Genomic DNA, 56,042 nt, shown 5'->3' on the forward strand with positions numbered 1-56,042 from the left:
AAAGTTGGTCTCAAGAAAGCTCGTAAAGCTCCTCAATATTCTAAACGTTGAGGGTGGAGTTTTACATGTATCGTCTGTCCTCATTATTCTTCCTTGTATCTCTGTAGTTGGTTACTTTCAGTTTCAGAACCATTGATTGTAGGTTTCACTGAGGCCTTTGTATTCGGAATCCTGCCCTTTGTTTCCTTATTCTTTTGATAGTATGGAATTGGGAAATGCAGGTAACTAGCCAACCCAAATACACCTTTTTACTATGCTGAAGGTTTCTCTGGAGACCTGAAATATATGTTATTTCCTCTTTTAATTGATTATGTGTATTGTTTGTTCCTTGTTCAAGTGTATCTCAATATCTCAACTATCTGTAAAATTTCTGGAGATTGTATCTGTATTATTTGTAAAGATTAAACCATCATTAAAACACCAATCAGTAATTTCTGAGTCTTGTAAAAAAAGAGCAATTTCTGAGTCTAAGTAGTGAATTGCTTTCAAACAGAACTCAGTAATGACTTTGTTCAGCTGCTGCTCATAAACCATTGGAGAGACCTCTCCTTTCTTATGAGAAAGAAACAAAACGTCAAAAGAAAATTGTGAATGACATACTAAGCTCGCGAATGAGCAATGCCTAATCAAAACATGACTCAATTGTTAGTGACGAGTGTGCTAAATATTGAGGGATCATCGGAGGGAGTTAGCGAGCCAATTTGCACACTCATTGTTGGTACCACTTTGATATGGTCACGCTTGTTAGCAACAAAATTAACACCTAACTACGGCTCTCTTCTATCTCAAATTGTGTATACATAAAATCTCGAATGATAAACTAAAAATACTCATATTTGCATTTGGTGATCTCAAAGATCTTTTTTTGACAGTTGAAATTAATTTTTTATATTTTTTTTAATAAGTATGAAATTTTAATTTTTGTTTATGAACAAGATTGGAGTGAGTAATAGCTCAAGACAATCCATAATATATGCAAGGTCCGAGGTTCGAACCCTGACCACAAAAAAAAACACTCATAAAACTAAAAATATTTTGAATAAAATAAAGTTAAATTATCTTTTTTTCTTTTAGTTAAATTATCTTTTAATGTGAAAAATCTTAATATAAAAATCTTAATTTCACTAATCATAATTAGAAATTTAGAACCTAGTTTAGATTGTGCAGGTCGCACAAGTAAATCAATCAATCAATCATCCAGTTCCAGAGGCAGTGTTTATAACAAAAAAAATCACACAGTGGCGGCAGACAGTTATAAGGTTCGTTATCATTCCGATTTGGTATATCAATCTTCCTCAATGTTCCACAGCAACACTCTACCGATCTCAATCTCCGACGACGAAACCGATGAACTAGGTCGAATGCGCGTTCGTGCTCGCCGTAAACGAAAGAAACTCGGTAACAAACGTTTCTTCAAGAAGCTTCTTGTTAAATACTGGATGCTACTCATCATTATTCCAGCTGCGTTTTTACTCTTTTACGAGATTACACGAATTGGTTTAAGACCAGGTAGTTCTTCTTCCAACATTGCTTCAACAACGACAAATCAAGATAATCATGATCATCGATCTAAAGAGACCATTGTTAAAACTAACTTGAATCGTCTTGATCCTACTACTCATGTTGTTGCTGGTGTTAGAGAACGTAAGTCCCCCAATCCAAAACCCTTTTTCTTGATTTTTTTTATTTAATTGATTTTGTTGCATTGTTGCTTGATTGAAAGTTAGTTGATTTGCTTGCGGATTTATGTTTGAGAGTGTGTGTGTGTGTGTGTGTGTGTTTGGTTCTGCCGCGTCAAGAATCAATTCTAGTCGAGAGCAACCAATAGTGCAATCAAACATATAGTGAGTGATGCTGATTAGAATTTATTAGAACTTGAAGTTAGGATTTGTAGTTTTCGATTTCGACTCAAAACATGTTTTTTACACTCAAATTTGCCTTTCAACTCACTTTTATGGAGATGCGTGTATGTTTGGATTGGCCATGGATCACCCATTGTCACTTCTCAATGCATGTGGGCTATGCTTTTGTTAAAGTTTTCGTAGTGTAGCTTTTGCACTACCGTGATTCAATGCTCTGTTTGTTTCTGCGGTGCACCAAGCACAGACGCACATTCTGCCTAAAACCACTATTTTGAGCTTCTTAGAAATCAGTCAAATCACGGTAATTGAGCATTGGGACACGATGTTTGTGCTCCCACCACCAAACCAAACAGCCACTTCGGGATGCAATTCTGTCAAATTCATTGTTAACCCATACACTTGGTTAATTTGCTTGCGGGTTTATGTTTGAATTTACAAAAAATAAGTTCATTTTTTGATGTAAGTAAAAATAAACGTCCGGAGTCTAAAGCTCCAATTTTCAGCTTGAATTAGAATCAATTCTAGATGCAAAAACAATTATCCACGAAAGCATTCAAACATGTCAAAATCAATTGTGTTTTTAGAAAGGCTTTTGTCGGTATGTAGAGAGAAGACCTGTATGTTTTGTGGTAAGGAGAGTAGACATGTAGATTTTGTAGTAAGGAGAGTAAATCAGATGGAGGGTAGTTAAATCACTAGAGGCAGAGGAAGTCCTACAAAAACTAAATGGAAAACTATTATGAAAACTCGATTAATGAGTTTGGTTAAGATATGTGAGAGAACATTATGCCTTGATTGTTGTTGTTTGTAGAAATACTTTTGTTGGACTATCATAAAGTGAATTCAAATAGGCACTTATTTTTACTGTCCTTAGTTCTTTCATTTCACTTCTAGGAATGAGTGAGGTTGTGTATTTTATTTTGATAAAACTTAAGGAGGCGGTGTTGTGTATGACATGTGAGTTAATTCTATCAGGTTGCTTGAAGCTTCTACCACCTGAAAAACTTGAGCAACTAGAGATTCCCGTGGAAGAAGAATCTAGTTTACCTATTGGTAAAGTCTTGTATATGTCAGCGACTGATGCGTCTTTAATAGGAGGGAATGCTACATTGTCTCAATTGCGTGCAGAGGATACAAGTTTTAATTTATTTACTGGAAACCAAACATTTGAGGAAAGAGATAGAAGTTTTGAGGTGATTGGTGCTGCTTATATTATTTTCGCCCAGATTAATTTTAATTCACATTTTTTGCTACTTGTTTTGCCCTACTGGATACGCTTGGTTGTAGTTATATATTATTATAAGTAATATAGTTTGGTTTCTTTCTTCATTGTATAGGTGAAAGAAACTACGACGGCACATTGTGGGTTCTACAGTGCGAATGGTGGGTTTAGGATATCAGATGAAAATAAAAGTTTCATGCAAGGTTGCAAAGTGGTTGTATCTACTTGTGCATTTGGTGGCGGAGATGATCTCTATCAACCGATTGGAATGTCAGAGGCTTCACTTAAGAAGGTTATTTAAGTAGTATAAGACTTTATTCTTGACATATCTTAGAAGTCAATAATCTTATTTGCCAAATCTATTTAGTGGTATGCAGGTTTGCTATGTAGCATTCTGGGATGAAATCACACTAAAAGCGCAGGAATTAGTGGGTCGCAGAGTTGGGGATAATGGATTTGTTGGAAAGTGGCGTGTTATTGTCGTTCAGGATCTTCCTTTTTCTGATCAAAGGTTGAATGGTAAAATTCCCAAGGTATTACATCTTTGATGCCCGCTTCTCTTTCTATACTTCATTTGCTATATTTTGATTATGTTTCATATGCATAGTTTTTGTTTTGCTGCACTTTCACATGCCCTACCAAAATGTTCTCACAAGATTCCTAATTTTTCCATTTGCTGATATTTGAATCATGTATAAAATATTTGTTGTCTTCATTAACCCCATGGGGGTACTTTCCTCTTAGAAAGCTTTTTTTGTTATTTGTTTCCTTTTTCAACCACGTGTGGGCTTGGATATCTTTCAGATGTTAAGCCATCGCCTTTTCCCTCAAGCAAAATACTCTATTTGGGTAGACTCCAAGTCCCAATTTAGGAGGGACCCACTAGGTGTGTTGGAAGCGCTCCTTTGGCGCACAAGTTCTGTACTTGCCATATCAGAACATGGAGCTCGTAGTAGTGTCTATGATGAGGCTAAGGCCGTTGTCAGGAAAAACAAAGCGAAGCCAGAGGAAGTTGAAGTGCAACTGAATCAATACAGAAAAGATGGCATGCCTGTAGACAAGAGATTTAATGGAAAGAAAGGTATAAACTGATTATATTTTCATTAGCTAACAGTAATTTTAACATTTTATCTTCTTTTCTTCATACAGAAAAATTTCTGTTCTGTTTTATCCAAGATTTTGCTGTCATATTTTCAATTGATATTGTTGATAGGCTATAGTTGTATCAATGTATGTTGATAGATGCCAATCTTCTCATCTAGTCTGTTGACAAACTTTGAGTTCCACTGATTCAACTTTTTATCAATCATTGCATCGCACCAATATTTTATAATGTTGAATCAAACTTGTTTTTGCAGCTCTATGTGAAGCCTCTGTTATCGTCAGGAAGCATACGCCACTAACTAATCTATTGATGTGCGTCTGGTTTAATGAGGTGGTTCGCTTCACGTCTAGGGATCAGCTCAGCTTCCCATATGTTCTGTGGCGGTTGAAAGCATTCAAAAACATTAACATGTTCCCTGTCTGCACTCGCAAGGATCTGGTCAATAGCATGGGACACATCCGCAAAGCAAAACCATTGCAAAGCTGATTTAGTTAAATTGGTTGAAGCAAAGCCTAGCTGTAGTTTTCTAACTTATTCCTTATTTCATTTGTTCATTAGCCAATTCAAATCAGGTATATGTGTTATTTTTCTAGTGCCTCTCTCTTCCTCTCCTCTCATAATCGGTATAGGTTATAGTTTGTATTGATTGTTTACTATGAGCTGTTTGAGTAGGTGCTATTCCAGAAAGAGATTTTGCTTTGGATTTGTTTTCCGACACAGATTTCTACGATAACACCGATATTTTTTAAATCAAAATAAATAAATCAGCAATATGTAGTTGTTAGAATAAACTTCCCTACCAGACATAGGCAGTTGCTCCATTACCATTTTTGAAGTGTGATTTGATGGCAAGGATAATGATCAAAGTTAAAACGCACAATGAAGCAGTTGTCCCCGGCAAATATACAGATGCAGTAAATGCCTTGTCACCGTGAAAAGATTGGTTAAGAGCTTGGAGGGGAGGGAAGGGAAAGGGAGACCTTGGAAGTGGGAAATATAAGGGAGAATAGAGAAATCTTTCACATTTTTTTAAAGAATATTTAATGTTATAATTAATATTTTTTAATTTTAAAGGGGTTTTGTATTGTGAAGAAAAATGAACCTCCAAAGTCCTCCCATCTCAAACTCAATTGTTTCTTTCACTCGCTCCTGTTTTTTTCTTTTTCAAAGTATCGCATCCCCTCGCCTTCAAACTGCAAACAAAGTCTTATATTCATAAGTTGGTAAAGTTGCTTAATGAAGGATGAGGAAATGACTTGGGATGATTTTTCTTCATCCTTAGCCATTCAGAAAAATCTAAACTTAGATTAAGTTGTGACTGAATATTTATTTTAGCGGTCATTTGGTTTTTGTTTTCAATTATTAATTTAAAAAAAAAAAAAAAAGAGTTTCCAAGTTTTTATAGACCGTACAAGGAATAAGCTTTGTCTGGTCCTGAAAAAGAATATATAAACAATGAAAGGGGTATTTGGGACAACGTCGTCGTCTTGGCCCTGTTTCCGGTGAGAATGTCTTGGCCCTACCGTGGGAGACCCCCACCCTCTTTTTTTTTTTTTTTTTTGTTCCAAACCAATTAGAAACCATTTGATATAGATGAAAGATATTGGCGGTGATAAAATATGTGAACACCGCCAAGCTTCTATGTGTAGCTTGTGTCTTTTTTTCACGTGAACAAGTCTTTTAACTTACGGTGGTGCCGACTCAAATGCTAAAACAAACACATATTTAATAGGGTTGAAATCCTCTCTGTTTAATAGACACTTTCATTTAAAAAGAGATGGACACATAAAATAAAATAATAATGAAAATGTTCATTAAATGGAGAGGATCTTGACCCCCTTAATAGGTTGGGTTAATGATCCAACTAAAGGTGGATTTTGAGGGCTGCATTTCGGATGCTTTACAACATATTAGTGAATGTGTTTTTAGTTTCTTTTCAAGAATGTCTCTTTAGTTGTCAAATAGACCATTTTGCGCATTGGCATAAGAAGGGAATCAGGAACAACCTTCTTTGTAAGGTTTACTTTCTATCTATTTCTTGTATGGTTTACTTTCTATCTATTTCCAAATGAGTTCTCATCACTCAACACTATCAACCATACTTCAAACAAAGAACTAAACACTATTTTTTTTAAACAAAAAAGTAAACAATGTTAACTTCAGGAATTTCAGCAGGATTGGACGAACAAAGGTGAAAGTCATTGTGATTCACTTGTTCGCCAGTTAGGGGAGAGCTAGATGCAGCTTATGTTTGGTTCTGAAGTGAGAAAGGTCGATTTTGAATAAATTAATTTTGTAAATTGGTTTTAAAAGTTACTTGAACGTTAAGTGTTTTATGTTTGAATGCATTCACTTAAAAATGAGTTTAACAATAAATTTAAGTGTAAAAATAATGTTTGAAGACAAAAGCTACAAACATTTACTTCAAGTTTAATTCAATTTTATAAGGAAAATTATTTCAACATAAAAATATCTAAATATGTCAAAATCAATTATACACTTCTATAACTAATTTTGTTCCGCTAAATTAAAATCAAACATACACATAGTGAAAGAGAGTTGGGGATCTTTGGTGAAAAATATGCTTGCAGAGTAAGACATAATCTCATGTTTGTGTTTTATTCATTGATTGATGAAAAAAAAAAATAGGCTTTGAAGGTTGTTAATTTTAGGGTTAATAGACTTTTACCCCCTGTAATATAGGTCACTTTTAGTTATCCACCCTGTAAAAAAAATTTGTAAGATTCCGTCCTTGTAAAAATTTTTTGTTTTGGAATACCCCCTAGGTCAGCTGACTGTGCATTTTTGCTGATGTGGCACGCTGAGTCATCGTTTTCTGATGACGTGGGCGCTGACTGTATAATTTTTATTTTTTTATTGTGTACATGCGGCATTTATGATTTTTTTAAACTAATTAAAAAATATAAAAAAACGAAAAAAATCTAAAAAAAATTAAACAAATTCTAGAAAAATTATTAAAAATGAAAAATAATGAAAACAAATACTGGAAAAATTAAAAAAATCAGGTAAAATGAAAAATAATGAAAAAAATTCTAGAAAAATTAATAAAAAAAACTGTAAAAATTTTAAAAAAATCTGGAAAAGATTAATATATATCGAAATTGTCGAAAAAATTATTTAAAAAAATCTGAATTAAGTTCCTGAAATATTTTAAATTCCTGAATTTTTCCTTTTTTTATAAAAATTCTAATAAAAAATAACACTTCTTATAAAAATTTCAGGAACTTAAACTATTTCGAAATTTTTTAAAATAATAAGAAAATATACTTCGAAATTTTTTAAAAAAATTCAAATTTTTTTCAGGAACTTGATCTTTTTAGAATTTATCAGAACCTTAATTAAGATTTTTTTTTATAATTTTTTCGAAAATTTCGTTACATATTAATTTTTCCAGTTTTTTTTCATTATTTTTCATTTTACGAGATTTTTTTTATTTTTTATTTTTTCAGATTTTTTTTCATTTTTATAAATTTTTCTAGAATTTTTTATTTTTTAAGATTTTTTTCGTTTTTTAATTTTTTTATAAAAAAATCACAATTGCCACGTGTGCACAATAAAAAAATAATGGGTAAAATATGCTTTTCGTCCCTGTAATTATAGGCCGTTTGAATTTTCGTCCCTGAGCTTACTAATCCTCCCATTTTGTCCCTGTAAATATTAATCATTTGAAATTTCATCTTAATTACAAAAATTTGCTGAGGTGGAGGGTAATTAGTGACGTGGCATTTGTTTAATGGTTTTTTGTCAGGACATGTCATCAGAGGGCCGGGGAAATGACATTTTTTCCCTTAATCCTGGGCTCGTGCGAAAAGACCTTTTTGCCCCTGTCTTCTTCTTTTCTTCTTTCCCTCCCTCTCCTCTTCTTACCCGTTCTTCTTTCCTCTTTTTCATTCTCTTCCACCACCACCAACTCTGGATCTCTTCCATCTCCACCACCATCTTTTCTTCTTGTTTGCCCCTGCCTGAAAACAATGAACTAGCTCATTCACATTCAATTTTCAGACCCAGGACCAAATGTTGGACATGTTGTTGGAACAAAATCCACACATATCCATTCCATAATCTTCACACGGTGTAGGAATTGATGATTATTTCACTAGGCAGCCTTTACAGCAAGTCATTTATGCACCCAATTTCCATTCTCATTCACAACTTCATGAATACTTTAACCACCACCACCATCACCAACAACACCATAGTTGTTCGTGAATCAAGAACTGGAATCGAAATGAATCAATAAAACATTTCTGAAATCAAATCCCAACTATTCCAAATCCAATTCGAACACAAAATTGAAGCTTTGATAGATTGTAAATTTAAAGAACACGGAACAATTCGATTTCGAACAATAAATCGAAGCTTTTGATTTCAGTAAGGAGTGACTACATGATTGTGAGAATCAACAGTGCTGTTAGCCTCCAATCGTTTTGCAATGACAGGAAACCTCAAACCCAGTTCCACAGTGTATGGTCGAGTTTCAAGTGAGAAAGAAGAAAAAGAATGAAGCAGGGAGATTGATGATTTCTCAGAGAAGAAAAAAATGAATCATGTTTGAAAGATCATATTGACTTGAAACCCGGCACCCGTCTCACATACCTCAACCCGCCGTCGTCAAATCCGAAGCCGCCGTTCTGCTCATCGCCGTCGCAGCCTCTCGCCGCAGTTCAAACACCAAAGTCCAATTAATACACACCACATCCGAATCAAAACCGTTATACAGTGAAAGCTTCGATGGAGAAGATGAAGGAAAGAAGAAAAGATGGAGGCAGGGGCAAACAAGAAGAAAAGATGGTGGTGGAGATGGAAGAGATCCGGAGTTTGTGGTGGTGGAAGAGAATGAAAAAGAGGAAAGAAGAACGGGTAAGAAGAAGAGAGGGAAGAAAGAAGAAAAGAAGAAGAGAGGGGCAAAACGGTCATTGCGCGCGAGCCCAGGTTCATTAAGGGCAAAAATGTCATTTCCCCGGCCCTCTGATGACGTGTCCTGACAAAAAAACCATTAAACAGATGCCACGTCACTAATTACCCTCCACCTCAGCAAATTTTTGTAATTAGGATGAAATCTCAAATGATTAATATTTACAGGGACAAAATGGGAGGATTATTAAGCTCAGGGACGAAAATTCAAACGACCTATAATTACAGGGACGAAAAGCATATTTTACCCAAAAATAATTATACAGTCAGCGCGCCACGTCATCAGAAAAAGGTGACTCATCATGCCACATCAGTGAAAATACATAGTCAGCTGGCCTAGGGGGGTATTCTAAAACAAAATTTTTTTACAAGGACGAAATCTGACAAAAATATTTTACAGGGGGAAAACCAAAAGTGACCTATATTGCAGGGGGGTAAAGGTCTATTAACCCTTAATTTTATCTTGTTCTTAAACTTTAAAAACATTATATTGAGTTGAAGGAATGATAGTAGATAAAAGGCCAAATATCTCATCCGACCTTTCAAGTTAGATGTTTGTATTGAGTTAGTCCTTTAAGGTTCTTTTTTTTTCAACAAATAGGTACTTTAAGTCATAAAATATTTTCACCAATACTCTATTTTCATCAAACTCAGTTAAAAATTGTTTATGTAGATGTTTAATGCTAAGTTGGTGGATCCAAATTCATTGTTTGCAAAACTAGGGTTCATATATGTATTATTCGGTCATGGATCAAAACAAAATTGTTTGATTACTTGATTTGTAATGTTGTTAATTAAACATTTATGTGTAAAATTATATTTGAATTCGGAAACAAAAATAAGAAAATGTGTCTAAGTAATTGTTTTTTGTGTCATAAATACTTTTTGGACATGCCACGTCAATGTTAAATGGTAGCGTATGCATTTTTATAACAAAGTTGGATTAAAAAAATGACAACATTGTAAATATTTTATGACTTAAAGGACCAGTTTGTTATGAGCAAAAAAATGACTAATTTGTTGCAAAATAAAATTAAAATAACTAATTTGTTACAAATAGCTAGCTTAAAGAACCGCATGAGATATATCGTCTAGATAAAATAAATATATTTGAACCTTTTTTAGGATCCTCCTGCTTTTATGAGAAGCGGGTCCTATAAACCAATAATTGTCAACTAAAAATTGGAATCTGGATTCTAATGAATAATTTGTTTTTTTTTTTTTGACAGAATGAATAATTTGTTAGTAATTATACTTTGTTAACTACTTGAGTTTAATTACTTAATCGATAAATGTACTAAAAAAAATTATTTGATGTTTGATTTAAGTTTTGTTCCTTAATTTTTATTTTGGGCACAAAGTTCATTAATTTAGGCTTGATGTATCTCATCTCAAGATTACTACGAGAAAGATTTAATCTAAACTCAATAAGTTATTTTAACAATGACAAAATATGTTTGACCTAAATATATATCACTTTACAATATCAAATCATCATTAATGTTTCGTTTCTTAATATGCACTCTATTGTTTATTACTTTATCATTTTCTATTTTATTTATTTATGTTTTCCATACCATTAATGGAGAATATCTTTGTAAAATAGTAACTCTTAACTTCTCATTTTTATAGAATATTGATTGCATTTTTTTAATGGGATAAATAATTTGGGATATTTATGTTTTAAATGCTGAAAACATAAAAAAAATCGTATTTAATTCATGTCTTATTAAAAAAATCTATTTTTTTTTTAGAGATTCTAATAATATTCTAAACATTTCTGAAAATTTTCATTATAAAATATGAAGGCTGCATGTGAGTCGATTTAAGATATTCTAAACATTCCTTATAATATTATAGTTATCGTCTGTAATTTCTTAACGCGTTAAGAAATTACAGACGATAAATTGAATTAAAACAAAAACAAAAATGCATATTTTCAAAATTGAATTCTCATTAACCTACTACCTGTTATCCTTTTTAACTGTTCCTGTGCCTATTGCCTTAGGAAGCTGTTGATTTCCTTTTGGTGGAGGATGAACTCCCCCAAATTTCTCCAGTTATCTGCCTTACGTGAGTAAGCCGCTCTCTTGGATACCTGAAGACGAGTGCAGGCTTTGAACGAGTGACTGGCCATGGCGAAAGAGTGTGTTTGAAAGAAAGCTGTAATTTTCTCGCGTTCGAATCGGTTAAAAACACTAGAGAGAAAATTGTTTTTTTTTCCTTTTTCTTTAATTCCCTAAGATAGTTGACATGAGCCTGAATTATATTTATCTTTAGGTTTAGTACAAATTCAAGAAAAGTGCTCTTTAGGCACTTATGTTTTGCTCTTAGATATCCTCATCTGACAAAAATATCTTTAATAGCAATTAACTACCGTTCGTCTGTGAACAATAGTTAACTGTTATTCACTCACCAACAACGATAATTAACTATCATTCCACGCTGGTCATATACTACAAAAGAAACAACAACTCCCACATATTAAAAAACAAAAACCATAATCACTCCAAATTCCAAGAAATTAACCTCCATCAAATTTCTTCACATACAAGCAAGCATTATGTAAGTGATTATGTAAGAGTTTGCAAGTATTAATGAAGCAATAATTAAACGTAATTTTATAAAAAAGAGTTTAAACAATATAAGGAGATTCAAAGTTAGTTACTACATTTGCAAATAAAAAATAAAATTTAATAGATCAATTTGCAATTAGACAAGAGTACAAGGAGTAATTAGATAAATCATGTGATGAAGTGTATGAATATGAGGAAATGAGATAAATAAATCAATAGGGTGAGAGCCAAAAGAATATTTATATCATATTTTAAGACATTAAAAGTAAAACTAAAAGAAAATTATTAACATACAAAAAGTTATAACTTTTCAAATATTATTTATCGTGTTTTCCATCTCTTGTGCCTTCCCTATTTTGCAATAACAACAACAACAACAATTTCAAACATTCAATTAAACAAGAGAGCAACATGAAGTCAAATTAAAGTGCATATCTATAACTAAATTAGAGCAACGTAAAATTTAAAGTGATTGTTAAATTTAATTTAGTTGCACACGTAATTAAAAACTATTACACTTAATTTGAACAATTCTTAAACCATATTAAAGATTATATTGATATAGTGGTGGTTAAACATTGTTTGAGATATTTATTTTTTGGTATTTTTATTATTAAACCACTATAATCATTTGTAAGATAGTGTTTAAAAACATCTGAATAATATAAATAACATAAAAAAAATTAGGGTTTAATATGTTTTTTAAGTTAATAGAAAACATATCTATAAAAAAATATTAGGTAAATATATGGTCACCTACACATGATCAACAACTTTTACATTTTAAACACACTCACATAATTGTACTAAAAAACTCATCCACGATTATGATCAACTTATACTGCAAGACGAATAATGTAATAACATTAAAATTATGATCATGTAGTGTAATAGTCAAATTTAGTTATTAAACTAAATTTATTTATCTTTTTTAATGTTACATCGTTAAATTTCTTTTGATTTGTACAAAAAGGTATTGGACGACAAAAACAATTCTTCCATGTATAATTTAGAAAATGACAACAAGACATGATGAAAAAAAGATTAAAAGACTTGTCAAAAACCTAAAATCTTTCACCTTTCCAAACTATAATACAAAAAGTCGTCTATGTGTAAAAATTATGAAATATTAACATGTGACTGATCTGAGTGGCAAGAGTCACTTTAACAAGCGATCAATCCATCAATCTTTGATTCTTAAGGGACCAAACGTATGTGTTCGATAGATTTGATATTCAATACTTACAACAAGATTATAAAAAAAAAAAAAGCAAAATATCATACATGCTTATTATCTCTCCCTCTCTCTCTGTAACGCCCTCTTTAATTATTTAATTATTTTTGATGAGTTTTAGAATATAATTACATATTTATGTGATTTATATGAGAGTTATATGATTTATAGAGATTTTATGTGATGTGTGGTGAAGAGTTGTGACTTATTTTATTATTTAATAAAATAAGATTTGAAAATTAAATAAATATTAAGTTGTGGGGCTGTTTTATAAATTTAGAAAGTTTAGTGGTTTAAAAGGAAATAGAAAAGAATAGAAGAGGTATTATAAATAGAGAAGTTAGGTTTAGAGAAAGACATAACGTACGATCAGTTTTTGTGGAGAAAAGGGAAGAAGGAGCCGTCATGAATCATATGCTTCGTGAGGAGAAATGAATTGAACGAGGGAGAAAGAGGTACTACCCAACTTATATATAATAGTATTCAGTTATTTAATCGCGATAAGCTATTAGGTGAATTGAATTAGCATGGTCTAAAACCTACCATAGGATTTTACCATGGCACGTTGACTTCTTGATTTCTTTAGCATAATTCTATAGTTGTAGGCATGATGAAGTTAATTACATACAAATGGTAGGTAGCCTAAGAATTTGCAATCGATGATATTTGAGTAACATTAGACACCTACAATTTTGTTCAGAAAGAGAAGTCTATGTATAAGAATAGACTACTAGGTCTAGGCTGTAATGTATAATTTTGTTAACAGTTCAAGATAATAGTTATATTCACAATATGGTATGTTATAGATTCTTTTGAACAAGAGGTATGTTATAGTTTTGATTAGATTATTGGCTTATAGTTACCAAGAGAAATTTTCAAGAGAGCTGCGTTCATAAATATATTATATTCGGGAATGAGAAATATGTTTACACAAATGTAGATTATTTCTTTAGGTTATTAGTTTATTACTTTTATTCTTGTTGCATATTTTATTTGGATCTTATATGCTTTTTTAGTTACCATGCTGGTGAAAGAAGATGCAAAGCTATGAAACTGTTTTGGAATTGTTGATGTCGTTGAGTCATTTATATTGTGTGAAAGCCTCAATTCAGGTAAGGGTGAGACTAATTTTCAATATTATTAAGAGTATGATTCTATAGGATGAAGTTAGCATGATTAGATTAAATTTTGGTGAGAATTGGGAATTAGGTTTAAGACCGAATTTGATGATTGAATCAGGAAAAGATGTTAGGTTGATGCTAAATTAGTGTACAGAACTTAGATATACCATAAGATGATAATTAGATGTTGAATTGAGGTTAGAATTAGGAGATTAAGTGAAAAGTTGGAATTTTTAGGTTTCTGGCCGTACTGACATTCATCGCTCGCACCTGCGAGCAAGAACACTCGCAACTGCGAGCTACCCCAAGACACTCGCAACTGCGAGTAACATCGCTCGCAACTGCGAGCCAGACCTTTGAGCTTGCCACTGCGAGTAGAATCACTCGCCACTGCGAGTTAGGCTGTCAGTTGCCCAAAATTGTCCCGATGCGATCCTTTCGCACGTATAGTCTTGAGCTGACCTTAGAAGTAAGAATGAGGGAGGTTTAGGATACTTTCAGAAGTTCCAGAAGTCTGTTTAAGTGACTGAGATTAGTAGTGATGATGTATAAGAATTATTTATGATGCCTTCTGATGATAAGTTGTTATGATTCATTTCCTTTAATGTTGATATGTTATTTTAAACACTGCTATATGTTGTAATTGTTGTTGGTTGCTGCTGTTGATTGTTAAAGTCTTGAAGTTGCATGAGTCGGTCTAAGTTGCAAGAATTTAATTGTGCTCATTAAAGTTGGGGGCTTTAGGCCCGGCAGCCTTTGTGCTCATTAAAGTTGGGGGCTTTAGGCCCGGCAGCCTTTGTGCTCACACGTTGAGGAGCCTATTATGCTCATTTTGTTGTTGATTGGTACCACATGCATTTGCATATCAAGAAGTTTCATGATGTTTAAGTTGTCAAGTTGTTGTTGAGTTGATAGAGTTGCATGGTCTAAGATGAGTTGTGTTGTCAAGTTGTTGTTGAGTTGATAGAGTTGCATGGTCAAAGATGAGTTGTGTCGTCAAGTTGAGTGTTAAGTTGATTATGATTTGTGATGAAAATTAGTAATGATATTCGATGATTGTATTTGTTATGAAATGAAAAATATGCTAATTGTTAATTGTTGATATGTTATTAATGTTTAAGTTGTTAAATGCATTTTATTGGATTATATGCTTAATGTATTGATTATGAAATCTCACCCCTTCTGCGTATATGTTGCCTCGACCGTGGGTAATGTGCAGGTAATAAAGATTAGAGGCGTTCATGAGTGGACTCTCAGTTGGTGTCTAGGTGCTCTGATACGTAACGGGATGGGGGCTTGCTTTTACTTCTGTTCCTTACGTGTCTCTTTTATGAACTAATTTATGGGATTTTTCAATAAGGCCTGCGTGCCAAGACTTTTAAATGTTGAACTATTTTCCGCTGCAACAGTTTAAGATTTTTCATGATGTTGAATTTGAAGGATAATTATTACTATCTGTTTTGAGATGTTAAAGTAGTGTGTGGCATTCCGTTATGAATTAAATACTCTGATTTTAAATGAAATTTTTATGTTGGGAAAACGGGGTGTTACAATTGGTATCAGAGCAGGTCGGTCCATCCGGCCAAATAGATGAGTCGAGTAGTGTCGTTGACGGTTGAGATATCGTCATTGAGTTGTCCTGTTTGTTGTTTGTTGTTTAACCCTTAGTATGAACTGGTTGGAGTACAACCATGTTCACATTAATTGTTTTAGTAAGTCGATGTATTTTTTTTCTGCCGAAGAAGAAAGTGGAGCAGAGTTTTTGTCTACTAAGCAGCTGAAGCAGTTAGAACGCGATGGAATCTTGATGTTTTCGTTGATGGCGTCTTGTCCATTGAGAATCAAGTAGTGATTGATAGGTTGCAAGTGGTATGCGATTTTCCTGAAGTTTTTCCTGATGAAATTCCTGATGTACCTCCAGAGAGAGAAGTTGAATTTTCAATTGATCTTATTCCGGGAACAAAGCCTGTGTCTATGACACCTTACCGTATGTCGGCGTCTGAATTGGCTGAGTTGAAGAAACAATTAGAGGATTGTCTTGCAAGTGCTGAAAGAGAAGAAGTTATATGTTAAGTTATCTAAGTGTGAATTCTAGTTTAAAGAAGTATGTTTTCTTGACCATGTTATTTCTGGCAATGGTATTGCACTAGATCCGTCTAAAGTTGAAGCGGTATCGCAATGGGAGACTCCTAAGTCAGTTACAGAGATTAGAAGCTTTTCGGGATTAGCAGGTTATTACCACAGATTTATAGAAGGATTTCCTAAGTTGGCACTTCCGTTAACGCAGTTGACTTGTAAAGGAAAAGCTTTTGTGAGGGATGTTCATTGTGAGAACAGTTTTAATGAACTGAAGAAGCGTTTGACGACGACCCAGTTTTGATTTTGCCGAAACCTGATGAACCTTTTGAGGTGTATTGTGATGCGTCCAAGTTGGGCTTAGGCGGTGTGCTTATGCAAGATGGTAAAGTGGTTGCTTACGCATCAAGACAGCTGAGAATTCATGAACGAAACTATCCTACTCATGATCTTGAATTTGCTGCAGTAGTATTTGTGCTTAAGATTTGGAGACATTACTTGTATGGTTCGAGATTTGAGGTGTTTAGTGATCACAAGAGCTTGAAATATTTGTTTGATCAGAAGGAATTGAATATGTGACAGCGAATGTGGCTCGAATTGTTGAAAGATTATGACTTTGGGTTGAATTACCATTCGGGTAAAGCTAATGTTGTGCAGATGCTTTAAGTAGGAAGACTTTGCATATATCTATTATGATGGTTAATGAGTTCGAATTATTGGAACAGTTTAGAGATTTGAGCTTAGTCTGTGAATTGTCACCTCAGAGTGTGAAGCTGGGAATGTTGAAGATTGATAGTGATTTCCTAAAAAGTATTAAAGAGGCTCAGAAAGTTGATGTTAAGTTTGTAGACTTGCTGGTTGCTGATAATCAGACTGAGGATAGTGACTTTAAAGTCGATGATCAAGGTGTGATGAGATTTCGAGGTAGGATTTGTATTCCAGACAATGAAGAGATGAAGAGGACGATTCTTGAAAAGAGTCATAGAAGTAGCTTGAGTATTCATCCGGGAGCTACGAAGATGTATCATGACTTGAAGAAGTTGTTTTGGTGGTCTGGATTGAAACGTGATGTGGCACAGTTTGTGTATTCTTGTTTAGTTTGTCAGAAGTCGAAAGTTAAGCATCAGAAACCTGCAGGATTGATGACACCTTTAGATGTACCAGAATGGAAATGGGATAGTATATCCATGGATTTTGTGATGAGTTTGCCGAATACTCCTAAAGGGAATGACGCTATTTGGGTGATTGTTGATAGATTGACGAAGTCGGCTCATTTCATTCCGATTAATATTAGTTTTCCTGTGTCTCAGTTGGCGGAGACTTATATTCGAGATATAGTGAAGCTGCATGGTGTTCCTTCGAGCATTGTATCAGATAGAGATCCAAGGTCTACTTCTAGATTTTGGAAGAGTTGCAAGAGGCTTTAGGCTCTAAGTTGAGGTTGAGTTCGGCGTATCATCCGCAGACAGATGGTCATTCGGAAAGAACGATTCAGTCGTTGGAAGACTTGTTGAGAGTTTGCGTACTTGAGCAAGGTGGAACTTGGAATAGTCATCTTCCGTTGATAGAATTCACGTACAATAACAGTTACCATTCTAGTATTGGAATGGCACCTTTTGAAGCTTTGTATGGTAGGGGGTGCAAAACTCCGTTGTGTTGGTTTGAGACAGGTGAGAATGTGGTTTTAGGACCATAAATTGTTCAGCAGACTACTGAGAAGGTAAAGATGATTCGAGAAAAGATGAAAATGTCGTAGAGTCGACAAAAAGAGTTATCATGATAAGCGTAGGAAAGACGCTGAGTTTCAAGAGGGAGATCATGTATTTCTAAGAGTTACTCCCATGACCAGTGTTGGTCGTGCATTGAAGTCAAAGAAGTTGACTCCGAGGTTTATTGGTTCATATCAGATATCAGAAAGAGTTGGAACGGTGGCTTACCGGGTGGGTTTACCACCGCATCTTTCGAATTTGCATGATGTGTTTCATGTGTCGCACCTACGGAAGTATGTTCCGGATTCATCTCATGTGATCCAAGGAGATGATGTGCAAGTTAGAGATAACCTTACGGTTGAGACCTTACCAGTGAGAATCGAAGGTCGTGAAGTAAAGAAGTTGAGAGGCATAGAGATACCTCTTGTGAAGGTTGTTTGGGATAGAGCGACTGGTGAAAGAATGATGTGGGAGCTTGAGAGTAAGATGCTGGAGTCTTATCCAGAGTTGTTTGCTTGAGGTATATTTTCGAGGACGAAAATTCCTTAAGTGGGGGAGAGTTGTAACGCCCTCTTTAATTATTTAATTATTTTTGATGAGTTTTAGAATATAATTACATATTTATGTGATTTATATGAGAGTTATATGATTTATAGAGATTTTATGTGATGTGTGGTGAAGAGTTGTGACTTATTTTATTATTTAATAAAATAAGATTTGAAAATTAAATAAATATTAAGTTGTGGGGCTGTTTTATAAATTTAGAAAGTTTAGTGGTTTAAAAGGAAATAGAAAAGAATAGAAGAGGTATTATAAATAGAGAAGTTAGGTTTAGAGAAAGACATAACGTACGATCAGTTTTTGTGGAGAAAAGGGAAGAAGGAGCCGTCATGAATCATATGCTTCGTGAGGAGAAATGAATTGAACGAGGGAGAAAGAGGTACTACCCAACTTATATATAATAGTATTCAGTTATTTAATCGCGATAAGCTATTAGGTGAATTGAATTAGCATGGTCTAAAACCTACCATAGGATTTTACCATGGCACGTTGACTTCTTGATTTCTTTAGCATAATTCTATAGTTGTAGGCATGATGAAGTTAATTACATACAAATGGTAGGTAGCCTAAGAATTTGCAATCGATGATATTTGAGTAACATTAGACACCTACAATTTTGTTCAGAAAGAGAAGTCTATGTATAAGAATAGACTACTAGGTCTAGGCTGTAATGTATAATTTTGTTAACAGTTCAAGATAATAGTTATATTCACAATATGGTATGTTATAGATTCTTTTGAACAAGAGGTATGTTATAGTTTTGATTAGATTATTGGCTTATAGTTACCAAGAGAAATTTTCAAGAGAGCTGCGTTCATAAATATATTATATTCGGGAATGAGAAATATGTTTACACAAATGTAGATTATTTCTTTAGGTTATTAGTTTATTACTTTTATTCTTGTTGCATATTTTATTTGGATCTTATATGCGTTTTTAGTTACCATGCTGGTGAAAGAAGATGCAAAGCTATGAAACTGTTTTGGAATTGTTGATGTCGTTGAGTCATTTATATTGTGTGAAAGCCTCAATTCAGGTAAGGGTGAGACTAATTTTCAATATTATTAAGAGTATGATTCTATAGGATGAAGTTAGCATGATTAGATTAAATTTTGGTGAGAATTGGGAATTAGGTTTAAGACCGAATTTGATGATTGAATCAGGAAAAGATGTTAGGTTGATGCTAAATTAGTGTACAGAACTTAGATATACCATAAGATGATAATTAGATGTTGAATTGAGGTTAGAATTAGGAGATTAAGTGAAAAGTTGGAATTTTTAGGTTTCTGGCCGTACTGACATTCATCGCTCGCACCTGCGAGCAAGAACACTCGCAACTGCGAGCTACCCCAAGACACTCGCAACTGCGAGTAACATCGCTCGCAACTGCGAGCCAGACCTTTGAGCTTGCCACTGCGAGTAGAATCACTCGCCACTGCGAGTTAGGCTGTCAGTTGCCCAAAATTGTCCCGATGCGATCCTTTCGCACGTATAGTCTTGAGCTGACCTTAGAAGTAAGAATGAGGGAGGTTTAGGATACTTTCAGAAGTTCCAGAAGTCTGTTTAAGTGACTGAGATTAGTAGTGATGATGTATAAGAATTATTTATGATGCCTTCTGATGATAAGTTGTTATGATTCATTTCCTTTAATGTTGATATGTTATTTTAAACACTGCTATATGTTGTAATTGTTGTTGGTTGCTGCTGTTGATTGTTAAAGTCTTGAAGTTGCATGAGTCGGTCTAAGTTGCAAGAATTTAATTGTGCTCATTAAAGTTGGGGGCTTTAGGCCCGGCAGCCTTTGTGCTCATTAAAGTTGGGGGCTTTAGGCCCGGCAGCCTTTGTGCTCACACGTTGAGGAGCCTATTATGCTCATTTTGTTGTTGATTGGTACCACATGCATTTGCATATCAAGAAGTTTCATGATGTTTAAGTTGTCAAGTTGTTGTTGAGTTGATAGAGTTGCATGGTCTAAGATGAGTTGTGTTGTCAAGTTGTTGTTGAGTTGATAGAGTTGCATGGTCAAAGATGAGTTGTGTCGTCAAGTTGAGTGTTAAGTTGATTATGATTTGTGATGAAAATTAGTAATGATATTCGATGATTGTATTTGTTATGAAATGAAAAATATGCTAATTGTTAATTGTTGATATGTTATTAATGTTTAAGTTGTTAAATGCATTTTATTGGATTATATGCTTAATGTATTGATTATGAAATCTCACCCCTTCTGCGTATATGTTGCCTCGACCGTGGGTAATGTGCAGGTAATAAAGATTAGAGGCGTTCATGAGTGGACTCTCAGTTGGTGTCTAGGTGCTCTGATACGTAACGGGATGGGGGCTTGCTTTTACTTCTGTTCCTTACGTGTCTCTTTTATGAACTAATTTATGGGATTTTTCAATAAGGCCTGCGTGCCAAGACTTTTAAATGTTGAACTATTTTCCGCTGCAACAGTTTAAGATTTTTCATGATGTTGAATTTGAAGGATAATTATTACTATCTGTTTTGAGATGTTAAAGTAGTGTGTGGCATTCCGTTATGAATTAAATACTCTGATTTTAAATGAAATTTTTATGTTGGGAAAACGGGGTGTTACACTCTCTCCCTCACACACACACACACACACACCTTTTCGATTTCTTCTCCGTTTCTCTCCCCTCTTTATCTCCTATGCTAAACAAAAAAAAGTTTTGCATTCATAATGTTAGCGATAATGTTAGCAAATGTCATTAGGACATTGTTAAAATATTTGGTTTTTAAGGTGATGACTTGATTAAGTCCCTCATCCGTAAAACACCAAATAAATATTGTTAGGTTTCTTTCATGTTTCAAATTTATTATAGATAAAAATGAGAATATTGATGCATTTCGACACGAATTTTGTCCAATCTCTCTCTTAGAGATAATGGTAGAAACAATTTTTCTCTAAAACATTAACATCGAGTCGCCAAACTATACAATAAATCAAAGACAGATCTCATGTGATTGATAAAAATCATGCCAAATCTTTGACAAATTACATCCTCAAAATCGTTTCTCCAAACCTCCAATATAAAAACTTTAGGGTTAATAGGTCTTTACCCCCCTGTAATATAGGTCATTTCTGTTTTTTTCCCTGTAATTTTTTTTGATTCACCCCCTGTAATTTTTTTTATTTACCCCCCTAATAGGCTAATCAAAAACCAATTTTATTTTTTTTTTTAAGAAATTTTCGTTTTTGTTTAGCCTATTAGGGGGTAAATCAAAACAAATTTTTTGTATAATTTTTTTTTACAAGGTGTAAAACCGGAAATAATCTATATTATAGGGGGGTGGGGTAAAGACCTATTAACCCAAAACTTTATGATGGTCACCACACAACAACTTCATGAAACTTTCAAAAACACCGTTTTTTGTTTTGTTTTAAAGCTTAATTTAGTATGACAATAAAACATTAATGATGACAATAACTTGGGAAGGAAAAGTAAACATCAAATTTTAGGTGAGTAATCATTATTAAAATGTAGTAGCAATGAATAGACAAGAGCTTCATGCGATGAAGATGATTCCATGAACAAGTTGCAGACAACGTAATGGAGAGGGATGTGTTTTTGGAATTCATGTTTTGGTTTGTGGAGTATTTTTGTGTCTTTGAGAAACTGTCAGACACCAGAGGAGGAGAAGTGAGGTTGTGTGTGAAAATGTGTATATGTTCCCACTTTTATCTCTAATAAATCAAGACAATCAATTAAATCTAACAATTCTAATTTTGGTTCCACCGATGATGGACTTAATTAAGTCATCACCCTAAAAATCACTGTTTAAATAATTAGAGGTAAGTCTTACATTAGATCTTATATTATTTTATTTGTGTTGTGATTGTTTGTCAAACATTACACAAGATAAAATTTATTCAATAACTTAAAATTTGGTTGTTTACTAATTCTCTTGTAGTTATTATTTTCTGAATTAAATAGATCTTAATGCATTAATATCAAATATGTTTTAACACTGTTTATGATGTATATTTTTTTTTGACTAACCCAGAGAGAAAATCTAAGAGTGCGAATGATAATGTCAGGAACACCAAATGAGTAGTAACCAAGAATTTTAGGGTTTAAACTCTTGAAATTAACACGACTCACACTCACTAACGTTTGCTTAGGGAGAGAAAGATAGTTAGAGAGATAATATAGGAAATTATGACACACTCTCTACAACCTTGAGGGTTGGTATGGTTTGGTCGAGGGGGAGAGGCGGGGAGGTAATGAGAGATAATATTATACATTTTTTTAAGCCAAAGAGAAAATATAATAAATAAAAACAAACAGGTACAGAGACTGGGGGGCATTGGACCGAACCCAGGGAAACCCAAATGGGAATACATCGTGAAAAACTGTCCAAGTGGTACAACTCTAATCTATCCTAACAAAAATACACTAATCACTGGCGCAACCCAGCGAACCCGCGTACGAGCGCGAAACCAGGTTACAAAAATCTGTGAAAAGTGGACATCCGCATAGAACAGTTAGAGTTTAAACTAGGCGAATAGATTGGCCGTCAACACGGAAACCCATCCAAGTGCCAACAACCCCCTGAATCAACAACATGCATAAAATGCTCTTTCGAGCAAACAACACGTAAAAACTCAGATCGAGGGATGAGTTCAATACGTCAGAAACCAGACCCTTTCGGGTTTTATGAACCTCAACCACTGCAAAAAAAAAAAAGGTCCAGATCCGCAACCATCCCCATCTGTACAAGTACTAAGAAAACACAAACCAAACACACAATGCTACACGGCCATCGGCGCCCACCACAACCACCTGCATGAACACCCACAACCACCACGATCCAAACGACGACGAACGATCCGGGAGCACGACGAGGGAGGATTAATAGTGGAGGAAAGTCGCCACACCTGCAGCCGTCGGAATCAGAACAACCAGGACCGAGCACCACAACAAACGAACCCTAGCACAACACCTAAAACAAACAAAACACGAACAAACAGAAAAAACAGCAGCAGAACAAAACAGAAAACACAGTTCCAACAACAGGCTACGTCGCAACCTCCTCTGACTTCTCTACCAGAACCAAATCGAACCCACCACGGTCAACAACAACAAGAGCAGAGCCAACCACCACTAGATCCGCAGCTGGCGACGGTGGATCCAAGGGTCGGCGCTGGACAGAAACAAGCCAAAGGCGGCGAAAGCGACGAACCCAAGCTGGAACGCAGATGGTGATGCCGCCGTGAAGGCCGGACACACCATCGATTGTGTGGATCTACATCGTAGAAGCAAGGATTTAGATTGGCAAGGGAGAAAGCAAGTCGGTTGAAGGGGAAAGTTTGAAAAGTTAGAGAGAGTTAGGAGCGTTAGGTTAGAGAGAGAGAGAGAGTTGGACAAAAAAAAACCAATTCAAAATTTATGTTACTAACGTTTTTTTTTCAATAATGTGAGAGAGAGTTTTGCCATTCATTGTAATCCTGCCCGACTTTATGAATTAATCTCTGCAGCTGCACGCATATGATACTCACGTCAAACAAAAAAATAAATTTGGGAGTAATGTTTGAACCCATGTAATGATCAATGAGATTTTAATGAATATTAGATAAAACTAATTTAATAGATACTTTCAAGTTTCAAAGCATGCTCGTTTTTATTGCTTAAAATTCACATGTTTTTTTAGGGAAAATTCACATAGGTTGTAATCAAATTTATTTTGGACTCACATGCTTTAGAGCCCTTTTGTTATAACTTTTTTTTTTATTTTTTTTATTAATTTTGTATTTCATCTTTTTGTTATAATTTTTTTAACAAAGAATATTTAAAGAAAACTTCAAAGGAGAAATTGTTGTAAACAAATATCATAAAAAGTCATTTTAAGTATTTCACTCTTTTGCTAGGACTTTTTTTAATGATAAAATTTCAAAAAATAAACTCAAAATGGTAAGTTATCTTGAATAGCCTCCCATAAAAATAATTTTTGAGATGTACTTTTGAACGATATATGTGATTTTTATTAAGGGTGTGTTTGGATTGAGGATTTAGGAGGGGAAGGAAGGAGAGAGTTTACTTTTCATTTTTAAATCAAGGACACTATGAAATATTTTTTTTTTTGAAGGAACTATGAAATATTTTTTAAGAAGTTAATATATTAACATGATAAAGATCATATAATAATTCAATCACACATAATTTATAAAGATCATATAATAATTCAATCACACATAATTTATTTTAGAAAAACATGTTATATAGTCGTTATTTAAAAAATAAAAATAAACTCTCTCCTCCTTTCTTCTCATAAACCCTCAATCCAACACACACCCTAAGTAAAATATCTAATATTAAATATATAAATTACTGAATGTCAAAATTAGTCATTTAATTCATAACAAATAAGTTCAAAATGATTTATCCCATTTCTAATAAGTTTTCGTAGAAATCAATTTAAAAAATACAAAATAAAATATTTTTTAATCCATAACAAACAAATTTTTAATGAAATCCTTGTAAGTTTTTTTTTTTTGGTGTTAGAAAGTCCTTTTTAACATTATTTATTGCGGGTTCCTTAAAAAAAAAAAACATTAATTTTTTTTTTAAGGAAAAAACATTATTTATTGCTGGTAAATATTGTCAAGGTGAACAATTGTCACCATTGGTAAAAAGCAGTAAAAAAAAGTAAACCGAAGTCTTACACAGTAAAAAAAAAAAAAAAAGTACACGCACTCAACGCAAAAGAATCTAAAAAAAATCCAACACCAACCTACAAAACCGTTGTTTTTTCTTAACTTTTCTCTTTCTTTCTTTCTTTTTCTCTCTTCTGTGTTCTCAAAGTTTCTTTCAGATCGGAGAAACAACAAACTCCGGCGAAATGGCGAAATCTACCGGCGACGATGTTGAACTCCGGCGAGCTTGTGAATCAGCAATTGAAGATCCTAAGCAGAAGATCATCTTATCAATCCGTGTTTCCAAAAGTCACGGCATCTTAGGAAAATCTTCCAAGCTTTCTAGTCGTCATATGGCTAAACCTAGGGTTCTTGCTCTCTCTAGTATGCTCCTAATTTCACTTTTGCTTATGCTTCTTGTTAATTGTTCTGATTTTGCTTCTGCTAGATTTCTTCACTGTTTTAGCTTTAAGATATTAACTACTTGATGTGAATATGTATGAAGCACAGACACTGATACGTCGACACCGGTGGTTATTTGAGAAAATGATATAATTGACTGTTATTACATGTGTCGGACACCGGATATGCTTTTGATCAGAAGTGTCGTTGCTGCACATTTTATTTTATTTTTATTTGACGATGAAATGTAGAAGGTAGCTTCAATTTCCTATGCTGATTCACCTAAGAAATAATAACTGTTTAGGTTTTATAATGCATAAGCTATGGCTTATTTGAACTTATCTGCTAACATCAGTTTTGTGAGACTGTTTGAGAGAACTTATGAAAACAGCTTATGACAGTTTTCAAAAGCTTTTTTCAGCTTATTGTCATAAGTTTTTTAATATAACTTATAAAAACAACCTGTAACATATAACAAAAACAATTTAACTTGCGCTTATCATGATAAGCACATGTGCTATAAACTACAAAGAAGCTGTTTATCCAAACAAACCCTAAATGTATGTTTGGTTCCACGTTTGGAGAAACCATATTTGATTCTAGAGATGTAAAATTAACTTTGATATGTTTGGTTGCTTGTGTAGAATTGATTTTAGAGTAAACTACCAAATTCATCCCTGACTTTGTCGGGTGCTCTCAAATACGTCATTGACATTATAAATATTTTTAAAAGGTCACTAACTCTATAAAATTTTACTCATATTAGTCATTCCGAGAGTATGCTAGAGACTAAATTGATTGTTAGTGGTTAAATATAAAAACCAAATTGATAGTAAGTTGTTAAAATACAGGGATCTGATTGACACAGTAAGTGGTTAAGTATAGGGACCAACTTGACATTTTATTAGAGTCAGTGATCTTTTTGAAATAGTCATAATCTCAGGGGTCTATTTGAGAGTGTCCTGCAAAGTTAAAGACTAATTTGGCGGTTTATTTATTTTTATTGTTCTTATTGCATTCTTATGATGATTTTTGTGAGATAGCTAGTTGGATCTTGAACTGATTTTGGTTGAATTCTTGTGATGATTTTTAGTGATGTTATTGCATTCTCTTGCTGTTACGAATTATAAAAAAATTGATTTTAAGACTTGATAATTTAGAGATTTTTATAAAGAGAACGTTTTGCGTTTGTTTATAAGAATGAAAATCACTATTTTTTTTTTTAAAGAAAAACTAGTTATAAAAATGATTTTTGATTCTCATTTTTTCGAAAATCTTTAACAACGGATAAAACTTTCAAAAAGGGATTATTTTGTTAAAAAAAAAAGATTTTTCCACGAAAAAAGCTGTAAGACGCTCTCTAGAAAACTTCTGAAAGTGATTATTTTGTTTTATAAGGGATGGTTTAGTGATTGTGACTTGTGATTGATTTCATTTGACGTTATTCCTGTGATCATTTGTTAAATTTCACATTTGTGTTATTGTTGGTGACAACTTGATATTTCATACAGCATTAACAAAGGGACAAACGACTACTGCTTTTCTTCGAGTTTTGAAGTATTCTACGGGAGGAGTTCTTGAAGTAATTTTCCACCCCTTTATTCTCTTTTATTTGGGACATGCTTGATTTTGTAGTTTCCGTGGGTTTCATCTTATGATCTCCTACCACGCTCTTAAGATCCAATGCTTAGAGTAGCTAGTGATACCTCTTTGACTGTTGTTTTTCATTCCGTGTTTATTTTTTGTTTTTGTTTGGTTCAGCACTCCTTCTATTAACTAGTTTCTTGTACTTGCAGCCTGCAAAACTATACAAGCTAAGGCATCTTTCAAAAGTAGAAGTTTTAACAAACGATCCTAGTGGGTGTACATTTACACTGGTAATGTTCCATAAATGAAAGATCTTATGCTCTGATTCTACGCAATGTTCTCAGTTTCTGGCACAAAAGCTGTATGAGAAGCAACCATTCCCTACTTTGATGGTCGTTTCTTAATGCCTTCCTAATCATTTGCTTCTTGAATTGATGAATGCATATGTCTTGTAGGGATTTGATAACCTTAGAAGCCAAAGTGTGGCTCCTCCGCAATGGACGATGCGAAATATTGATGACAGGTATTGTTGAGAGGAGTGTTAATCTAAGAGTGTATAATTTAGTGGTTGAGTTGTACGTGAGGGGAGGAAAGTTTGCTAATCATGTTTTGTATTTTTTTTATTTTGTAGGAATCGTCTCCTTCTTTGCATCTTGACCATCTCTAAAGATGTTTTGGGTCGCCTTCCTAAGGTCGTTGGTATAGATGTTGTGGAGTTGGCTCTTTGGGCTAAGGTGCATGGTCTTCTATAATCCAGTCTTATAAGTGCTTCTTTACAATCAAATAGCCATGGTTCTGTTCTAATGAATACTTTCTGACTTTACTGCTTAATAATAATAACTTACTATGCGTGGAACCTTTGGAGTGTCACAGTCTTATTTATTATCAAGTCCACGACTTCAAGCTGAGGATCTTAAACTCTAAATCTGTTCGGAAATTTTGAGTAGAGGGAAGAGAGATAACAGGATGGAAGGGGGAGTTTAAGCTTCCTTGTTTTGATGTTTTTAAGTGAGGAAAGAAGGATAATTCTCTTTCCCTTACTTGAGAGTTAGAAGTTATACAAATTACTTTCCCTGATTTAATTTGAGTAAATCCTTGCCTTCCCCCTTCTTATCTCCCATTCAAACATATTAATATTATAGATTATAGATGTCTTAATTGGAACCGTCTCTCTCATTTTGAACTTCACATCAGTGGTTAAATGCCATTGGATACTCCCTCCATTCCACAAAAATTGTCAAAGTATGTCATTTCACACAAATTAAGGCGAAGTTATAGTAAATGAATGAAAGAGAACAACAATTTTACCAAATTAACCTCATTAACTTTTAATTGATTTTCGATATCATAAATGCTCAGTGGAAAATAATACCTTCGGAGTGATACACACAATATGACTTAGAAGGTATTATTGGAAAAAGTAATTAATGTTACATTGAAAACAAAAAATGACAATTGTTTTAGGACAATTTTTTGTTGCAATTTTGACAATTAATATGAGACAAAGGGAGTAATTGTTTCTACAATAATGTGAAATAGGAAAATAGAGCCCCTGTTTCAACTCAGAGTAATGTGAAAGATGGTGGTCCTGTTGCTTCCGCTATGACTGAGAGAGAGTTGAAAGTCAATGTTGAAAAAGACCTTGTCTCCCAGGCAGAGGAAGAGGACATGGAGGCTCTTTTGGGAACGTAAGTGATAATCTTCTTTGACTCAAATGCTATTAAGGTTAAATATTTACGATTAGTAAGAATATGCTGGAAGTAGTGTCTATTTATTTATTTATTCAATTGCTGGATTAAGTCCTTTAAATTCTAGGGACACAGGTCATCTCTGTATTCCTTTATACAATTTCTAGCCAAATTTTATTTATAATATAGGTACATGGACAAGGAAGTACAAACACTCCAAAATTGTAGTTATACCCTTATTGGGCACATATTCATGTAGGACACTTACAGGGGCGGATGATAATTATGACAGGGGGAGCCTTTGGCATTAGATAAATGTTTTACTGTTTCTGTCGACTAATATAATTATCAGAAAATATTTTTACTTTTAATTGTGTTTTTAACCCTTGTAAAATATACATATATTTTTATTTTAATCCCTATAAATTTTTTTATCAACTTTTAGTCCCTACCTTCTATAAAAATGGGTGGTCAAAATTTTAATAAAGGACTAGACTTGAAAGATCCGTGTAATGTTTTATGGACTAAAAAATATTTAACCATATTTTTAATTATAAGGACATAATTGATTTGTACAATTTTTATTCCTTTTAATTACCTTAATTAGGTGATAGCATGTCTATATATTTGTGGTGTAACCACTCTTTTTTAATTAATCTGATTAAGAGAGTTTTGTCAGATCAGTTTCTTTTCAATAGTGGCTACAATCACTCATGCTAACTTTTGAAACAAGTCTGAGATGTAGTTATAGTTTTTTATTTTTAATTTTTTTTTTCACAAGACTAATGGGAAACACTACAAACTTTAGATAAATGTTTTACTGTTTCTACAATCATTTTTTCCCTTCTGATTTAAGTTTTTTTTTTAATGTAAAATCTTAAATTTGAATTGGATTTGTTTGTTGTATGATATCCATGCTATGTCCTATAATTTTAAATTTTTTTATGTATCCCTTTGTGTCGTGCTCATATCTAAAGATGGATCTATGTACCAGGCAGTAGGGACAATTGCCCCCACAAGAAAACTTTACGGCACCATATTTAATAAAATTTTATTTTGCTTTCAGAAATTTCAAATGTCTGCTTAAATTTATTTTATAGTGATATTTTAGTATCTATCAAGGAATAACTTCTATGACATTTGAAATTTTTGAGCAAATTGGCATTTTCAATTCTTAGGGAACAAGTATGTGTTTGTAATTTTTTTCAAGGGTATCTTTGGGCCTTCACTCTTGAGAAAATATTATAAACTATTTTTTACCCCTATCATCAAAATTTTCTGGATTCATCCCTGGCCGTATCCATACTTCCTAGTTTAGAGAATTCATATGTTAACAGAAAATGCTGAACGTAATGGCTTTAAGTTGTAACATATTTGTCAAAGTTTAAATAAAAAAATTGTCAGTTGGACATGCATAAGTTTTGTGCTAAATTACATTTTTCACAATGTCAAATGATTAAGATTTTCTAATGTGCAGGTATGTCATGGGTGTTGGTGAAGCAGAAGAATTTTCTGAAAGACTGAAGAGAGAGCTCCAGGCTCTGGAAGCAGCAAATGTGCATGCCATTTTAGAAAGCGAGCCTTTAATAAATGAGGTATTACTGTTGTCAGAATTGACCACTTTTTAATTAAAAAAAAGAAAGAAGAGTTGACCACTTTTGTTTGATTGTTATTAACTTCTTTGATATGATCCAACTTGGAGATCATTAAAAATGAGGATCTATCCGTACAACTTGTACCCAAATTTGCAACAAGAATTGAAAATTAAGAAGTACAAAACTGGAAGCACTCTTTATGCAACCAAAATATGATCATTCAAGATGAAAAGAATCCGTGGATCAAACTAAAGCTAGATTGATTAGGATGAAACTAAGAACTGTAAAAGATAGAGGGTGTATAATAGGGTGAACAAACAGGGCAAACATTTGAGTCACATCTTTGACCTTTATATTGTTAGATGGATGATGGAAAACACGAGAAAAGTAATGAGTCATTTACCTAAATACACTATGCAATATATTGTAAAATACAATATTTTATATATATTTTTATTTGGTTTATTGGACGAAATGTTGGATGGTAAAGAGATAACAAGAAACTATCAAAGATACTTTCTTGTAATATCTTAAATCTTACACCCTCTGTCCCATGATAATTGTCGCATTTGCAACAAAAAAAGTTGTCCCAAAAAGAGTGTCATTTTCAATGTTCAATGTAGTTTTAATTGATTTTTTTTTTCCCCTCAATTGTATTGTCTAATTAATACTATGTAAATTCTCCGAAATCATTATTTTCCACTTCACATTTATGATAATAAAAAATACACCAAAGATTAATAAGGATAATATAGTACAATCACCATTCTCTTTCTTCCATTTGTCATCTTTTCTTAATCTGTGTGAAATGGTCAAATGTGACAGTTATTGAGGGACAAAGGGAGTATAATATAAGATAATTTTCCAAATAAAAAATTTGTAACAAGCTTAAAGCTTAATATGCTTTGGCTTGAGGAGGGTTAGAATATATGAAAATATATATGATTTTTAAGACGAATTAATGCTTTGTTTTATGTAATAACATCTAGCATAATATCATTCACATCAATATTAATGTTAGTAATATTTTGAAATTTTTTGCAAAATTTATACTTTAAAAGGCAAATACTATAACTTCGAAAGATTCATACTAAGTTGTGTGTCGCAGGTGTTGTATGGGCTTGAAGCAGCAACAAATGTTGTAGACGATATGGATGAATGGTTAGGCACATTCAATGTTAAACTCCGGCACATGAGAGAGGATATAGCATCGGTAAGGGCTTGTACCCTTCAATCAAGGCTGTATTTTTTCCTTGGTACAACTTTGTGTTTGTAATGGTAGTGTTTTCTGGAATAGCTACACATTTGTTTGGTTTCTTTGTTCCTTTGTTCAGGCAAGGAAAAGGAAATTTATGCATTAGTTTAGTGCGTTGTGTTCAATTTTTATGGTCCAACCTCATTTCTATTGATGCTACCCTTTTGTTTTCTCTGTTATACTTTCAACTCATTTATTTGTATCTTGAACTTTACTTCCCAAAGTCCTTAAGAACAGAAATGGAAATAAGAGATTAATCTCTCCTGATATTTCTGTTTGCTTGGAAACAGCTACTCATTGCACTGTTCAATTTCCAGTTTAAAACTGAAAGAAAGAATCTCTAGTGGATCTTGGGTACACTGCTTAATTTGGAGCAGTTTTTATTTGTATGAGGGGTTAGCGGAAAAGTATTCAGCTGGAATAATAAGGAAAAACTTCATGTCACGTGCATTTATGTTGTTACTTATTAGTCGTGTTTAGTAAGAGTAAAATTCTCGTATCAAGGGACATTATGTTGCCTCTTGTTTTGAAGATAGAAGTGTACAAACATCATCTCTTATCCTCTTTGGAGTTTGTCTTGTGGCCTCATCAGGGCATTTTGGTATAGAGAGGGATTGTGGGTTCTCTCTCACTCTCTCTTACTCTGCCAACACCTCTCTCTCTGGTGTGTGAATTAGTCTTGGGGATATTTTAATTTTTATCCACCTTCCATTATGCTGTTTTATCTTTCCAAAGTTCTCTTCTTTTCTCTAAAATAAGCAAATAAAAAAGGTTTATTATTCCCTTTTTAATATCTTCCTTTTGAGTTTAAAATAATATTACTTAGATTTGGATGATATCTTTGAAAATAATTTATGGTTTAGAAGCAACCATTTTTTGGTGCTGGGAGTGGGAAGTTGCTTTCTACTTTGATTTTTTTTTTTCCTAGCTTTGTTTGCTTCTGTAAGTTGTCTAGTTGATATGATTTCAGATTAGAAATTTTAAAATCGGGGATCTCTTACTTTTTTGTTTGTTTTGATGGTGTTTGTGTCCAGATAGAAACCCGTAATAACAGCTTGCAAATGCAATCGGTAAATAACAAATCTCTCATCGAGGAGCTTGATAAGCTTCTTGAGCGGTTGCGTGTACCTTCTGAGGTATGCCCTTATCGGTAAATTGTATCTAATTTTAGCTGGATGAACTTACCTGGCTTATTTATTTTAATGATGCCTTTGTGGGTGTAGTTTGCAACGTGTTTGACAGGAGGTTCATTTGATGAAGATCGGATGCTTCAAAATGTAGAAGCATGTGAATGGTTGACTAGTGCCTTGCGCGGTCTTGAAGTGCCCAATATTGACCCCACTTATGCAAGCATGAGAGCTGTATGTTCTCTGTTTTACTTTTCTCTTTGTTAAATCATCTGGCTAAGGAAGTTGATTGTGATTTTTATTCATTAATTTCTACAATTTTAATTGGTTGGAGAGAATTGAGAGTACTATGAATTTGGGATCACAAAGCAAAGAGAGAGGTACTCTGGAAAATTTGTATGGGACCTTAAAGTCATCTATTTTGATTGCTCGTTGTGCTCTACAGGTTAAAGAGAAGCGTGCAGAACTTGAAAAATTAAAATCTACTTTTGTCAGGAGAGCTTCTGAATTCTTGAGAAATTACTTTGCTAGTTTGGTGGACTTCATGATAAGTGATAAAAGTTACTTTTCTCAGGTATTTTCTCTAAATTCGTTTCAGAATCGTTACTTTTGAATTCTTGGATTGAATTTATTGGTTTCACATTGTCTGCTTACTCTAAACAGCGGGGACAGTTGAAGAGGCCTGATCATGCTGACCTGCGGTACAAGTGCAGGACATATGCACGTCTTCTTCAGCATTTGAAGGTTAAATACAGAGAACCTATTCTTCCTGCATGCGTATGTTTTTGGAGTGATATTCTTTGTTATCTATCTAAATTATCTTCCTACACACTTGCAGAGCCTTGACAAGAATTGCTTGGGTCCACTGAGAAAAGCTTATTGCAGTTCTCTAAACTTGCTTCTTCGCCGGGAGGTCAGTTACATTATATTGCTTTTATTTGTTACTTGATCATAAGATGTCAAAGTTTGTTCCACAACTTGCTTATTTATCTTTTATTAACTGAGAAGTAACCTTATTACATGTGAGTTCTGGGTCATATGCTTTGCTTTTTATGTTTTGGTATGCATATTAACGCAGTTGAAATTTCAAACATTTATTTACAGGCCCGTGAGTTTGCCAACGAACTCCGTGCTAGTACAAAAGCATCTAGAAATCCAACTGTTTGGCTTGAAGGCTCAACTAGTGGTCAGAATGTAAATGCTACCGATACTTCTACAGTATCTGATGCTTATGCAAAGATGCTCACAATTTTTATCCCACTTCTGGTGGATGAGGTAAAAGTTTAATATTTCTTTATTTCAACATAATTTTTTTTGATAATAAAATGTATAATTCTTCATGGTTTACATTGCAGAGTTCGTTTTTTGCACACTTCATGTGCTTTGAAGTTCCTACACTTGTTCCTCCAGGAGGTGTTGTTAACGGCAACAAAGCTGGTTACGATGATGATGATGATTTGGGAATTATGGACATCGATGAGAATGACAGTAAATCTGGTATATATGCCCGACTTTTTTCAAATAGCGGCTTTGTACTTTTGAAGTTGAGAAGTGCTAGCAACGCTCTCTTTTCAACATTCACTCAAACACTTCCTCTTTAATTGGGTGAAACATATGCGTGTCCCACCACTTTATTTGGATCTCATTTCCAATGTGTGGGATCCACATTGATTTCACTCAATAAAAGAGAGAGTGTTTGAGTGAGTGTTGCTAGCACTCCTCTTTGAAGTTATATCTAATGTATTGTAGCTTAGATTTTTACTTGATCATCAATGCCATAAACAGTCAACAAGGCTTTAGTTTGGCTTTTAACTGCGCAACACAATCCTCCAATCTGTTCTATGTAATGATCATAGGCATTCTTTAGGTGGTTTGCACATGTGTAGAGAACACCTATAGAAGCACTGTTAAGGAGGATAATCCAATAGATGATAGTCCAATAGTTAGAGGTAGAAGAAGACAACTATAACCTAAACCATTACAGGAGATTAAACAGTGGTTTATTGTATGGCATTGACACCATTTGATCCAATACGTACAGTTGACTCCACCTAAAAGGTTTTAGTTGTTGCATAATGTAGGTTTTCTATAATTTTTTTTTTTTTGTTGGTAATTTGACCATTTCTTCCATTTTGTAGGAAAAAATTCTGCTGAGCTTGCAGCTTTAAATGAATCACTTCAGGATTTACTGGACGGAATTCAAGTATGCATACAACATGCTCTACTTTTGAATCTACTTTTATTCTTTTGATATTTTTAAAAGATGAGAGGGTTTGGATTTTGGATCTTCTCAAAGTTACATGATAAGCATGCTAACTAGAGTGCATATTTTTGACTTGTGATAGTGTGTGTGTGTGTGTGTGTGTGTGTGTGTGTGTAATTTCTTTTTCTTGTGGGGGGTTTGGAAGAAGTTACTTCATTAAGGAAGAAAAGACACACATACGGAAGTAGAAGAAAAACATCACTCACACGAAAATTTCTAAAGAAAATATTTAGAAGCCAAGTGGGAAGCCATTGAAGGGGTTGACATCCAGCCAAAGTAGTGAAAGCAGAGTAAATCTCTGATTGTTGGATTTACCCCTGCTCTACCACTTTTAGCCTTGTCAGTCTTAATCCCAAAAATGAACTCAAACAATCTTGAGATATACAAAATATGGACAGAGGGTACCTTTGGTTCCAAGAAGTCATTCACATCAACCTCTAATCGAACCCCCTTAACCAGTTCATTATGAGCAGCTACTGACACCGGGCGACTAAGAACATAAACTACCATGGTAAAGAGGGTCGAAGTTTGCTGTTCTGTGTTTTTATTTCTCTAAACACACCTGTAATGATACCCAAGTGTACCCAAATCCAGGATAAATTAGTGAATGGATATAGCTTAATTCTCTATCCTTCCCCTTAGTGATGGTATCAATTTCATGTATTTGCACACTTCTGGTTATGTCGCAACTTTGTAGAGGGTAACAGGTTTTCTACATGTGTATTCTATATACAAAAAGACATAGGATAGCAAGGTTAAGTATAAAATTGAGACTCTAAGTCTCTAATAGAAACTAGATGCTAGGATGCACTAATTTTGATATACAATGCAATATTTATAACTAAGCCCAGGCCTTTCAAAGGCCAACATTATTGGACTTTTGTATTGTCAGACTGAACAACATATTGTTCCTTATAAAATGATATCTTCATAAACTGCAGGTAATTTAGTATATTTAAAAACCAGATTTTACAGCTAAAAGATGCTTTATATGATTTCAGGAAGACTTTTATGCTGTCGTGGATTGGGCATACAAGATTGATCCTTTACGCTGCATATCAATGCATGGAATAACAGAACGATATCTTTCTGGTCAGAAAGCTGATGCAGCAGGATTTGTACGTCTTTTGCTTGGCGACCTAGAGTCTCGGATATCTATGCAGTTCAGCCGTGTAGGTGACCGGTATATTGAAGAAGACTATTTTTTCCAAATACATTTAGAAGATTGAGACACTAACCCAATTCATTTAATTGGAAAACTTTTGGCAGTTTGTTGATGAAGCTTGCCATCAAATTGAAAGAAATGAACGGAATGTTCGCCAAATGGGTGTTCTATCCTACATTCCCAGGTAAAATGGATCCATATTTTCTACTTTTCCTCTTCGCCAAACTCCAAAGAATTAGGATGTTCTTTTTGAGCATGATAGAACAGTTGTATGCTGCCTTCACAGCTAATTATATAAAGTTTGGAACATGGAAGACCTAGAAAAATATCTCTTATTATTGCAGTGAAAGGCCCCAACTCCATCTTGTATTCATTAAAGATATTGTTACACTACTTTTTTGTTCTAGTACTCGGCTTTTGCAAATTGCACTGAGTTGGAGTTTGTTTGTTTTTGCGTTCCTGAAGTATACGTGATTTTTGTTAATCATTCATTGAATTTACCTTTTGAGTGAAGTTTATTTATTTAATTTTGGTATAACTTTTATTTTTTATTTTTTTTATATTGATTTTAGATGAAATTATTGACATAGTTGCTGATGTTGTGGAGATACACAGCCATAACAACATGAAATGGATTAATCAGCTTACTTCCTTGCATGCAGTCATGTGTTAAATTTATAATTTTTCCATCTATTTTGGAGCCATTTTAAATTAACAATTCTGAGGACCTACTTTAAAAAGTCAATATTTCAAATTTGTGTTCCTCTGCTTTGGAAATGGTTTCTCCTGATTTTTGGATTCAATGTTCAGGATCACATTTCATACCATACATCTTAATTGCATTGAGACACTTAATATTTGTAAGGTGTTTTCCTTGATATCCATTTGATTTGATTGTAGACTGCATGCTCTTATATTTCAATTGGCAAGTAAAATTTGACATGCATAGTATATGTAAAATGTACTATATAAAGTTTAAGGTAGTCAAAGATTGTTTTCTACTCCATCAACTTTAGCAAAAATGCATGTCTGTTTTCAGGCAAATAAAAATATCTATCTCTTGATCACATGCTTGTAGTTGTTTAAATATATGATGAAAGTTGGGGTATAATATCAACATATAATTAGGCGTAGTTCATGATCGTACATTCGTATGTGTTAGATATGTGAAATATGGTTCTTGTTTAGCGAACAATTACAACTGCTAATGTTTGCTTGTTTCTAGTTTGTATTTTTTTTCAACTTTCAGTCTTTCTTCACGTCTGATATTGATTTGCACAGATTTGCGATCCTTGCAACTCGTATGGAGCAGTACATTCAGGGACAGTCTAGGGATTTGGTTGACCAAGCATATACAAAATTTGTAAGTTATTCTTTTAAAACACTGTCCTGTTTTTACTATGTCTACTGTCTTGGTATTTTTCTGGGAAATCAAGCACTTGCTTCCCAAAACGGAGAGGATAAAAATCATTGATCTCTCTTCCAAGGGTTTCCTGTTTACTCTATTACTAAATGCTTACAATATTCAATCAATTCCCTCGATTCTCTCAATTCTTGTATCTTTCTATTTATACAAATATTTCTCTAACTAACCAACTACTATAATTTTCTCGATTCTACATCCTAACAGTTACTGTGGGCACTCTCAGTTATTTATTGTATATAAATTTTTTATCTGCATTCCAAACAGGTGGAAATAAATACATAATATTTTTTTTCAATCTACTGATTAACTATTGGCATAATGTTTGGCTCGACAGGTTAGCGTAATGTTTGCAACCTTGGAAAAAATATCACAAACAGATCCAAAGTATGCAGATATTTTTCTTTTTGAGAACTATGCTGCCTTTCAGAATAGGCAAGTGTTTCTCTAGCCCTTCTTCCAAGAGGCTGTTTCAGTTATTGTTTTCTAAGTTGATTTTGCATAGAAGACAACTGTCATTTTTAACTTGTTTTTTTTTTTTTTTTTTTTTGTGTTTTACTTAGTTTGTATGACCTTGCCAACATTGTGCCCACTTTGGCCAAGTTTTATCATCAGGCCAGTGAAGCCTATGAACAAGCTTGCACGCGCCATATTAGCATGATCATATACTTTGTGAGTAATTTTTTCCCCCTATTTTTCATCTTTTTCTCAACCACACTGGAATTCATATCCCTTGGGACCCAACTCATTATCACTTTTTTTTTTCTTCCCTTGGAAAGCAATTTGAACGTCTTTTCCAGTTTGCTCGAAGGATTGAGGATTTGATGTTCACCGTTGCACCTGAAGAGGTTAGTTTGTATTATGTTTTCCTTTTAATCTTTCATAGCCTCTGGCTACACAGTATCTCACCATATCTAGAATTCTTGTATAACAAACTGGCTACAGTTAAGCATAGACAAGAAAGTGTTTTTCGAATTGCCTAAAGTAAAAATTCCTTATAGGATGTATGTTTTTTATGCACTAAACAAGAATTACAATCATAAATACATTGAAACAAATCCAGAATGAAAAGAAATGGAAAAACAAGGAAACATATCAATACTGATCATGTCTAAATTGAAATTGAAATTGAAAGTCTGATCATTTGACTTTCATCATCCTGAAAATCCTAAAATATTCTATATCAATTTCAGATACCTTTCCAGCTTGGGCTGTCAAAAATGGATCTTCGAAAAATGTTAAAAACCAGCTTATCTGGGGTAAGCCGACTCTTTTCTTCTTTAAATAGCCTTTGTATTGTTGCATGCTTATCGTGTAAATTATTTTTTTTGCTCTTCCACATAGGTTGACAAGTCCATTAATGCGATGTATAAGAAACTACAGAAGAATTTGACTTCAGAAGAACTGTTACCTTCCTTATGGGACAAATGCAAGGTAAGTTGTACTTATTCCTTATTGGCCAACTAAGATTCCTTATTTACAGTAATTCAGTTAATAAGGTCAAATCTGAAGTGTCTTCCAAGAGTTGCCTTTGCACTAAGATAAATATGCAATTTTGGATACACATGTAAAAGGCAATTAAATTGGATTTAATTTCGATATCTCGATATAGAACATTTTTTTTCACTATCATATCATGCTATTATCATAACACGAATAGTTTGACTACCTAATAATGTGGTGAAACTATTTTAGTAAGTTGTCAACACAATATACAATAGAGTAAAGATTTACACTACTGTATTTCAAAAATAAAATCTTTGAAGTTCGAAGAGAAACATGAATCCATTTGAATGATATCTCACATTTTGTATAGTGAGGCTCCAATATTGAAGGCCTTTCCAATGTGAAAATGGATTTCTAATATGCTGTATTTTGTTGGGAAAGAAAGGAGGCAGCCTAAATTTCAATACCTGAGTAATCTTGATTGAAAGATGAAATGAAGGGAATTTTTTTTTTCCCCAAAATAAATTGCTGATGCTTGTACAATATTTCTTTTACAAGTTGCTCAGGTGGTGTGCACTTAAATTTACATGATGTCTACTGTGTAGATTTGTAAAAGGAAAGATTGTAAATTAAAACATGTTGGGAAACAATTATAGGAAAATGACGATTTTTTTGTAAATACTTATAGGAAGTAAAAAAAAAAAAGTTTAACTTTTAATATGATAGAAAATGCATTGAAGTGAACAATTTCTTAAACTTTTTTGCAGAAAGAGTTTCTTGACAAGTACGAAAGTTTTGCTCAACTTGTGGCTAAGATTTACCCTAATGAGACATTCACATCTGTTGCAGAGATGAAAGGCATTTTAGCTAATATGTAAATGATGTATGTGTTTGTATATATTATTCTTTTTTCCATCTTCTAATCTTTTTTTGTTTCCATTGTTGTATGTAATTTTATTTATTCAATAAAGTGCATCTTTTTGTAGCTTTAATTTTGAAACAGATTTTAGCACATCTTCGAACAAATGTGATGAAATGAAATGTGCACATTTGTTCTAACTTACATTATTATTATTATTATTTGGAAAAGCAACAACTCTATTCAAAAATCTTTTTTTTGAGGGGAGCTCTTTTCAAAAGTTATTTTAATAAGTTGTGAAGGAAGTGATAAAGGGAAAATGAGAGGATAGAAAATGGATAGTAAGAAGTTGAGAGGAGAGAAAGTTGATAATTTATGTATTGTTTGGAAAAAGAATGAAACAGTGAATATATTTCCTTCTTTTTTGGTTGAATAGAAATATTATTTAGTTCTCAAAAACAAAAAAAGAAATATTATTTAGTTATTTTGGTCATTCAAATATTATGTAGTTGAGTAGATTGTTATGTTGGAGAGGATCCAAACCCATAACATTACTCATTAACGTTGGGTATATTAATCAACAAACTGAATGGTTGTAATTGATTAATGTTACCTGGTAATAATGGTTTGGACTGGAATTGGTTATCAGTCCTTTTCATCAAAACTGAAAATAGTACAAATTGAATATAAGAATGCAACGGTTTCTATCTAATAGGAAAGAAATTCAATGGCGTTGGTTTGAGGTTTATGGGCACTAAGCTCATTGATTACTCTTTTGGAGCAAAAGTCAGCTCTAGTAGGCAAGAAGCGAAGAACAAAGGGAATATGAAATCCTCTGGTGTAATGCCTCTCATCCTTTCCTTTAATCATTGATATATTGGCAATTTTGTTCCTATAGATTTGGATCTAGTACGAAGTGTGTATAATGACAACTTGCTCATTTATTTTATCTACTAATAGAAAAGAAATTCTAGATAGAATAGGCTAGAAAGTGTGATTAACACGAGTCTTTTTCCTACCGAAACTTCATTGCCTTTATTTTCACAGCTTTCTGTCCGAGCTATGTGGGGTGGGTCATTTTCCTAACTCCGGGATGTTCAAAATGACTTGATTTCAAGGTCAATATTGAGGCAAGACTTAGCAAATTCCACGTTGCATTTTCTTTTTTTTCTTTTTTTTTTTTGGTACAAAAGAGGGCCTAAGGCCCAAAAGAAAGAGGAAAAAAAACTAAATTAACGCAGATTTCTAGGCATGCAAGCCCCAGAAATATCATCATAAATGAGTCTTTGAAGTCCATTAGGTGGAGACTCCAAAACAACCAAATTCCAAGAATCCAAGGATAGGCTAAAATTTGCCAGCCAGTCAGCACATCTGTTGCCTTCCCGCCAAGTGTGAATAACCTGAGTATGCCAATCTAGCTGAAGGATCTCCTGAATACGTCGAACCAGAGAAGGGATGGTTCCATTGAACTTACAGTTGTTAGTAACCATATCAATAAGCACTTTTGAATCACTCTCAATAATCACGTTGCATTTTCTATACCGTATCAATGCAGAAGGTTTTTGTCATTCTCTAATGGATTATAGTCTTAATTTGGCTATCTAACAAACTATCTTAATTTTTACCAATTAATTGGTTTATATCAATCCAACAGCACTCAATTGATCCACCTTTTTCTTCTCTTTCTTCTCTTCTTGTATGTACCAAACGTGAGACTTCCAAGTCCAACAGCTGCTACATGCATGTTTGAATTCACCTTCGTTAAATATAAAATTGATTTTGGAAGCATAAAATTGTTGTTGATAATTACTTTGACATGTTTAAATTGTAATATCCTTAAGAGTAAGTAAAAGGGGCAAAAGAGTCTTTTCCTAGTTCAACCCATATAATTGGTCAATACCAATTTTTTCTACAATCTTCCACACACTTCCCTCACAAAAACTTAAATATTTCTTCCCTAATATAATCAACATAAAGTAATACCTGCAACAACTTCTTTCCCAATTAAAGCTTCTGCCAAAACCTTGCTCCTATTAACCCATACTTGTGTGTACCAAAACAGAATTATTATTTCATTTTGTACTAAACCACTTGAATATCATTCTTCATGCACCCTAAGGTTCCATTATTTCCGATTGCATGGTATAATTGATGAAGAACTGAAATGAATAAGGGTGGAGGGAAGAGAAGCACGACATAGAAGATAGAGGGAAAAGAGAGACTAAAGCTTGTTTTATCATCTATTTGCTATGGAATCTAAAGTTAACAGCCTGCATGTGGCTTAGAAGGAAGAAATTAAAGGATTAGTGTGGTTAAGAGTGGAGAGGGATAGAGGGTCGGTTGGGGTTTGAGAGAAGGGGGAAGATATTTTTAAGTTTTTGTGAGGGAAGTGTGTGGAAGATTGTAGAAAAAATTGGTATTGACCAATTATATGGGTTGAACTAGGAAAAGACTCTTTTGCCCCTTTTACAATATCCTTAAGAGTAAGTAAAAGGGGCAAAAGAGTCTTTTCCTAGTTCAACCCATATAATTGGTCAATACCAATTTTTTCTACAATCTTCCACACACTTCCCTCACAAAAACTTAAAAATATCTTCCCCCTTCTCTCAAACCCCAACCGACCCTCTATCCCTCTCCACTCTTAACCACACTAATCCTTTAATTTCTTCCTTCTAAGCCACATGCAGGCTGTTAACTTTAGATTCCATAGCAAATAGATGATAAAACAAGCTTTAGTCTCTCTTTTCCCTCTATCTTCTATGTCGTGCTTCTCTTCCCTCCACCCTTATTCATTTCAGTTCTTCATCAATTATACCATGCAATCGGAAATAATGGAACCTTAGGGTGCATGAAGAATGATATTCAAGTGGTTTAGTACAAAATGAAATAATAATTCTGTTTTGGTACACACAAGTATGGGTTAATAGGAGCAAGGTTTTGGCAGAAGCTTTAATTGGGAAAGAAGTTGTTGCAGGTATTACTTTATGTTGATTATATTAGGGAAGAAATATTTAAGTTGCTACGTGAGTAAACTATGAAAGGTAAGCTGTTTTGAAAAGACCAAAAGTGCTTATGTTGTATTTAAGCTAATTTAGTGGCTGCAAGGGATGAGCTTAAGTTGTAGCTTTTGAGTTGGAATGATTATGTATTTTGGGCTGTTAGGACCACCAGAAATTTGTTGTGGCGCTGTTTGGAATAAAAATCAAGAAGCCAAAAAGCCATAAGCTGTTTTCGGGTAAGATTAGAAGCTGTTGCAATTGCTGTTTGGACAGCTTCTGTTTTCGAGTCATATCTTTTACTGTGTAAATCATAATGAAGTGATTATTGGATATTTAGATTGTACGCTTAATTCCCTTCAATTTGGATATAAGATTCGTATGATTCGGAATAGAAATGAATTCAGAAAACACATTAGAAGTTGGACTTAAGTGCTGAAAATCTGCAGAAAAAGCTATACGGGTTTTGGCATGGAAAGTGCAAAATAAGTGATTTTGAAGTTTAAGTTGCTGAATAAATGATCTAAAAGTTGTTCATAAGTGTTTGGTTGTGTGGATTGAAGTTTGTAATGAATTCGGAACACGCAAAAGCCATAAATTACAGTTAAGCTGTTTTGGAGAAAAGTATGAGCTTAATTGGGACTCGAGCAGCATGGAGAACTCGGAAAAATGCCAAGATACGATGTCGGACGCTTCACATGCTTCTTCCGGGGTGATTGGAGAGCACACTTAGTCCATTCGTCATAACTGTGAGTTGATAACGATCATTATCATATATTTTCATGATTAATATTATTGATATTTGATAAATTTTCTATGTTAAAAGTGTTTTATAAAATGGGGAACACACCCTTCGAATATTTTTCTCGTCTTGATACATATTTAAAGTCGATGATATTATTGTGGTCTCTATTTAGATTTTATCTATGATTTATAAGCAAAAGATTTCAAATTGGGATTTGATTGTGTTCTTGGACAAATTTGATATTTTAAGAATCATGGTTTTTAAAGCTATATGTTTTGAGAAAAATGATTATCATTGCGACGACCTAGGTGCACCTAGTATGTGAATTCAATTAGGTAAAATTACCCCATTAGATGGAGCCGCCCCTATGGAATGGCCACCATTAGGAGGAGAGGGCTATCAATGAGAGGTAAACTACCTAATTGAAGATGTTTTACACTTTGTTTTGAGTCGAGAGAAAAGAGCTATCCGTTAGATGGAGCCGCCCCTATGGAAAGGCCACCATTAGGAGGAGAGGGCTATCAACGAGATGGAGCTAGTTCTCGATTCACCCATTTTGATTATTTTTACTAAACGGAATTTTCTATATTTTTTTTTAAAAGACTTTTATCAAGATTTTCGACAATATATTTTTAAAGGCTTTTGTTATGATTTTTGGCGATATATTTTCTAAAGGTTTGTAATCTTATTTTCACCCCTTTACGACATTGGACTCAGAAATATTCTTATTTGATTTTGGATTAATAGAATTTTATACGGTTACTAGTTTGTAAATGAACATTAGATTTTGAGAAACTTAATTACTCGTGCCCATGTGTTTCCCTTCCAGTTGGTGATGATTGTTGTCTCCTCACTAAGTCTTTATGACTTACCCCTTTTTCTTATATTTTTACAGATTCAAAGTCAATTGCGTAGAAAGCTTCTAGCAGGGTTAAAGATCTATCAGTGTCACGTTTGGTAGGCCCTCTTGGTTGGTTTCTCTTTCTATATTTATATTTCAGTGTCCATTGATGTATCTGCAGCTATTTGGAAGTCTAGGATGTGTTATTCTGAGTTGTACAAGTATGAGAAAAATGTTAATTGAGATACTGGATGATAGAATAGGTTTTTAAAACAGGATTCATATCTTGGAAATGTTGAATTTACAGGGGAAACTATGTCAAAATTTCAGTAAATATTTTTATTGAAGTGAAAACCGAATTGGAATTGTTTTTATTTTATAGTTTGTCAAGATGAATCAATAGGCTTGCCGGGCTAGAATGTTCTAGTTCGTGCGCCGGTCACGATTAGTGTTTGGGTCGTGACAAAGTTGGTATCAGAGCTCCGGTTGTAGGTCTTAATAGCTGCAGACATAGAGTAGTAATAGATTTTTGCTAATGAATTGTGAACCGCGGCACAATTTATTTGCAAAAAGCTATTAGCACTCTATGGTAGTGTCACTTGTTGTCCAATCTTATGATTTCTTTTGAGTCTTTGAATTGTCTCGCTTTGTTTGTCGCCTAGTCCTATTTTTGATAAATTTTCTTTCATTTGGTGAGGGTGCCACCCATTAACAAGATCTCCACTAGAAGGGAAATTGGTTCCTTGCGAATTTAAAGCCGAACCGTAAAACCTTAGTCAAATAGGTCGTCATTCAGGCTGTTCTCATGGTTGACTTAAAGAAAATGATAAAGGACGTAGCATTTATGTTGACAAACGTGACTGAGTTGTAGTAGTAATTAATGTCGAGGTTCCTAGAGAAATACGAAGAAATCCAATGATGATAGAGATTATTGTTGGCTTACAAGGAGTACAATGGCTTGTGTAACAAATTGTTGGACAATAACAACATGGTAATCAAGCGCAGAGAAATGTTTTTGACCCACAAGAAAAGTTCATCTAGAGAGATCAATGTGGATATAGAAAAGTTCATGAAACTTAAACCTTTACCTTTTATATGTCTACTATGTGTGTGGATATAATGACTTATTGACGGTCAAGATAGGTTATGAATGAAATTATGATGCTCTCATTTAAAGGTGGATATAAGGATGTGGGAGTTGACATAATATAAGTTGGAAGGTATGGTATATGACTAGTTTGACATATTTACACGTGGAAAACAAGTAGGATAACCTTTGTTGGGATGAAGTGAGACATCTCAAGTGTTTATGACTCGTTTTCTTTTAGAAAGTGTTGGAGATGAATTTCCTCAAGAGTGTGAAAGATCGGACCAAACTGAGTTCATGCCAGTTTTAGAGTACAAAACCCGTCTTATTGAGCTTTCAATGAACGCTCCCCACCCTATCATAGTAGAGATGAGTGTCAAGTGGTTCATTATAAAATTAAGGGAATGCTTAATTGGATTCGTGGTTAGATCTAATTGTGCTACTTTGCGGAGGTTTTAAAGCTTAACACTTCAGATTAGGCAACAAAAGCTTAGGGGATGTAGTAGACAAATATTTGCAAGAAATGAGTTGAATGATTATACATAGATTTTTCTTAGCATGATGGTGAATTTATATTTGGTTATTAGGAACAATAAATATAAATAACATAAATAGATAGTTTTAGTTGACAAACTTTTGCGCACAACGCAAAGTGTTGAGTAGATCATGGGGCATGTAGGTAATTTACTTTTCCTTATAGTACTTTTGATTCTACAATGGTTGATTCGACTCTGGAAATATTTTGTTTCAAGGATGAAAAGGTATGATTTCAATGTGGTTAATGTGGTTAAGTATGCTATATTAGGAGTGTTCATCATGGGTAGCTACGACACAACTATTATTTAGTCATGCATTAACATAGTCGTGTTAATACAAATTTATAGAATTTTGAGTATGAATTGGTTGTCTTTCTAGTAAGCCACCTTACCCTATTATAACTAAGTAGTGAAAGTTGAGATATCGGGTAATCACTTTTATCCTTTTGAGGAAAAATTTGGTTAGGTACCATATTATTTAACCTCAAGTTTAGGTTCTAACAAGTTATTGAAGGGAGGTTGTCAAGGATAATTGGTTTTGATTAGGGATATACAAGTGAGTGAAGAATTATAAAAAGTTCTAAAAACATTTGGGTTTCCTGATGTTGTCCTGAAGAACTTTTTGGATTGTCACTTGATAATGAGATTAGATTCTCTATAGACTTGGTTCCTACAAATCAACCCACATCCATACCTCTTTATCGAATGACATAGAATTACTTACATTGTTTAGGGACTAACCACAAGACCTTTTCAATAAGGGATTTATTGACCTAAGTTCGTTTCCTTGAGGATAAATGAAATTTATTATAAGTAAGGAAGATAGATATGTGTGACTGTGTGTAGTTATAGCCAAGGGAATAAGGTGATAGTTAGGAATAAATATTATTTACCATGCATTTATTTGTTCGACCAACCTCAAGAAGCTTAGTGTTATCCAAGATTTATTGAAATAGGGGTATCACTAGTTGGATATTAAGAGTGAACATACATTAAAGACAACTTTTCGCACATAGTACGAGGATTGTAAAATTCTGGTTATACCTTTAAGACTTACTAATGCTCCTACTTCTTTTATGGATTGATGAATTGGATTTTTCAACCTTAGATTTGTGGGTGATATTGTTTAGTGATGACATTTTTGTGTATTCCAAGAGTAAAGAAAGGCATGATCTAAGAGATCCTACACATGAGTGAATATGTCAACAATAATTTTGCTCTTAAGATTTTGAGGCATTAGCAATATGATAGGATTTTTTCTATATTTATAACAACCACAAAGGTCTTAGTATAACTTAAATTTAAGACAAATAAGGTGGATGGAGTTCTCTTAAAGACTTTGATTGCAAAGACTTGTATCACCTTGGAAAGTCAAGTGTTGTTGTAAATGTTTTGACTAGGAAATAGATAGGTAGTCTTACTCATTTAGACAAAATGAAGGGACCTATAATTAAAGGGCTAAAAAAAAAAACTTGCTGGAAAGGGAATTTAATTTTAGCTTGATCATTCAATGACATTATTGGTCATGTGTAAATTTGTTCCACCGTAATTTGCAGTATCAGGGAGACTTGGTTAAGATTTAGACTAGGAAAAAAAAAATTGATAGGACATTGGAGGAATGAAGCGTACGAAGAAGGAAAGACATGATGTGAAGTTTATAATGAATTCTCTTAAGGAAGTATTCAACGCCAATAGTGGCTGGTACCTGTGCAGTTTAAATTAGTCAGTCAAAAAGAATCAGTTAGTAACAATATATGTTTGAGACTAAAAGTGAAAGTATGAGAGAATTATTTGTGTTTATTAGCAGGTAAACTCTAAATTTCGAGGACGAAATTTTATTAAGGGGGGTAGATTGTAATATCCTTAAGAGTAAGTAAAAGGGGCAAAAGAGTCTTTTCCTAGTTCAACCCATATAATTGGTCAATACCAATTTTTTCTACAATCTTCCACACACTTCCCTCACAAAAACTTAAAAATATCTTCCCCCTTCTCTCAAACCCCAACCGACCCTCTATCCCTCTCCACTCTTAACCACACTAATCCTTTAATTTCTTCCTTCTAAGCCACATGCAGGCTGTTAACTTTAGATTCCATAGCAAATAGATGATAAAACAAGCTTTAGTCTCTCTTTTCCCTCTATCTTCTATGTCGTGCTTCTCTTCCCTCCACCCTTATTCATTTCAGTTCTTCATCAATTATACCATGCAATCGGAAATAATGGAACCTTAGGGTGCATGAAGAATGATATTCAAGTGGTTTAGTACAAAATGAAATAATAATTCTGTTTTGGTACACACAAGTATGGGTTAATAGGAGCAAGGTTTTGGCAGAAGCTTTAATTGGGAAAGAAGTTGTTGCAGGTATTACTTTATGTTGATTATATTAGGGAAGAAATATTTAAGTTGCTACGTGAGTAAACTATGAAAGGTAAGCTGTTTTGAAAAGACCAAAAGTGCTTATGTTGTATTTAAGCTAATTTAGTGGCTGCAAGGGATGAGCTTAAGTTGTAGCTTTTGAGTTGGAATGATTATGTATTTTGGGCTGTTAGGACCACCAGAAATTTGTTGTGGCGCTGTTTGGAATAAAAATCAAGAAGCCAAAAAGCCATAAGCTGTTTTCGGGTAAGATTAGAAGCTGTTGCAATTGCTGTTTGGACAGCTTCTGTTTTCGAGTCATATCTTTTACTGTGTAAATCATAATGAAGTGATTATTGGATATTTAGATTGTACGCTTAATTCCCTTCAATTTGGATATAAGATTCGTATGATTCGGAATAGAAATGAATTCAGAAAACACATTAGAAGTTGGACTTAAGTGCTGAAAATCTGCAGAAAAAGCTATACGGGTTTTGGCATGGAAAGTGCAAAATAAGTGATTTTGAAGTTTAAGTTGCTGAATAAATGATCTAAAAGTTGTTCATAAGTGTTTGGTTGTGTGGATTGAAGTTTGTAATGAATTCGGAACACGCAAAAGCCATAAATTACAGTTAAGCTGTTTTGGAGAAAAGTATGAGCTTAATTGGGACTCGAGCAGCATGGAGAACTCGGAAAAATGCCAAGATACGATGTCGGACGCTTCACATGCTTCTTCCGGGGTGATTGGAGAGCACACTTAGTCCATTCGTCATAACTGTGAGTTGATAACGATCATTATCATATATTTTCATGATTAATATTATTGATATTTGATAAATTTTCTATGTTAAAAGTGTTTTATAAAATGGGGAACACACCCTTCGAATATTTTTCTCGTCTTGATACATATTTAAAGTCGATGATATTATTGTGGTCTCTATTTAGATTTTATCTATGATTTATAAGCAAAAGATTTCAAATTGGGATTTGATTGTGTTCTTGGACAAATTTGATATTTTAAGAATCATGGTTTTTAAAGCTATATGTTTTGAGAAAAATGATTATCATTGCGACGACCTAGGTGCACCTAGTATGTGAATTCAATTAGGTAAAATTACCCCATTAGATGGAGCCGCCCCTATGGAATGGCCACCATTAGGAGGAGAGGGCTATCAATGAGAGGTAAACTACCTAATTGAAGATGTTTTACACTTTGTTTTGAGTCGAGAGAAAAGAGCTATCCGTTAGATGGAGCCGCCCCTATGGAAAGGCCACCATTAGGAGGAGAGGGCTATCAACGAGATGGAGCTAGTTCTCGATTCACCCATTTTGATTATTTTTACTAAACGGAATTTTCTATATTTTTTTTTAAAAGACTTTTATCAAGATTTTCGACAATATATTTTTAAAGGCTTTTGTTATGATTTTTGGCGATATATTTTCTAAAGGTTTGTAATCTTATTTTCACCCCTTTACGACATTGGACTCAGAAATATTCTTATTTGATTTTGGATTAATAGAATTTTATACGGTTACTAGTTTGTAAATGAACATTAGATTTTGAGAAACTTAATTACTCGTGCCCATGTGTTTCCCTTCCAGTTGGTGATGATTGTTGTCTCCTCACTAAGTCTTTATGACTTACCCCTTTTTCTTATATTTTTACAGATTCAAAGTCAATTGCGTAGAAAGCTTCTAGCAGGGTTAAAGATCTATCAGTGTCACGTTTGGTAGGCCCTCTTGGTTGGTTTCTCTTTCTATATTTATATTTCAGTGTCCATTGATGTATCTGCAGCTATTTGGAAGTCTAGGATGTGTTATTCTGAGTTGTACAAGTATGAGAAAAATGTTAATTGAGATACTGGATGATAGAATAGGTTTTTAAAACAGGATTCATATCTTGGAAATGTTGAATTTACAGGGGAAACTATGTCAAAATTTCAGTAAATATTTTTATTGAAGTGAAAACCGAATTGGAATTGTTTTTATTTTATAGTTTGTCAAGATGAATCAATAGGCTTGCCGGGCTAGAATGTTCTAGTTCGTGCGCCGGTCACGATTAGTGTTTGGGTCGTGACATAAATGTTCATGATTCAAATTGATTTTACCTCTAATTTTGGAAAACATTTTTGGTCTCAAATTTAATGTTAATGTTAAAAACATTTTTACATAAGTATATACCACTTTAAATGAAAATCATTTTATAAAATCAACATCAAGTGCAACCATACACCAGACACACTAGAGTTTAAAGAGCAAGAACAAATGCACACTACTTAAGGGATTTGGAACGCAAACTGCGATGAATGGCCGAGATGGGAAACTGACAAAACCCGTACTGCATAATCGGGACAGTTGGATCACAGATCTACGACCGAAATTAAAAGCAACATGTAACTATGAGATTTTATTTCAACAGGGGTCTCAATCTTGAACATTAGGAAACGAGGATACAAGGAGCATTTAGGAAACGAGGATTAGAGGAGCATTTAGGAAACTATGAGATTTTATTTAAAAAAAGTTCTTAAGAAGAAAAATGAAACTAATTGTTATTTTCTTAGTTAAAAGTGGAATACAAAGGGGCATTTAGGAAACGAGGATTAGAGAAGCTCATCCCATCTCTGTTCAGAGAACCTCTATTATTGGAGTCCCTCAAATGGGAATTGAACATAAATGTCATCAAGTTACGGACTGAGTGAGTTGTTTCAATTATTTATTAGAGTTAATAGTATTTTGGTTCCTGAATATGTAACGAGTAATCATAATAGTTCTTCAATTTTCTTTTTTTAAATGGCAGAATTTATTAAGCCAAGAAGGTGAAAGAAACACCAAAACTTGAAACGGCATAATAGATTTTTAATGTATCAAAATTTTAAAATAGTCATTTATTGTGCACTTTTGTAAGTCAAAATAGTCCCTGACGTAAAAATAATTCTTCAGTACTCACAATAACTCTTTTCATATAGAGACTGAATTACAGTATTGTAAGTATTTATAAGGACTGATATGATAATAAGTAAGTATATTGAAGGACTAATATGACAATATTAACGAAGTATTTTAATGTCAGAGACTATTTTGACTAACAAAGAGAACAATCAAAGACTATTTTAAAATTTCGATAAATTGAAGGACTATTGCAACTACTCATTACACATCCAAGGATCAAAATGACTATTATCCATATTTATTTATGGCTTAAATGTGTGTTTGATCACTGCACTTTCACCCAATTTTGGCTTTAGTCCTTGCACCTTTTTTTGTTTGACATTGGTCCCTGCACTTTATAAAACTTTTGCCTTTAGTCCTTCTGTCAAGTATCTGTTAAAAAAAACCAAAACTAACGGTGTGCCACGTGGACCAATAATGGCACGCCACATGGCACACTAAAAGACAAAAAATTCAACTTTTTAATTATTATTTTATTCCATGCACTTTGGTATTGGTCCTTGCACTTTCAGCATTTTTTTATATTAGTCCATGCACTTTGGTATTGGTCCCTGAATTTTTTATTTTTTTTTTAAAAAAAAACATTCAATGAAATTATTATGTTTTATTATTGTTTTGTTCATTATTTTTAAAAAATTCATTACTTTGGTATTTGCCTGTCTTTTCACTAGTTCTCAATAAATTCTCAATAAAAATAATGAACAAAACAATAATAAAACATAATAATTTCATTGAATGTTTTTTAAAAATAAAAATAAAAAAATTCAGGCACCAATACCAAAGTGCAGGGACTAATATCAAAAAATGTTAAAAGTGCATTGACCAATACCAAAGTGGAGGGAATAAAATAGTAATAAAAAAGTTGATTTTTTTTTGTCTTTTAGTGTGCCACGTGGTGTGCCATGATTGGTCCACCATTAGTTTTGGTTTTTTTTTTTAACAGATACTTAGGACTAAAGCCAAAAGTTTTATAAAGTGCAGGGACCAATGTCAAACAAAAAAAAATGCAGGGACCAAAGCCAAAATTAGGTGAAAGTGCAAGGACAAAACACACATTTAAACCTTTATTTCTTTACAATAAAAAGAGCATAGATTGTATGTAGTCACCGTTCCATTTTAATCAAATGATTAAATCTGATCCGACTACAAGCAATCAAAACCCGTAGTATATGGTGTATTAATATTTCTAAGAATGAGATATAATTTTTTTGTTCTTGTTTTTGAGTTTCGACGTTCAACCAAACATACTTTATGCTTTTACTTCAAGTAAAAACAAAACAAAAAAACAAAAACTGTTAATGGGAGGCAATTATTTATAGGACGAGTAGCACGTTTGTTTCGTTTCAAATAGAAATGGCACTATAATTGTTAATTATTATGGCACATTGAAGCTCAAAAGCGTCCTACTTCTTTGGCATCATCATATTTGTTTCGACTTTTCTGTGGTCGGAGACAGAAGCATTGTTAATACTCTCTATCATTGGTACAATTTTTTTTATCTTTATATTTTTTTTTATTAATGGGCCACTTTGTCAGCAATAATGAAAAACTTGATTATAAGGACAGTAGCATTTGGAGCACTCAGTTCAGCACCAAATACGAACCATAATTTTACTCACATTTTCATTGCCGACTTCAGCATCAAATATGAACCGTAATTTTACTCACATTTCATTGCCGACTTAAGTTTTTTTTTTTTTATGAAAATTGTTACTACTAATTGTTAGTTTTTCTCCTTGTCAAGATTTGGATCCTGAACCTCTAATTACTTAACCCTTAACTCAAATTAGTTGAGCTATCCAACCTTACCTGAATACCGACTAAAATAATAGTTCAACTACTACTCCTCAACTGGCTTCATTATAAGTCTCATTTAAGAAAGTACATTGGTTGTAGTCTCATCTAAAAAAAAGTTTATTGTTTTATTAAGCTATGAAATTTCATCTAATAGATTAGTCTTTTTAGGTTTGACACTTTTCATGGTTAAGTCATAAGAATTGAGAGTACACCATCAAATAGTGATAGATTAGTGAAGACTTTAAAGAAGAAAGAGTGGATAAAAAGTTAAATGTGATAGTGAAGTCACGTGGCTAGTGTTATGAGTGTAAGTGATAACATATAGTTGGATAAAAAGTTAAATGTGATAGTGAAGTCACGTGGCTGGTGTTATGAGTGTAAGTCATAACATATAGTTCCTCCATAATAAAAAGAGACAAATGCTGAAGAATATCCCAAGAGCATCTCTAATGGGAGGTCTTTACTTAACAAGGATCACTCCCTTTTAAGAACCCCTCATTGGAGGAAGAAAAATTGAGTCCCCATTAAGGAACGAGTAACTATATAAGGACTCTCTCTCTCTCTCTCTCTCCTAGGCAACTAACGGGTCCCACGATTAAAAGAAGTAATGAATATGTACTACGTGGTCCCGCTTACCAAAGAAGTAATATTTTAATAATTAATAGTTGTTTTAAATATTATTTTATCTATTTGTCATTATTTTAAATAACATGTAATTCATGCAAATTATTATTATTATTTTTTAGCGAAAGAATGTAAAATTTGTAACGTTGATTTTTGCATTTTCAAATTAGTAGCAAATGTCGTAGAAATTTAAGTTCATACGAATAAATAAATATTTTATAATTTAATTTTTTTAAGGATTATAATTAAATATTATGAGGTAATTTATAATTTAATAAATAAATTATTTTTGTTTAATGATGTAAAGTTAGTGGGGCCTATTTAAATACTTTTCATTTGAGTCTTTATTAGTGTACTCCCGTTGGAGCCATTGAGTCCTTAATAGATACTTTCATTAAAATATTATAAATAAGTGATGTGTAACGTGAGGTCCATTTAAGGAGACCCTATTAAGGAACAACCATTGTGGATGCTCTAAGAGATTTGTATATTCAACACATTGAAATATCAAAAAACAACTTTTTTATATGAAAGTTATCAATTGTTTTCATTTTAGAATTCTCAAAAAGTACCCTTAAGTTTTGTTTGCGAGTTTAGAGGGGAAAGAATGAGAGGGATTAAAAAAAAAGGAAGGAAGAAGTGGAAGAAATAGAAGACATTGGAAGAGGAGAGGGGTTCATTTTTCTTCATAATACAAAACTTTTCTCATTTGGAGAAACTTAAAAATTGAATTGGAGGAGAATTTTGAAGGGTTTATATGAATTCTTCGAATTTAATCTTTGTTGTTATAATATTTTTAAATTAAAAATATATTAATCATAAACATTAATTTATCACTCTCTAAAATACCGCTCTTTCAAAAAATGTGAAACATTTCTCCATTTCTCCCTATATTTTCCAACCCCAAAGCCCTCTCCACCCCTCCCCTCTAAACTCTCAAACAAAGCCTTATGATACTTGTTACCAAGACCCATAAAAAATATAAACAAAAGTACAATACCTTTTTGCTAATATTGTGTTACGAAAGGAGCCAACTTTTTATAAAAAAATGGTTAGTTACACTTACCTTGATCCCAACAGTATAATATTGTGTTAAAACTAAAAAAAAACCCACGACAGAGTGAAAATTAAAGTGGTTGAAAGTAGTAGTAGAGTAATTGATTGGTAAAATATTGTGTTAAAATTAAAAAATCCATGAAAGTAAAAATTAAAGTGGTTGAAAGTTAGTAGTAGAGTATTGGTGATAGATGCATGAAGTTGTCAAGTTGTTTTATACATAAGCTTTTTAAAGGGATGGTAATCTTATAAATCTCACATTGAGCAAATAAGACAACTTTATGTGATACTTAAGACTATTGAGTTGGATTCTTCTCACAAACTTAAATCATAACATAAGAGTATACACTTCTATGAAAATATACATATTATTTAATTTCTCTTATTTCTTTTATGCGAGTATGCTCAAAAGTTGTGTTCAAATCTGTTGGAACATTGGTGTGAAGATGGAAAGAAATTGGAAGGTTAGAAGATTAAACACCAAGTAAATCTAGTGTTGTGTGAATTGAAAAAATAGAGTGTGGGGGTCCCACATAAAATAGAACACACACACTAGTAGTGTTTAAATAGTGGTATTTAATTTTAAATATCTGATAATGATGAAAATAATAATAATAATAATAATTATTATTATTATTATTGAATATCACTTCCCATAATTTTAGGTTATGGTTGTTGTGATAAGATTGAGAATCCAACTGAATTTCCTATCTTTCCTTCATTAGTTTGTTTCAGATAATCTTGTGGGTTTGTTTCTTTTTGAACTTATCCGATTAGTTTGTTACTTGAGCTGATCTGCGGGTTGCTTAATTTTTAAGTTTACTTAATTCTTAAGTTTCCTCCAAATTAGTTACAAACTCTCCCTATAAAAGGAGAGCTCACCTAGTTCAAAAAACACACCAAAGAGTTTCTTTGAGTTGTCGGGAACTCTTTCTCTCTTCTCCCTTTCTTGACTTGTGTTGACGAGTCTTTCTTCTCTTCATCTCCTTTTTCCGTCCCTTCGGAATTAAGAGTGTTCTTAAGACCATAGTCCATTTTCGGTTTAATGTCCCTTCGAAATTAAGAATGGTCTTACGTTCATAGTCCCTTAGATATTTTTATGTCCTTCGAAATAAATAATAATTTAAGATCATAGTCCCTTTTTCGGTATAATGTCCCTTCAAAATTATGAATGATCTTAAAATATATTCT

General features: G+C 33.3%; 4 protein-coding genes and 3 long non-coding RNA genes across 7 annotated transcripts in view; all 7 read left to right on the top strand.

Moving 5' to 3' along the window:
• RPS9 (ribosomal protein S9) overlaps window positions 1–304 on the top strand; it is a 2,152-nt gene extending 1,848 nt beyond the window's left edge. Inside the window, exon 2 of the mRNA XM_085756727.1 lies at window positions 1–304. This exon is cut by the window's left edge and continues 237 nt beyond it. Within this exon, the coding sequence (XP_085612853.1) occupies window positions 1–51 (51 nt within the window). The 3' untranslated portion in view covers window positions 52–304.
• Window positions 305–1,183: 879 nt separating this feature from the next.
• On the top strand, window positions 1,184–4,904 carry LOC146951934 (DNA-directed RNA polymerase subunit beta (DUF616)). The gene is made up of 6 exons (XM_085756722.1): window positions 1,184–1,644; window positions 2,838–3,055; window positions 3,200–3,376; window positions 3,462–3,617; window positions 3,889–4,165; window positions 4,443–4,904. The coding sequence occupies exons 1-6, from the start codon at window positions 1,299–1,301 to the stop codon at window positions 4,673–4,675; spliced, it is 1,407 nt and encodes a 468-aa protein (XP_085612848.1). The 5' UTR covers window positions 1,184–1,298; the 3' UTR covers window positions 4,676–4,904.
• Window positions 4,905–13,304: 8,400 nt separating this feature from the next.
• On the top strand, window positions 13,305–15,494 carry LOC146951935 (uncharacterized). Its single transcript, XR_015007965.1, has 3 exons — window positions 13,305–13,389; window positions 13,951–14,046; window positions 15,275–15,494. It is a non-coding gene; the product is annotated as an uncharacterized LOC146951935 (long non-coding RNA).
• Window positions 15,495–17,972: 2,478 nt separating this feature from the next.
• Window positions 17,973–18,509, top strand: LOC146951936 (uncharacterized). The gene is made up of 2 exons (XM_085748817.1): window positions 17,973–18,349; window positions 18,497–18,509. The coding sequence occupies exons 1-2, from the start codon at window positions 17,973–17,975 to the stop codon at window positions 18,507–18,509; spliced, it is 390 nt and encodes a 129-aa protein (XP_085604943.1).
• A 186-nt stretch (window positions 18,510–18,695) lies between these two features.
• On the top strand, window positions 18,696–20,885 carry LOC146951937 (uncharacterized). The gene is made up of 3 exons (XR_015007997.1): window positions 18,696–18,780; window positions 19,342–19,437; window positions 20,666–20,885. It is a non-coding gene; the product is annotated as an uncharacterized LOC146951937 (long non-coding RNA).
• Window positions 20,886–25,164: 4,279 nt separating this feature from the next.
• On the top strand, window positions 25,165–40,066 carry LOC146951938 (exocyst complex component SEC3A). Its single transcript, XM_085756739.1, has 25 exons — window positions 25,165–25,440; window positions 26,970–27,040; window positions 27,255–27,335; window positions 27,501–27,568; window positions 27,677–27,779; window positions 28,585–28,733; window positions 30,211–30,328; window positions 31,437–31,541; window positions 32,618–32,719; window positions 32,807–32,944; window positions 33,156–33,284; window positions 33,374–33,454; window positions 33,549–33,623; window positions 33,815–33,985; window positions 34,066–34,207; window positions 34,849–34,913; window positions 35,975–36,145; window positions 36,243–36,322; window positions 37,420–37,501; window positions 37,899–37,996; window positions 38,125–38,233; window positions 38,341–38,409; window positions 38,755–38,820; window positions 38,906–38,995; window positions 39,775–40,066. Exons 1-25 carry the CDS (start codon window positions 25,263–25,265, stop codon window positions 39,883–39,885), a joined length of 2,652 nt encoding a protein of 883 aa, XP_085612865.1. The 5' UTR covers window positions 25,165–25,262; the 3' UTR covers window positions 39,886–40,066.
• A 2,276-nt stretch (window positions 40,067–42,342) lies between these two features.
• Window positions 42,343–50,393, top strand: LOC146951939 (uncharacterized). Its single transcript, XR_015032825.1, has 3 exons — window positions 42,343–43,611; window positions 44,503–49,202; window positions 50,094–50,393. It is a non-coding gene; the product is annotated as an uncharacterized LOC146951939 (long non-coding RNA).
• The last annotated feature ends 5,649 nt before the right edge of the window (window positions 50,394–56,042 follow it).

Source organism: Medicago sativa, chromosome 1 (assembly GCF_051527215.1).
Source record: "Medicago sativa cultivar Bolivia chromosome 1, Bolivia_mono, whole genome shotgun sequence".
Lineage (NCBI taxonomy): Eukaryota > Viridiplantae > Streptophyta > Magnoliopsida > Fabales > Fabaceae > Medicago > Medicago sativa.

Bases quoted from the DNA above. Each gene is read 5' to 3' on its own strand.
- LOC146951934 (XM_085756722.1), top strand. From the start codon at position 1,299: ATGTTCCACAGCAACACTCTACCGATCTCAATCTCCGACGACGAAACC. The intron at 1,645-2,837 runs GTAAGTCCCCCA...TAATTCTATCAG, and splicing joins TGTTGCTGGTGTTAGAGAAC to GTTGCTTGAAGCTTCTACCA. The intron at 3,618-3,888 runs GTATTACATCTT...GATATCTTTCAG, and splicing joins TGAATGGTAAAATTCCCAAG to ATGTTAAGCCATCGCCTTTT.
- LOC146951936 (XM_085748817.1), top strand. From the start codon at position 17,973: ATGACCAGTGTTGGTCGTGCATTGAAGTCAAAGAAGTTGACTCCGAGG.
- LOC146951938 (XM_085756739.1), top strand. From the start codon at position 25,263: ATGGCGAAATCTACCGGCGACGATGTTGAACTCCGGCGAGCTTGTGAA. The intron at 31,542-32,617 runs GTAAGGGCTTGT...GTTTGTGTCCAG, and splicing joins TGAGAGAGGATATAGCATCG to ATAGAAACCCGTAATAACAG. The intron at 38,234-38,340 runs GTGAGTAATTTT...TCCCTTGGAAAG, and splicing joins TTAGCATGATCATATACTTT to CAATTTGAACGTCTTTTCCA.